This window comes from Benincasa hispida, chromosome 4 (genome assembly GCF_027475165.1).
Source record: "Benincasa hispida cultivar pf3 chromosome 4, pf3_genome.v1.1, whole genome shotgun sequence".
Lineage (NCBI taxonomy): Eukaryota > Viridiplantae > Streptophyta > Magnoliopsida > Cucurbitales > Cucurbitaceae > Benincasa > Benincasa hispida.
This window is the reverse complement of record NC_143481.1, coordinates 6,431,530-6,503,618: the sequence shown is the minus strand read 5'-3', so window position 1 is coordinate 6,503,618 and position 72,089 is coordinate 6,431,530. Positions and strand designations below refer to the sequence as shown.

Here is a 72,089-nt window from a genome sequence, read left to right as displayed (position 1 = left end):
TTGGGAGAGAGCACCTGTTTCAGCAAGTCCTAAAGATCACTAATCTGGATACTTGGAGGGTTGAGGGGGGGGGGGGGGGGGGGGGTACCACATCCGAGGCAGTGGCAGTTGCCGCAACAAATGAAGAACCATGTTTGGGGGAATTCTTGGATTTATTGATGTATCCTGGAGGCCGAGGTGGTTTAGTAGGACAGTTGTCCAGGAAATGACCCTTTTTATGGCAGTATCTTCTTTCAATGGTGGGGCAACTGGAAAACCTATGACCATGCTGTTCACAGTTCTTGCAAAAAATCGACTCAGTTGGAAATTGTGAATGGCTAATTGCGAGATCGACATCTGGGGGAGAAGAGGAGACTAACCTAAGTCGCCTTTCCTCAAAGAGAATTTTCTGAGTTGTTACATCAAGAGATGGTAGAGGACTACAGTGTAATAAGGGAGCACGAACAGACTCATACTCAGAACGAAGCCCCATAAGGACCTTGATAATCATTGATGATCTAGACTGATCATAGCCTGGTCTAATTGAGTCCAAATAGGTTGAAGAATAGCGAGATACTCATTCATGGATTGGCCGATCGCCTGACTTGTGCCAACTAGAGTAGTATGAAGCTGATAGTAGTGGGCAAGACCCACAGTTTGGAATCGTGCAGACAGAAAATCTCAAAGTTCTTTAGCTATTTCGAATGCATCGAACTGAATGTGAATGGCTGGAATGGAGGTGTTACCCAACCAGGTGATTATCTAATGGTTCTTATTGTCCCAGTCTTCTATTCTATCCACAAATTTACTGTCTTCTTCATTGGCTCATTTGACAGGCTTAATGACATCACCTATTACCACTCGCCATAATTTATGACCAATCAAGAAGCTCTTCATTTGATAGGCCTAGGTAATATAGTTGGTGTCATCAAAGATTGTGCTAATAGGACGAAAGATGTCATTTTTCTCTATTTATAATAAGGAGAGAAAAAAAATATAGCAGTATAAGTCAAAAAAAAAAAAAAAAAACCAAAACCAAAAATCAGGGATCGAGGGTCGAGTTCTGGACTGGGAATCGGGAATCGAGAGAAAAAAATAGGGATTGAGGGTCGAGTTCTAGACCGGGAAACGGGGATCGAGGGTCAAGGGTCAAGTTCTGGATTAGGATCGGGGATCAAGGTCGAGTTCTTCACAGTGGGGATTGAGGGTCAAGTTTTTCATAGTAGCTTCAAATAGGGGATCTGGGTGGGCAGCACTGGTACGATGACCGGACGACAGCGATGACAGAGAACAAGAGGAAGAAGAAACCAGCTAGCAAGGCTCTGATACCATGTAAAAACAAGATTTTAATGGATGATTTTTCTGTATTTCTATTGATCAATTATACAGGTATAAATAGCTTGGCACAACACTAAAATTAGCTAACAAGAATCCCCTAACAAAACTCAACTATCTAACAAAAGAAAACTTGACTTTGCAACTTGAAAATACTAGCGATAAGGTGATCTACCGAAGAATGGGCATCGTAATCCTCTCCCCAAAAATCAAATAAATTTTTAAAACTCTGATCTAACTACCTACACTACTACGTAGTATAAGTGGCAAGAATGGGATCATCCACAGGGAGTCTATTGTAGTTAAATATCTTTAAATCTGATTGGTAACTAATTAAGAGGGAGGGGGGGTTTATTGAAAAGTTGGTAAAATGGTTCAAAAATGTAAAAACAAGAAATGTAAACGCATAATTAAAAATGAAAGTGACTCAATTTTTAAAAGAATCTAGCCTAGTTATAGGTGTTCTTTTAACATTTTTGGTTGGTCAATGGCCTTAAATAAGTAAATTTGATTAAGAATTAATGACTTAGCACATGCAACCTAAAAGCCTAGAGATGCATGCCCTAATTTCATGATTACAAATTCAATCAATTCTAAATGTACAATTAATTGGGTTCGATAGCATCCATATTAATCAAGTACTTGCATTACAAAAGGAAAATTAACTAAGATGAATTGGTAGTTCGGAAAGCCTAGGTTATTAATTCATTAGTTCTTGAATTTAACGATCATGCAATGTTATGAAAAATATTAATCTAATTAACTTAAATCATACACAAACATGCTTAGTTCTTGCTCTTTGAAATTAAACACATAGACATGTTCAAAATCTAGCATTTAAAGAATTAAAGAGAGTTGGCCAAAACCCCTAAAATTCAATGCATAGAAATTTATTCATCATTCAAGAATGAAATTACAATAAGCAAATCATCAAGAAATCAGAAATTACATCAAGAAATGTAAAAACTACAGCCTTATAACCAAGAAATGTTAAAATTCAAACCTAACCTAGACTAGACATACTTACCTCTAGCCTTGCATTTCCTTAAGATTCATCAAGGAATCACAAGGATGGATGACAAGTAAGAAAAAGAGAGAAATAAAAGTGCAGAAGTCTGAAAAGTTGAGAGAAAAATTGAGTTGAAATGAGTTTCCCATGCAAAAGGTCTAAAGAATCATTTTATAATCAAGGTAGAGCATAACAACGCTATAGCCGAGTGTAACCATGCTAGCTTTTTATAATTGTAGCATAAGGCATAGAGTAATGATGTTAAGGGTTATGCTGGGATGAAAATTGGGTTGAGTAGATGCACGTGCGGGATTTTGGTTTTCTATCAATTGTCGTAGTATAACTACGCTATGGGTAGCGTAATTACGCTACCCTGTTTTGCTAGATTCTACCTTCAAGCGTAATGCTAGAGTGTAAGGCTAGCGTAACTACCCTGCTGATCAATGACAATTTCATAATTTCTTGACTTTTTGATATTTGATGCAACAAAGCTCCAAATTAACTCATTTTTTATCCATTTTTTCTTCAATTGACTTTTCTACCCTTTGGACGATTACTACCTACAAAATACAACATTTAATGCATAAAAATACACGAACAGGAATTGATTAAGCAAAAAATCATAGTACTTTTATGGTGCTATCATAAGGCACCAAATCTTCTCCATATACTATAGACCTTTTAGGTTATTTTTTGAACATGATCTACTCGTATGTCAATTACATACATGTTCAAGACTTCATGTAATAACCTTGAATTTTTTTTCAGTTAATGAAATTTAATATTGCATAGTTGATAGTTAAATTAATCAACTAATAAATTGCGAGGCTTTAGGGCATAAATCTCAACAATCTCCCACTTGCACTAAAGTTGGTGAGACATAGCCGGTGTGACATGTATCCTAGTGCACATTCAATACACAACATATTCTCAACTTGCCCTGACGGAGATGAGACATGTCTCGCAATCCTAGACATTCTGGGTGACTCTCATACACTTTTGCCTAGAGAGTCCTTTTATATAAATCAAACCATATGTTATTCAAAGTCATCTTGGTCACTACGAAGATACTTTCTTTCAATATGTCTTACCCTAGATATTGGTGTTTACTAACATCCTTAGTCTTACTCTTACACCACTGTTATCTCATAAAAGTATAATAAACTAATTCAGAACTAAAACACTTTAAGATCTTGAAGGATATTTTATGGGTACACAAAATTTTGCTTCACAAGCAAAAGGAAAGTCACGTGTACCAATCTCCACCATATAAAATAACATTAGTCTTACCATAAATTAAATTTCTCTAAATCTTTGTAAGACCTAGTTTATCTTGTGAAAGATCATATATTTATGCACAAAACTTCTCATTGTCCAAAGATACTTTGAGAAATTTTTAATTTTATACTTAATGGTCACACCATTGATATAATTGATATAAGTAGCCAATTAATGTTTAGTCTCATTTATGCATCAATTGTCTCCTACTAAGAGAAGATAATTAATCATTTGTCCTCAATACGTAAGGTGTCTTAGGATACTCTTCCTTAGACATAACTTCACATTAGAATGATACACTATCATTCTTTTTTAAGATCTGCATCTAATATTTGACAAACCTTTTGTGAATGTAAAATGCTTGAGATGAACTTAACATTATATCTCTAATTGTTTAGATAGTCAATATTTTTATGTTATATTACATCAATCACAATGAGTAATAAGTCATTGACATAAAAGATGAGAAATATCCAATTGAGAATTAATGACTCTCTGGTCTATGCAAGATCATTAATCTTTTATTCAAAGTCATAGGTTATGATAAATCTCATCAAACCTTATATTCAAATATCCAATTGTCTAATTTATTTCTCAAATGAATATATATAATTTTGCAAACTCTTTGCATTTGATCTTTGAAAGTCGAACTCCTCTGTTACTGTAGATGCATTCTTTAAATTCTTATCATAAAAAAATTTAAAACATTCATTTTACATATCTTATATGCAACAATGAATGAAGTAATGCTCAAAGACTCTATAATGACAACAAGTGAGAAAATTGACCCATAGTCTAATTTCTCTCAATAGGTTTCACCCTCTGCCATGAGTCTTACTTTGAATATCTATATATTCTTTATCGACACAAGCACGTCTCCTTTTGTAGATCTATTCATATGTTATGGGTTTTACCTCATCAAGAAAGTCTACAAATCCAGACTGAAATGAAATACATAGACTTTATCTCGAGTTCATGACTTTGTCCAAGCAATCCTTGTCAACATCCCTCACCATGAAGACAAAAGCCTTTAATTTGTCAACTATATGACAACTTTGACTTCAACTAAGGTATAGTAAAGGTTGCATTATCCAATAACTCTCCCACTACGATGAAGGCTTATCTTGTTTGACTAGGATTTTTTTGACATTCAAATATGATTAAAAGGTTAATAACACTTATTAACTATTTAGTGGATCTACTTGGAACTCTTTAACCTTAGCTTAGATTTGAAGTCTTTTATTTGACATTCCTTATGAAATTAATATATTTCATACAAATATATTATTTTATTTAGGATTAAAAAAATATATTTTGTTCTCTTCAAGGAAAATCTACGTATAGGCATATTATTGAACATATATATTCCTCTTTGGTTTATTTCAACATGTGCATCTTAACATACCCTAACTAGTTCTACTACACTTCTATATCCAAAAAATGTCTCCAAGCCAGTTTTGGAGGGAATAATATTCACAATGCCATCTCTATTGTACGTCCTTACCAGAATATAACAATGATGTATTTTCCTGAAGAATATATGTCTCTTTGTTCAATAGATCCATGTGACGTGTTTGATGAATTGTCATTTTCAATTGATGAAAATTTGGATTGTTTGGTTGCTCCCTCCATTTACCTTGACAATGATGACTCTTTGATTGACTCTTTCTTTACTTCGAATGATAACCCCTCTAACGATGATGTTATGGAATCTCAGGTACAAGAAATCGAGCTTAAGACTCTTCCTTGTCACCTCAAGTATGTTTTCCTAGGAGAATAAAAAGCCTTTCCTGTGATCATATCTAAAAAACTCACATCTTCTCAGAAAAGTTCACTAATAGAAACATCGAAGGATCACAAGAAAGCGATTGGTTGGACTTTAGAAGATATCAAGGGGATAAACCCTTCCCTCTGCATGCATAAAATCGTTCTAAAGGACGGAGCTAAGGCAACCGTTCAACCACAAAGAATGCTAAATCCAACCATGAAGAAAATGTTCATAAACAAATCCTCAAACTACTCGAAGTCGGTATAATTTTCCCAGTCCCAAACAGTCAAGGGTAAGTCTAATACACGTGGTACCAAAGAAGATCATCATGACCATTGTGAAAGATGAAAAAGGTGAGATGATCCCCATGAGAGTGCAGAACATTTGGAGAATGTGCATAGACTTTAGGAAACTCAATGAGGTAACAAAAAAAGATCATTTTCTATACCTTTTATTGATCAAATGGTTGAACGGTTAACCGGGAAGCCATATTTTTGTTTTCTTGATGGTTTTTTTGGATTTTATCAAATACCTATAGCACGAGAAGACCAAGAAAAGACTACTTTTACTTGCACTTATGGTACCTATGCATTTAGAAGAATGTCATTTTGGCTATGTAACGCCCCAGATGCGTTTCAAAGATGCATGATGAGCATATTCTCTGATTATGTAGAAAAGTGCATAGAAATTTTCATGGACGACTTCACTGTGTATGGTAATTCTTTCGAAGATTGTTTGCACAATTTGAGTTTGACCTTGAAAAGATGTAGAAACAAATTTGGTTTTGAATTATGAAAAATGTCACTTTATGGCTTCTCATAGAATAGTGTTAGGACACCTTGTATCTTCTAAGGCATAGAAGTTGATAAGGCTAAGATAAATGTCATTGCTAACCTTCCTTATCCTGAAAATATTAGGGAAATACGCTCTTTTCTTGGTAGTGTAGGGTTCTACAGGAGGTTCGTCAAGGACTTTTCAAAAATTGCACTCCCCCTATCAAGCCTTTTTCAAAAAGATGTCGTATTTGATTTCAATAAAGAATGCAAGGAAGCTTTTGACACACTTAAGGAGAAGTTGGCATAAACTCCAATCCTTCAACCACCCCGATGGGACCTACCATTTGAAATCATATGTGATGGTAGCAACCTAGCAGTGGGGGCAGTATTAGGATAAAGAGTTGACAAGAAATGCCATGTGATCTGTTTCGTATCTAGAACACTCAATTCATCTCAAATCAATTATTTAACAACAAAAAAAGAATTTCTCTCTATAATTTTTGCTTTGGATAAGTTTAGATCTTATATTCTTGGTTTTTCAATAATCATTTATACTGACCATGTTGCTCTCAGGCACCTAATGACGAAGAAAGAATCAAAGCCCAAACTTGTTAGATGGATTCTCCTTTTACGAGAGTTCAACATAACTATCAAAGGCAGAAATAGATCCGAAATTTCAGTGGCGGACCATCTAATTCGAATCAAGCAAGAAGAATAACTAATACCTATTAGAGAAGACTTCCCAGATGAACATCTTTTCAAGGTATCTACTTTCTTACCGTGGTACGTAGGCATGGTAAACTATCTTGTTACAGGTAAGTTTCCTCTTAACATATTTTGGTCTAGAAAGTCTAAACTAAAAAGCGACTCTAAATACTATATGTGGGATCCTCCTTAACTATGGAAATTTTATTCTGATCAAATCATTTGGAGATGTGTCCCTAACGAAGAAATTGAGTATGTTTTATCATTTTTCCATGAACAAGCATGTGGATGTCATTTCAGTCCTAAACGAACTGCTAAAAAAATTTTAGATTCAGGACTATTCTGGGATTCTCTTTTTTCCCGATTTGTATGCTTATTGTAAGTCTTGTAAAAGGTGTCAAAAATCTGGATCTTTGTCTAAAAGAAATGAAATGCCCCTCAATTCTATTCTTGTTTGTGAAATATTTGATATTTGGGGTTTAGATTTCATGGGTCCATTTCTTTCTTCGTTTGGATACTTTTATATTTTACTTGCAGTTGATTATGTTTCCAAGTGGGTCGAAGCAATCCCTACTAGAACAAATGATTCATCTATTGTTTCAAAATTGCTTAAAAATAACAGCTTTTCTAGATTTGAAATTCCTAGAGCCATTATAAGCAATCAAGGAACGCATCTTTGTAATAGGATCGTAGAAGCATTGTTGAGGAAATACGGAGTTCACCACCGTGTAGCAACCCCGTATCATCCTCAAACAAATGACCAAGCAAAAATCTCAAATAGAGAAGTGAAAAACATTTTAGAATAGACTGTGAACTTGAAAAGAAAAGATTGGAGTTCCAAACTTAATGATATGCTTTGGGCTTATAGAACCGCTTTTAAGACGCCTATAGGTACAACCTCGTATAGAATTGTATGGCAAGGCATGCCATCTTTCAATAGAGGTTGAACACAAAGCGTATTGGGCGGTGAAACAATATAATTTGAATCTAGCCCAAGCAAGAATGGAAAGACTCCTAGAGCTACAACAATTGGAAGAGTTAAGACAAAATGCTTATGAAAATTCAAAAATTTACAAGAAGAAAACCAAACCTTTTCATGAGAAAGGCTTAATAAAAAAAATTTCAAAATTGGACAAAAATTTTTGCTTTACAATTCTAGATTACAATTGATTCCTGGAAAGCTCAAGTCCAAGTGGCTAGGTCCTTTTGAAATTACTAACGTTTTCTCTTATGACATAGTTGAAATAAAAAGTCTTGAAATAGGAAAAATGTTCAAGGTGAACAAGTACAGACTTAAAATCTACAATGAAGGGCATGTTAACCAAGTTGAATTGAGCTTGCGTTTAGCTAATCTCTCATATACATGACATCCCTCTTCACCAACGTCGAGTAAACGATGCTAAAAAATTTGCAAAAACAAGACAAAATTTCTTTTCTTATTTTTAGAATTTCAAATAAATAGAATAATTAATTATTTTCTTTTTATTTGTAGGTGATTTACTCAATAAAAGAAAAAGGTGCTTTCAAATAAAAATAAAATAAAATAAAAACAAGGAAATTCTCTCTCAAGCAAATAAATGATCAACAACAAAACCAAGGAAGTTTCTCTCTACATCCCTTCTCTTTTGTTTTCTTGAATTCATTTGCTTATTCTAAACATTAAGAATAATGTTCCATCTTTAAGTTGGGGGCAGGTAAACATTGCATATTTTTGGTATTCTCATATTTTTGTTATTCTTTTGAGTATTCTTTGACTAGCTTTAAAAATAGCCTCACAATTTTTTTTTTTTTTTTTTTGCATGTCTGGAACCCTTGAGCATCGGAGCTCGAGATTAATAGATTGTTGATTACTTAGATTGATTACATAGATTTCGCGATTCTGTTATGATATATCTGAATAAATTTGAGGCTCTAATTCATCTCGATGGTATAATTTTGATTCTTTGAAAAGCATATCTATTGAATTCTTTATTCTTCAAAAGACCATTTTTTGCCTTGAATGCAATAAATTCATAATTGAATAATTTCATATTTGCATATTCAAGAACCTCATTCACTTTAATTCTATGCATGATTTGTTTTTACTCAATCTCTTGATTCTTATTGATGAAATTTTGATGACGCACTCTTTCAAGTAAGGATACAAACAAAATTTTAGACCTTTAAAGTTCTTCAAACAAAAATTTAAATGTCATTTTTCAAAAAAAAAAAAAAAAAAAAAAAAAAATTTCTTTTCCTTTTAACTTCATAAAAAATTGAATACTTAGTCTTTAGATTTATTTAGAATCTTAAACTCCTAGAAATTTCATATCTACTTAATTTTCTTTGTTACCCCGATAGGACAAACTTTGGTCTAAGAACAACCATTTTGTTTTAGAGGCAAGTCTAGACATAGAGGAATAAAAAGGACCTAGCGTATAAAAAATTGCTAGCACAAAAAAAAATAATAAAGCAAGCTTGCGAATTGATATAACAATTTAACATAACCTTCACTAATGTGTGCGTGTGTGCATGGGTAGAGGTGAAAAGAGCTACCTTTATCGTGTTTCTATTAGGGCTCGCAAGAAAAGAGTGATAGGTTCTTGGCAGTGCAATTGTGAAAGCTATCCCTCTAAGTAAAAGAAATGCCAATTATGTTTGTGTGTGTGAGTTAAAAAAAAAAAAAAAGGCACCCTTGTATTAGAATTGCCTCTACTCAATGCAAGTTAGGTATATCATAGACCGATAACCGGGCCAGTGTAGGGCGAAGAGGAATTGAAAGTTGGATGTCTCCTTTCTATTAGTTTAGGCCTTTAAGTAAACTAAAACTAGGTAGTTTTTTTTTTATTATTATTATTTTGCAAGAAAAAGATCTTTTCTTTTCAAAATAAGCTTCAATCTTTTGTTAGCATAACTTTGAATTTCTAAATGTTTGCTTATATCCTTACTTCCTCGATTGTTGAGAAAAGAGATGAGAATCAATTCATTGTGTAAAAACACTTAAATGTATAGACCATTTGAATGTGAAGATGAAAATGTACCAACTTGAATTTGTCAATTTTGAATAAAAGAATGAAACTTTGAATAAACAATAAACAATCCATTTTTGCTTGAATATATGCATATTTCATTGCTAATTTTATAGGTAAAATGGTCCCCGGGGTATTTTGGAGTCATTACAAGAAAATTATGCCAAAAAGATCTAAAATAACCAAGAAAATCAACAAATTGAAGAGAATCGAATAAACACCATAAATGCCATCAAGTAAGGCTGTTGGATCATCGACCATCAAGTATTTAGCAGAATACTATCGTGTATAATCGAATAAGGACTATCGAGTATTCTATCATCGAGCCATCGAGTACCAGCAATTATCGTCGAGTAATCAACTATCGAATCATCAAGTACTATCGAGTTTCTTCTTATTCATATCATCAAGTATGATCAAATTCCATCGGGTAAAAGCTATCAAAGTAAAGGCCATCCAGTATCGAGCATCGAGTAATACATCATCATGCATCAAGGATCAAGTATGAAACAAAAAACTCGATGCGTTCATTCTTTTTTTTCCAGGTTTTGACACGATTCATCCCTGCGCCTCACGACTCTTTGCTGCCATATAAATGAGTTCAGTTCTTCAGCAAAAGGAAGAGAGATCAGATATCATTTTGAAGAGAAATATCATTTTTCAAAAAAGGAGAAACCCATTCTAGAGAGAGAAACTTCGTAAACGAGAAAACCCATTTTTTTAAGAAAGAAGCTGTGATTTCCAAGAGCGATTCTTGTAATTTTATGTAAGATTTGATCGATTTATATTCAGACTTTGTATCAATATGCTAAAGGAACTCTTAATCAGAGTAACTACAAGCGGAAGCAGATATTTCTAATTCATTGTGACAGAATTATCATATATACATTCAAACATACTAATATGCATTCATAATGCTAAAGAGGTTAAGAGATTTTACCAGTTGAAGATTTCTTTTTCACAGCGAGTTTAAAACCCAACCGTCTACCTCGAACAATCACCACTCGAATAGAAGGAAACAGAGATGACATCACCACTCAGAGCCCTTAATATTCTTGGAATGAGAATCTAAAGTGTGGGCTTTGTTTGGATTTGGTAGAGGGAAGGAGGAAGAAAGACCGTACACAACGATCAAGCAAGTGGGAGATGAGGTCGTCTATCGCATAGACAAGATGTTTGATTGTTTAGGTGAAGTATACGATCGTGTAGGAAAAAGTAAGCGATCATCTAAATGATCGTGTAGGAAAGGGTAAGCGATCATGTAAAGGATCGTGTAGGAAAAGGGTGAGCGATCGTCCAAACGATCGTGTAGGAAAAACTAAACGATCATAGTAAATATTGGGAGCTAAACGATCTCTTAGGAAAAGGTAAACAATCGTTTAGTAAATAGCATGCGAAGGTGTAATCGGTAAACGATCAGTTAGCAATATCGTATATGTAAGCGATCATGCAGGCACTATCGTATAGGCACTGATTTTCTAAGTGATGACACACTCTTTAACACAATATCCGCATATCTCATGCTTAACACACCGTCGGCTATTTATGCATCTCAAAGTGATCTTTCAATACACTCATTCGTTATTAGAACAGAAGAGATGTCATCCTATTTCCTTTATAACCGTCCAATGAATATGATTTCATCATATTCATAACACATAATTAATATCATATATTAATTATAATATTTTTCTTCACTAGATATAAATCATATTTACACCCGATTTCCTCCAAATTAATATATCTCATATATAAAGTTAATTATATCATATTTAATTAACTCGTTCAATTATATCATATATAATCGAACTCTCTTTTGTCAATTTGAACATTTCAAACTGACCTAAAAACTGACTCTCAACTTGTATCCAGGCTATCAAAGGGACCTTATGGACCTATGGCTCGAAGCTCCAACGGTACGTGAATAGCTGACTAAACTCTTTAGTCACAATATCTACCATTCGTTAACTGCCAGACATTCTACTAAAGACTGATAGTTGAACTTTTCTTGTCATAGATATATTTTTGTGGTCATTGAATATAACCAATCACCAATACGATGACCCTTCACAGATGCTCGTAATTACAGTAGGCCAATTTATCGTTTTTCCTCTGTAATTACATCTTCCTCCTTAAGTAGCATTGATCCCTCTATTGAATAATACAACATAGTTCTACTATGTGTGAACACCTCTCGAGCCATGAGAAGGTGTGGGGCGCCACATCGTTCAAGCCCCAGGATCAGCCCTTAAGAGAATAATCTATCTACTTACCCCTGCTTTGGGGAAAGAGTGAACTTCATATTGTGAAGTTTAGTTCTCAGCTCCCAAATCAGACGAATCCCCAAAATGGTAGGTTTTAGTCGGTGCTCTGGCCATTCGCACCCATGCAAATCAAAGGACCGCCCTCAATGGCAGGAGTTCCCAACGCACTCAGGATTGAGGTCATGCTACCTATGGTCATCATAGTGAAGTGAAGTCTCAGTCATGAACGGAATTATATGACAAGAAATTAACACTTCGAGGTCAGGTCTTATACAAACTCTTTGTATAGGACACCCCTGCTCGCATGTCCACTACACGAATGATCAGGATCAGACCATCTGTGATAAGTCACAACATTTGTAACAATTCCACAAAGCGAGTCGCGTCCATAGTGTTATCAGGATAAGGTTTCCCTCCTATATCCATATACTACAGACTATTTTGGTTGTCACTTAAGTCTGCAACTCGTTGGGGAGAGTGGTAAGGGAGTAGTCCAATTTGTTAAGTATCGTATTGCTAACAAAGTGGAGGAAGCTCTCCGGCAATGAATGCAGGATAATGCTAACCTGACTGCCCTCATCAATTTTAGACTCATTCATTTCCACCACGTTAAAGTGGAACATCATATTCAGCACGTATTCATGAACAGAGGTGCCTTCCTCCATTTTGGAGCTGAAGATGTGTTTCAGAGCCTCATGCTTGAGCTGTCTAGACTGTTGTCCGAACATTCCCCATAGGGACTTCATGATCTCACGAGCTGAGACCATGGACTCGTGTTTCTTGGCCAACACATCACTAAGACTAGCCAGAATATAGGCTCGGGTCTACTCGTTTGCTCGTGTCCAACGCTCGTTCTGAGGTGGAATAGGAGGACATTCCTCCGTAAGGACAAACTTTAGATCATCGATGATAAGTATCATCGTGAGCATATGTTTCTGACTTGAATAGTTTTGGCCATTCAGTTTTTGGTGCTAAGTAAATTGATAGTGCCTGAAGCCATTAAAAACCATTGCTGAAGAAAAATGGGTAACCTTTTATAAGACTTTACAAAAACCACATTTTTTTAACCAATTAGTTTTACCAAAACAGATTCCAAGTACCCTAAGCGAAAAGACTTCTATTTTGCAATGATACCCTAGCGAGGCAGGACAAATGTCACCAGTGGGGTGATCAGATGTCCCTTCATTGGGATGAGACATTTTCAACCATTAGGCAGAACCAACTCTTGGAACTAAACCTAATAGCCACCATTTGTTCGGTCTAGAATAGTTAATCCTTAACAATCCTACGTAAGTGTAACCCCTCGTTTTCGGCGCCAGAGTCCCGCCCTAATGCACCCATCATATGGAAAAAGTATATTAGGACAAGAGATTAAGTAACATTATCCTCTTACAGGAGATCAAATAAAGAAATGCGTAAAATAACCATCCTATAAGGGAACACACCCAGGGTGCCACGAGGCGATGCACAGAAACTTTATTAAATTCAACGAGGGAGATAAGGGATATGCTGTCACACTTTCCGCTCCGACTTACTATGAACATTCTCTCCATCCATCTTGATATTGACCTACCCAAACACTATCCATTAGGGAGACATGCCAAAGGTGCCTCAAGGCCGAGGGTAGATCTCATGGTGTGGACTATGAGGGAGAAACGTGAGAGGTAAAAATGAAGCATCAAATGTCCCAAGTACCTCCCACTGAATGTTCTACCTAGGGGTTTATTAACTTAGACTATCCGGCTACTGATAATGATCTAAGTCAATTATTAAGTTTGCTAAAAAATAACTTTTGTCTTTGAAATTAAATTTAAAAAAAAAAAAACAAATCCAAATAGTCACATTAAATTCTTTAATGGACTGACCTTAATTTGCATGCATGCATTAAATCTATCTAAATTACCTTTCCAGGTAGGTTCCCAGGTAGGGGTATTCTGTTGCTGTCATCTTAAATACCCTAGCCTAGACAGAACCTGCCTTAGACAAGAGGTCTATTGTAGATAGATTTTCTACATATTAATCTTTTACTAACTATTTTAGTTCTAATTTCATTTTATAATCATTTATAAAATAAAAAACTAAAACACTTATGCCACATAGCGAAGTATTTATACGCTTATAAATATTACGTTAAATAAATAAAGCATACATAAATATAACTCTTATATTATATGATGCATGAGCATGCACTTATGAAAATTAAAGCATGCTTCACTAAATCATAACACTTATAATAAAGAGAATATGCATGACCTAAGATGGGATTTATCTATATGTGCATACCATATGTCTCACATGTATAAAACCATGGATTAATGGACCGGGATGAACCAAAACAAAATTGGAATGAGAAAACAATCTATTTACATAATTCAACTGAGCAAATCGGTTCACAAACGAACCGTGTCTTGAACCATCGGGAGTAGCTCCCATCGTTTAGTAAACGCCTTCAGGTAAACGATCGTGTAGCGCACAATAGACGATATCATAACAGCTAAACGATCGCATAGACAACAATGAGGTCGTGAAGCCTGATCGTCTAGACGATCACTTAGCACTTGAAAGGTAAACGATTTACCATGCAATTACTCCGCGATTGTATAGTCAGTAACTAAGCGATGAGGTTTGTTGAGCTATACGATCGTCTAGTGTGCGCATGCGTTAAACCACAGCCGAGTATCTGATACTCAGCGATCGTCTACCTCATCGTCTACACTACACGACCAACACTTGATCGTCTTTTTCCATGAAAAACAACAACCCTTGCTCCGAACTTCATCATGAGCGACTCAAGACTCAAACTAACTTTGAATTTAAAAACTCGAAAGCAACTAATTGTGCCCAAAAAATGCAAGGGCCTTTACAATTAACTACAGAGTTCAACAAACCGAGGTTACATCCCATAAATTTCCATTTATCCATACATCCATAAACGAATTAACACTTAAAACAGAGAGTAGACATGCTGCACCCACCATGAATGTAAATGCAATTCTTTTGCAGCAATGAATTCGAATATCAGAAACCGAGTGCTCTAATACCAATTGAAGGAACTCTTAGTTAGAGTACCTACGAACGAAAGCCGATCTTTCCAATTCATTGTGACAGAATTATCATATATACATTCAAACATACTAATATGCATTCAGAATACTAAAGAGATCAAGAAATCATATCAGTTGAAGATTTCTTCTTCACAGCGAGTCTAAAACCCAATTTTCTACCTTGAACAATCACCACCCAAACAGAAGGAAACGGAGATGACACCACCATTCAAAGCCTTCAATATTCTTGGAGTGAGAATTCAAAGTGTGGGCTTTGTTCGGATTTGGTAGAGGGAAGAAGGAAGAGAGACCATACACAACGATCAAGCAAGTGGGAAATGAGGTTGTCTATCACATAGACAAGATGCTTGATCGTTTAGGTGAAGTATACGATCGTGGAGGAAAAAGTAAGCGATCGTCTAAATGATCATGTAAGAAAGGGTAAGCGATCGTCTAAATGATTGTGTAGGAAAAGGGTGAACGATCGTGTAAGAAAAACTAAGTGATCGTCTATACGATCATTTAGTAAATATCGGGAGCTAAACGATCGCTTAGGAAAAGGTAAAGGATCATTTAGTAAATAGTGCGCGAAGGTGTAATTGGTAAGCGATCGCTTAGCAATATCATATATGTAAGCGATCGTGCAGGCACTGATTTTCTAAGCGATGACACACTCTTTAACACAATGTCCATGCATCTCATGCTTAACACACCATCAACTATTTATACATCTCAAAGTGATCTTTCAATACACTTATCCATTATCAAAACAGAAGAGACCCTGTCTCATTTTCTTTATAACCGTCCAATGAATATGATCTCATCATATTCATAACACATAAATTAATATCATATATTAATTATAATATTTTCCTCCACTAGATATAAATCATATTTATACCCGATTTTCTCCAAATTAATGTATCTCATACATAAAGTTAATTATATTATATTTAATTAACTCGTTCAATTATGGACCTATGGCTCGAAGCTCCAACGGTACGTGAATAGCTAACTAAACTCTTTAGTCACGATATCCACCATCTGTTAACTGCCAGGCATTCCACTAAAGACCGACAGTTGAACTCTTCTTGTCATAGATATATTTCTATGTCCATTGGATATAACCAATCATCAGTACGATGACCCTTCACAGATGCTCGTAATTATAGTAGGCTAATTTACCATTTTGCCCCTGTAATTACATCTTCCTCCTTAAGTACCATTGATCCCTCTAATGAATAAAACAACATAGTCCTACTATGTGTGAACACCTCTTGGGCCATAAGAAGATGCGTGGTGCCACATCGTTCAAGCCCCAGGATTAACCCTTAAGAGAATAATCTATCTACTTACCCCTACTTTGAGGAAGGAGTGAATTCCATCTTGTGAAGTTGAGTTCCCAACTCCCAAATCAGACGAATCCCCAAAATGGTAGGTTTGAGTCGGTGCTCTGGCCAATCGCACCCATGCAAATCAAAGGACCGTTCTCAATAGCAAGAGTTCTCAACTCACTCAGGATTGAGGTCATGTTACCTATGGTCATCCTAGTTAAGTGAAGTCTCAGTCATGAACGGAGTTATATGACAAGACATTAACACTTCAAGGTCAGGTCTTATACAAACTCTTTGTGTAGGACGCCCCCGCTCACATGTCCACTACACGAATGATCAGGATCAGACCATCTATGACAAGTCACAACATTTGTAACAATTCCACAAAGCGGGTTGCGTTCGTAGTGTTACCAGGATAAGGTTTCCCTTTTATATCCATATACTATAGACTATTTTGGTTGTCACTTAAGACATACCCACTTGTATGTCACTATATACATGCTTAAGTTACATAAAGACAACCAGGGATATTAAGTTTATTGGTTTGTGGTAAAATAAAAAACATCTAAATGTGCAAAGTCAAGAAGTGAAGTAAATATCATATATATTATACATCACAAGTGTTCGTACAAAGTTGTTTACAAACTACAGGACACGAGACATTAGGGCACAAACCCCAACATATGCAACGTGGATTGCTTGAAGAATTTCATCATCCATGAGAAGGTAATTCTTTTTCTTAGAAAATTAGGTAAATTGGCATTTTTTTGAGGCATTTTCTTGAATTTTCTTTCATGTAATTACTTTCTTTTGAATGTTCTTGCTAAGATTTAGAATAAAATTGATTCAGATTGAATTGACGACTTAAGATTAATCAATTTTTGTATACAAAAATTACATGATTTTATAACAAAATTGTAATTATAGTTGCAAGAATTAATAGTCTTGATAGAAAATGTGGACTTCTTTTCCTCTTTTCTTTAAAGAATCTATTAATTCAGAACATTCATGTAATCAATCTTGAATTTTCAGTCTTTTGATTCGAAGATTGGAATGGTTAAGAAAACCTATCAGTTTAATGCAATTTAGGGATTAATTGTGAAATGTCTTTAGAAAACAATTAAGACCTAGATTAGGGTTAATTGTGAAATTAGCTAATTAGGACATTAGGAATTTATTCTTAATGAACTGTTGAATAATCTAATTGCATGATTCTTTTTTAAGTCAATGATAGAATTACCTAGTTTACATAAAATCCCCAAGATTTCATTTCAATTGAATCTTATCTCACATTCTCTTTTATTTCTCTCATCAATAAATTTCCTGTATCAATTTTTGTCTTTTTCATTTCGATAGTTTCTAGTTCTTAAAACAAACAACCCCCTATTTAGTCTTTTACATTTTAAAATTCAAGTAGTCTATTTTTAGGCCAATTAATAGTGGTTCTCTTGGGATCGACCTCTTACTTCAACTATTACTATGTGTTAGTTCTAGTTGTAGTTAGAGTTTTATAAATTTCATTTGTTTTGGATAAAATAGAATTAACGACACCTATTTCGCTACAAATGGGATTTTAAACTATATGGCATATATTATACAACATATAAAAATAATCATACATCATATATAAAATTAATTAATCAACAAAATTGGACCCAAAATCGGCACTCCAAAAGATTGACTAAATTAATATAACATTTATATTAATTAAATTAATTAAAAACAAATAAATTACATAAATTTCGAAAAGAAAAATAGGTAAAATCGGTTGTTGCACCACGCCCTCCAAACCACTGGGCGTGCAATCATTACCATCTCAGAGTGTTGCAACGCTCGGCTAGAGCGTAGCAACCCTGGTCTAGAAATTGCTCCAACGTTATTACGCTTGGTGGAGCGTTGCGACGCTGGTCTAGAAAATGTTCCAGCGTAGCAACGCTCAGCTGGAGGGCTGCAATGTTGGCCCTTCTATGCTATAGCATAAAGGGTAGTATTGCAACACTCTCCCGTTACGCTCTAGCGCAGAATGTAAGTTCTGCTTCAAAACCAGTCCATTCTTGCCCTAAAATGTACCGATCTTCTCAACAACACTTGCATCACAATCGACACGAACTTACAGACTCGATAGCAAGAGAATTAAATGCCCAAAACAATGGACCCTTACAACTTTATGTTGGAGTTGATGCCCTAAATCTTGTGGATCTTATAGTTTGTAATTGTAATGTACAAACAATTTATTTATTTAATAAAATCCTGAGGCGCTTTATTAGACATTTAGCAGCATCAACCCACAAAACTAATAAACTAACATCCAAGGTTATCTTCTGTAGCTTAAACATGTATGTAGAGATATACAAGTGGATCATGTTTAAGTGCTAACCTAAATAGTATGTAGTAGGTGGATAAAGTTAGATACCTTATATGGTGACCTACGAATATGGCCTGCTTTGTAGATGCTACAATTGTTGTAAAGTACTACAAATGATCTAATTCTAATCATTCATGTGGAGATATGTGAGCATGTGTGTTCTATAACAAAAGGTTTGTATAAGACTAGACCACGAAATGAATAGTCTCATTATATAACACTGTTAATAGTAAAGACTTATATTTCACCAGGATGACATAGATGACATGACTTGAATTTTAAGTGAGTTGTGAACTCCTACCTATGAAGGCGGTCCTTTGATTTGTATGGGTGAGAGTGATCAGATCGCCAACTCAATAAGCCTACCATTGTGGGAATTTGTCTGATTGGGGAGTTGGGAACATACCTTCTTCACGTGCTCCTCTCCTAATGATCACGAACTCATCCTTCATGTCACGATACATTTTTCCACGAACACAGCAAGAAAACAAAAACTCTTGGACACCACCACCGAACTCTTCCTTACTATTCTCAAGGTGAGAATCATGAAAGAGTTGTTGGCTCGTCTATTTAATTTTGGTGAGGGAATTGGGAAGAATTCTTGAGATAGTTCTTGGAAGAAGGAGGAAAAATTTTGCAGAGAGAAAATCTTCACTGTGTTTCACATATCTCTCAAAACTTCCTATGTTTCCTGTATATGAAAGAGATGAGGGGAGTTATTTTCGTAACTTCATTCATGACCTAAAATAATTCCCAATGAGTTATTTTACCTTTAATTATATTAAAATAGTATAATTAAATTAAAATATTATATTATATCTCATATAATATAACCTAAAGTTTATATTATATCATATATAATATAATCTAACTTTACATAATCTCATATAACCTATAGTTTTAATATGAATCATATTCTTATTAATTTTAAAACCTATAGTTTTTATATGAATCTCATTCATATAATTAATATTTGAATCATATTCAAATATTTATCTCTCTCATTAAATTTAATATTATAATGTATCCATATACATTATATTAATTGCAACTTATACAATTAATTCCTTTAAATAATTTGAACAATTCAAATTTAATATAAAATTAATTAATTTCATTTAACCCTTATTGAGCTAGCAAGGGGACCTTATGAATCTACAAATTAGAAGCTCCAATGATAGAGATAAATTAATTAAACTCTCTAATTAAATTAATCAACATTCATTAATTGTTGGTCACTCCACTAAAGATCGAAAGCTGCACTCTTCGTACTGTAGATATATTTCTGTATCTATTGGATATAATCAATCAATAATAAATTAACCCTTCACAGATTGCTCATAACTATAGCTAGGGAAAAATTGTCATTTTACCTTTTCCTAAGTCACACTAATCCCTCTAATGAACAATTAGTTATAGTCCAACTATAAACTAGACCCCTTTCTAGCCAATGAGAGGGTGTGGCATCTCATTGTTCAAGACCCGGAATCAGCCCTTAAGGGAGAAATTCATCTACCTATCCTAATAATGGTAATGAGTGAATTCCATCTTATGTAGTTGTATTCCCAGATCCCCACTCAAACGAATCCCCAAAATGGTTGGATTATTGAGTGGATGAAACTGGCCACTCTCACTCATACAGATCAAAGAACCATCCTCATAGGCAGGAGTTCACAACTCACTCAGGATAAAAATCAAGTTATATATGATCATCCTAGTGAAATGTACGTCTTCAAGTAACGGTGTTATAAAGAGAGACTAATCATTTCAAGGTTCGGTCTTATACAAACTCTTTGCATAGGATACCTCCACTCACATGTCTCCACATGAATGATCAAGATTGAACCATTTACAACACTTTACAACAGTTGAAACAATTACAAAGTGGGTCGTATCAATAGTACCACCAAGAAAAAGTACCCAGCCTAATCTATCTACTACAGACAATTCAGGTTCTTACTTAAACATGATCTATTTGTATGTCACCACATACATGCTTATTCTACATTAAATAATCTAGAATCTTAGTTTATTAGAGTTGGGTTAGTATAAACTAAATGTCAAATAAAATAACACTTTTTATTAAATAAATAATTCATGTACAAATAATTTACAAATTATGAAACCCATGAGATTTATGGCATCAACCCTAACAAAAGCATATTTTGAGATCCAAACATATCACGCAAGGATTCCATGATTTCTCGAGCAGAGACCATGTTCTCATGCTTCTTGGCTAGAACTTCAGACAAGCTGGCCAATAAATATGCACAGGCCTTTTCGTTAGTTTTAATCCATCTTTCATATGCCTCGCAAACATTTATGTGGCATTAGGGTCGGGTATTTGAGGACATTCATCAATTAAGATGAACTTCAGGTCGCCAATTACCAGCATAGCATTAATACTATTTTTCGGAGTTGTATAATTATCGGCAGTAAGTTTGTCAACAAAAAGCAAATTAATTATTGCACTAGTCATTTTTCTTAAATAAACAAATTTTAATCTAAGTTAGAAATCTGCATAACTCTTTAAAACCAATCTAGTTTAGCAAGCATAATGATGAAAACCCTTAAACTCATATTATTTTGCAATGATACATCAGTGATTTAGAACTAAAAGCCACCGAAAGGTATTCAATTATTCCTTCACTCTCAACTAAACAATACTTTAGAATAATTCTTATTCCTATAGTGTTTAGCTAACATTAGTTTAGTCAAGAAAACATTAACCGGAGGAAAAAAAATCATATTGGTGTAAAAACTATGGTAACCCTATCAATCACTGCAGTTTTGCCCTAATATTAACTCTATACAAACACGTTCCGAAGAGAGGATGCGCTTAAGGCACCACGAGACTGAATATGAAATCTCACTTTGTAAACTAATATCCTTTTCCCACTCACTATAAATACTCTCTCCATTTATATTGGTATTGACCCATACAAACACCTTCCAAAGGGAGGATGCACCTACGACATCACAAGACTGTGTATGGATCTCACAGTGTGAACTTTTAACAGAGAACGTGAAATTAAATGTATACCAAATATATTTTTCCTCTCACTAAGTATTTTACAAATTAGGGCTCATTACTTAGTTAAACTTAGGCTAAGTTGTTTTCTAAGTGATGTTTAAGTTTGCCCAATATAACACTTATATTGGATAGTTTAAAATAATGTCTTAATTCAACAAGCACCTTAATGAATTAATACATTATTGCATACTTATAAACTGCTAACTAATTCACCTTCCAAGTCGGTTCCCCGGTAGGAGTATTTCGTTTCCATCAACTTAAATACCTCAATCCTTAAACATAACCTTCCTAAGACAAGGGTCCCTTTATAGTCATTATTTTATAAATTTAATCTTTTATTAACTTATTTTAATCCTTCCTCTTTCTAATCTTATTTGAAACATTTTAGCATGAGGTTTTAATTTTCAATTTTTAAATAATTTTTTTAAAAAAATAAAGCTCTATGTTTGCATGTAACTCTTTATTATAGATTTTCAATTTCTGTGACATATAACTTTTAGATCAAGGAAAGTAAGGTCTATAATATGCATCTTTTATTTTTCAACTAATATAATACAACTACTGTATAAAAAATAATGAAAAATAAAACAATATAGTATGCACGTTTTAATCATACATTAAACTATATATAATATAAAAATTATATTATAACAACATACTATATCATATACAACATGCACATATAATATATATATATATAACCATACCACTTCATCAAATAATATAACTCTTATGTTATACTAATGAAATATTAAAACATATATCATATTATATAACAATTATATACTAATATGATGCAACATGTTTAATCATTGGTGGGATTTTAAACCATATGGCATACAATATGCAACATATAAACAATTGATAGCACCGAAAATGTGTTATCTAGCACCACTGGATTCGGGATTGTTCTAAGATTTGATGTGTTTATTATTCTATTTTGTGGGTATTGGGCACCTATGAGGTAGAACGGGGCGTTAGTGACAAAATGAAGCTAAAATGGGTCAAAATGAAGCTTAATTGCATCAACATAGAAAAAAGAAGATCAAAATTACCAAAATGCCCTGAACACAGCATCGCAACCCTCCTCTTTACGTTGTCTTTACGTTAAAAAGCAGTAGCATATACATCAAGAAGCATTGCAACGCTCCGAATTCTAGACACATGATGAATTCGTCAGCGTTGCGACGCTGCACCCAAGTGTCACGACACTGCGAAAAGAGCGTTGCAACGTTGCGTCTAACGTCCAACGCTCTGCCGATTTTATAATAGGATTTCTGCCGCCAAAGTCAAGGGATTTCTGCCATTCTGCCGACTTCAGTCGATTCAACACCTATTTCTCTCCTTTTTTTTCTCTCTTTTAGTTTGAGGATAGATCAAAATGATACCTTGTCGTTTATTATGAATATTATGGGCTAAGATAATCGTTTCTAGTTTGGATTTTGGGATCTTTCTATCTATTTGATGTATTTGTGAGTTTTCAAACTAGTTTATTGTAATTCGGATTTGGTTATGTTTTTGAATTATTATGATTATATAATTGTATGCTTGGGAATTATCGCTTTTGATTGACATTTGAAATGTGACATTTAATTTTGTATAAATCAACTAGAGATTAACTTGCAAATCATTTAGACGAGTAATGTTCTAACTAACCCAAAATTGAATCAACCGAATATTTAATTAAGTTTGTTCCTGTTAGATATTCAACCTAACTTTACCCTAGATTTTAATGAAATTAAGCCAACTTGAATTTTCATGTTGTTCATCGATTTAAATTGGGCTAATTAGTTGATTAGGTCAAATTAGCTGGTTGTTCCAATTAATTTGGTTACGTATAAACAATTGCTGGACTCTAGTAATGAGAATTCTATGATCGGAGGTATTGTATAGGAGCATTCCATCATAATCCAAGCTAGGCTTTCTTATATTGAATTTCATCACTTTAATTTTATTTTATGCATTTAATTTCTCTTGCTACAAAACAATTTTAAAAAACCTCTCATTTGGTTACCCAAGAACTTAAGACACTTTAATTGAGAAATTCGAGGGCTCCCTATAGTCTGACCGTGCTACAACTACAACATTATCTTGAGAGGATACAGTTAAATTATTTGGTCTGGATTTGGGCAACAAAATTTGCTCCGACCAACAATATAACAAAAATATACATCTCATGCACATTGATAAACTATATTATTAAAGCAATAATAGACCAAGATTGGCATCCTAAAAGAAATAATTAAATTAATAAAACAAAATTATATTAATTTAATAATTTTTCAAATAAAAATATAAATAAATAAATAAACTCCCACGAACATCTGCGGAATGCATGCACAAACGGAAAAAAGGTCAGAGCATTGCAACGCTATTGCCAAGCATTACAACACTGGTCTCCATCTACCATAGTGTAGCGCTACGCTTCACACAACATTGCAACGCTCTATCTTAAGCGTCGCAACGTTGTTTCCAAGCATTGCAATGCTAGGCCTTCTACGCCACAGCATTGCAACGCTATGCCTTACACTCCAACATAAAATGCAAGTTTCTACTTTGATTCTGTAACTGTTTTGCTCCAAATTTGATCTCCATATTCAGAAACTCTTGCCAAAATCATGAACCAAACTTACAAACTCGATTACAGACTATAAATGCCCAAAATATCGAGTCCTTACATCGATTATATCATTGAAATTAATTATGGAACTAAATGTCAATCTTGCAAACATCTATTATACAAACCAATCTCATACATCAAAATGCATAAAGAACCTATTATTCCATTTTGTAAAATTCAGAACAACAAATCAATGCAAAAATTAGGCTTTGATACTAATTAAAATCGAATTCCTTGTGTGGAAGTGTGTGATCGTTGTTTGCCTCAGTTATGTTATATGAATTGTAGAGAGAACAATAACAAAGAAACAATATTAAACATGCTATTAAGAAATTTAAAGGAAAAAGATGTCACCTTTAAAGAACAACCTTCACCCCTAAAGAAATGAATTCTCACAACACTATACGAATCGATTCCACGTGCAGGACACCACCAAAAAAGATTTCTCTACAATTTTCTTGAATAAGGAAGAGTTTATCGGAACCTTGTGGAAGTGAAAGGAACAATACAAAGAACAATTTTCTTTGAGAGTGTGAGAGATGGTCAGATTGTGAGAGACAGCGAGTGAGAGTATAAAATTTTCATGTGAATTTCATTTAAGCAACCTCTTCAACTACTGACTATTCTACATATTTAAAGACAGGGAGGGAAAGGGTAACTGCCCCTCTCCATTCTCCCACTCTCCCACTCCCCTGCAATACAAGGGAATTAAATTAAATTACATTACATTCAATTACATTCAATTAAATTAATTTAATAAAATCAATTGATTAATTTAAATATCAATATTTAATTTAATTAATTTTAATCATATTCTAAATGTGCATTTCTCACATAACCTATAGTTTTAACATAAATCTTATTTATATTAATTATAACATATAGTTTTAATATAAATCTAATAAAAATTAATTTAATATTTGAATCTTATTCAAATATTAATAATCTCATTTTATATAGTTTAATTTGAATCTACTTCAAATTTAACTTTCTTTATAATGTATATTGATTGTATCACATGCAATTAACATTATATTATTTTTGTATCGTATACAATCAATTCCCTTTACAATAATTTTAACTCTTCAAATTATTTCCACTTTAAAATCCTTGTTTAATCTGTTTGTGAGCTAGCAGAAGGATCTAATGCACTTACAGTTATAAACTCCAATGATTCATGATTAATTACTTAAACTATTTAATTAAGTTAATCATTATTCATTAACTGCGGAGCACTCCACTAAAGACTCATAGCTGCATTCCTATGAACTTTAGTATATTTAAGTGTTCATTGAATTAACCATATTTTGTAAGTCAACAATTTACAAATTATTCGTAATTACAGTTGGATCAAATTATAGTTTTACCCCTGTAGTTATCTCTTGTACTTTAAGTACCACTGATTCTCTAATAAACAATTTTGTTTATGGGCCAAACAAAGTCCCTCTTGGACCAATGTGAGAGTGAGACCTCATTGTTCAAGTCCCGAAGTCAGCACTTAAGGAAACAGTCTGTCTATTTTTCCTAAAGTCAAGAAGGAGTGAATTTCATCTCGTGAAGTTATGTTCCCAACTTCTTATATGGTAACATCTCAAAATGGTAGGCATATTGAGTCAGCAGCTAAGGTCACTCTCACCCATACAAATAAAAAAATGACTCTTATGAACAATAGTTCATAACTCACTCAGGATTAAGATTGAGTAACATGGTTATCGTTTGAAATATAAAACTCTTCAATTAACAGTGTTATAAAGAAAGGTTATATTTCATGGTATGGTCTTATACATACTTACTGTATAGGATACCTTCACTTGCATGTCATCACATGAACAATTTGGATCAAATCGTTTATAACACTTACAACTATTGTAAAATTTACAAAGTGAGTTGTATCCATACCATTACTAGGATAAGGTACCCAACCTTATCCATATACTCTAGACCTTTCAAGTTATTCTTTGAACACGATCCAGTTGTATGTCAACTACATACTACTCAAGCTACATTAAATAACCTTGGATCTTAGTTTGTTAGATTTTAAATTATCAAATAATGTAGAATACTTTATTCGTTAAATAAACACTTTATTTATTTATTAATAATTTGTTTACAAATACACAGACTATGAGATTTAGGACATAAATCCTAATATATTCTAATGTTGATAATTTGAATATTAATAGTAACTTTAGAGTGATGATGATTCTCGTAAGACTGATATTGGGTTGACTAATAATGAGAATGTTGTTGTGTCTGAATCTGGGTTGAAAGAAAATAAAGGTACTAATGTGAACGAAGAAAATATTTTGAATTTTGTGGTTAAGAATATTGTATCTACCTCTTTTATAACTGGCGCTACTGTTTCGCAAATGTTTATGTTAGTCTGGTTGTTGTTAGTACTAAGCTTTGTGAAGTGGCTCAACCTGTTGAGGAGAATGTTAAGACTATGCCTGAGACATTTCTTATGTTTAACCAAGAAATTGTAGTTGATGATCCTTTGACTATTGTGAATAATGAGAATTTAAAGAATATTGCTCTGTCTAATGTTAACCCATAATCAAGTAATCAGAGTCCTGAAAAATCTCCTAACTCTATCCATTCTTCCAACGAAGACGATGAAGATAACATTCATATCGCAGAGATTCAATCAAAGAAATTCCACGAGACTTCAGAAAATGATTCTATCAAGTCTTATTCTGAGGATGACTCGAAATAAGGGTTCTGTAGCAGCTGTAAAAATGGGGATGCAAAGAATGTCCTTGTCACTCGTGCTTCTGTAAAAGGCAAAGGAAAGCAGTTTGGTAGTGTTAATGTTCCTCCTATTCCCTTGGATGGGGTGTCCTTCCAGTATGAGGAGAGTGCAAGTTTGTGGAAATATGTGGTCAAAAGGAATACTGTTGATGAAAACGAATTACTCAAACGTACTAAAAAATGTCTTGACCTTATGGAATTTATACTTACTACTAGATTAGAAAGAACTGTGTTGAATTTGGCACTCTATTATCCCCAACTTGTTCGGGATTTATAGTAAATCTATCACCAGGTTTTATGGATAAAACTAGTTTTAACTACCAGAAGGTCCACATCAGAAGACATCCATTTGTTCTATCTTCTACCTTGATCAATCAGTTTCTTCATAAGAATGTGCCAGAGAATGTGCCAGAGAATGTGACAGAACAACGTCCGTCTTAAAGAGATTTTGTGTTTGAATTAACAGGGAGTGTTCGCTCATCTTCGCTTGGGAAAGGTCGGTTGCCTTCATCCGTGCTTAGTGTAAAATATGCCCTTCTACAAAGGTGAGATATCTAATTAGTGTCCTTCCACCACAAGTATAGACTTTCCATTTCTCTTGCTAAGTTGATCTATCAGATTGGAACTAGATCTCAATTAAACTATGGTGCATTTGTGCTATTGAGTCCAAAGCCCTTCATTTGCCCATTTTCTATCCTAGGTTGATTCGTGGCATTCTTATTTCCCAGAAACCAAATTTTATTATCCCTACTGAACCCTTTGGCTCTCCTCTAAGTTTTTTTTTCATTCATCCCAAGCTCCTACAGGGACATCATGTTCCTAACATTAACACTACCACCTCAACTCAACATTTTGATGGGTGAAGCAAAACTTTAGTTGAGTTTTCCTTTGGTAGTCGTATTACTAAACTACTATCGAATAAATCTTATGATATTGAGTCCATGGTGCAGACGCTTCAGGAAAGAAAAGTTGAGGTCGATGATATGATTCAGATAATGCGGTTTGTTTTCTCCACGGTTGGTGGTGCTTCCTCTTCTCAAAGGAGGAGTTGATTTTCTTTAAGCCAGAAAGAGGGAGAGTTTGGATTAGAGCTGCTGGAGTTGGTTTGGTTTGGTTCCACTGCTTCTGAGTTTCTTGTTTTGTGATTTGCCGAAACTGTGCTTGTGTTTACTTTAGAGCTGTTTTATTTGATTTGGTGGTTTGTATTGGTTTTGGTTCTGTTCTGGAAGACTTTGTTGTTTTTCTTTTTCTATGCTATTGTTGGTGATGTTATTGTACTTGTTAAGACTTGATTTCATACAACTGTTTTTGTTGAATGGTTAGTTGTTTGATTCTTGTTATGTCTCAAGAATATATAAATATATATAGATATATATATGCCAAAGTGGGAGCTTGTTGAAAGTCTGTTTGGTTGGCTTTATATTTTTCTAAGGCATTGATTTCTACAATTGTCTCAAATAAAGTCTTAACATCTGTTTTAGACAACAATTTTTTTTCCTTATTAGAAAGTTTTCGGCTAATTCATTCCATATGATATTTTCCTTTATTGAAGCACGACTCATATTTTTCAAATGAGGTATTATTTCCTTTCTTAGATTTAGTTATTAAAGGTGAATTTCATGATCAATTAGGATTGTCGCTTTTGTTATTTCGGCAAGACGTTTTATGTTATGTGGCTAAACTGTACAACATTGTGTTTTTGCTATTTGCTCACTATTTTTTTGTTCAAGTTCTTCATACATTGAGTGCAACACGTTGAAGATAATCATGGCCTTAGAGGGGGCCTAAGCTATAACTGTTGAGAAGGGATTCTCACGATCTTAGGGAAAGCCTAAGCCATTGCTACGAAAAAGGAGTTCCCCATCTTAGGGAAATCCTAAGATTCATCAGTGGAGGGAGTTTGCTGCCTTGAAGGAAAGATAAAAACGATGAGAGAAGTCTCACACATTGTCGAAAGTCGAAGTATTTGATACTAATATTATCAAACTTAAAGGGAGCCTAAGTACATTTGAGAGGGTGTCTCACATCTACATGGAGCCTAGGTGATCAGTGAGTTGAGCTTGACGTGAGTCACTGTAGTAGTCGTGTATAACAGATAAGTACTATATTATAAATTGCTTAACTTATTAATATTAGTGGATTATGCTCCCAAGCGTAGATGGATTTCAACAAACTGAATTATCAGCTTATGTGTGTCTTTATCTCCTTATTTCTTGTTGATATCTTGTTGTTACTGTTGCTGTCTATACATATTTAACATTTGTAATTTGAGCAACAAGTCAACCAATAATGAATCAGCCTAACACCTTTTCAGTTATGAGTTTTATCAATTATTAATTATCACAAAAAGACTTAACATGATATTTGAGAATGCCTTTGAAATCCAATTTTGTCGTGTTAAAAATTACTCTTGAACTTTTAAACACAAATTTAACTTTGAATGAATGCTTGGCTTAGGAGTTCTCTTGTTTGAAAATATGATAAAAGTAGATTTAAATCATTGCGAAAATCATGAATAAATGACCTATTTGACTTCTCAAATGAATGAGACTTAAAAACAAAACAAAAATCGCATGAATATTACTCGATACATAAATCCATGTTATTAACACTTTGACGCATATTGATTAACATAGAACAGTTAATTTAAAATTGATTAACATATAACATGCCAACATTTTTTTTACAAGTATGACATACCAACTTATATCTCCTTAAAAAATAATTTAAAAAAAGAAAAAGAAAAAAAAAAAAAAAAAAAAAAAAAAAAACTCAAAGGACTGAAATTCAGCCACTCGTTTATAAACTCTTGAAAAAACTATAACATTGAAGGTAAATATAAATTTTACTTACTAATACCTAAAAGAATCCATATGTATACATTATGAAAATTTGAAATTGACAATGTGAGATTTTAAAAAATAAATTTTAAAATTTTAAAAAAATAATAATAAAGACTATTTTAAAATTAAAAAAGAAAGAAAGAAAGAAAAATAAAATAAAGAACTCGAACTAATATGTACAATCAGCTCCAAAATTAATGGGAAGAATGGAAAAAAAAAATTAATCAAACTCCAGAATTAGAAAAGAAAACGCTGATTAAAAATAAACGAAGCAAAATTAGGAATTATAATAATATGACTTAAAAAAGAGAGAGGAAAAAAATAATGTGTATTATTAAAAAAAAAAAAAAAAAAATTATAATCTTGCAAACATCTATTATGCAAACCAATCTCATACATCAAAATGCACAAAAATCCCATTATTCCATTCTGTAAAATTTAGAACAACAAATCAATGCAAAAATTGGGCTATCATACTAATTGAAGTCGAATTCCTTATGTCGAAGTGTGTGATTGTTGTTTGCCTCAGTTATGTTATATGAATTTTAGAGAGAACAATAACAAAGAAACAATATTAAACATGCTTTTAAGAAATTTAAGGAAAAAATATATTACTTTTGAAGAAGAACATTCACCCCTAAAGAATTGAATTCTCACAATACTACACGAATTGATTCCACATGCAGGTCACCACCAAAAAAGATTTCTCTACCATTCTCTTGGATAAGGAAGAGTTTATGGGAACCTTGCGGAAGTGAAAGGAACAACACAAAGAACTATTTTCTTTGAGAATGTAAGAGATGGCCAGATTGTGTGAGAGAGAGGGAGAGTATAAAATTTTTACGTGAATCTCATTTAAGTAACCTTTTCAACTGCCGACTATTCTACAGATTTAAAGGCAACCTTTCTCCATTCTCCCACTCTCCCATTCCCCTGCCATGCAAAGGAATTAAACTAAATTAAATTGATTTAATTTAATTTAAATATCCAATATTTAATTTAATTGGTTTTAATCATATTCTAAATGTGCATTTCTCACATAACCTATAGTTTGAATCTTAATCAAATATTAATACTCTCATTTTATATAGTTTAATTTGGATCTACTTCAAATTAATATGATGTATATTGATTGTATCACATGCAATTAACATTATATTATTTTTGTATCATATACAATCAATTTCCTTTAGAATAATTTGAACTCTTCAAATTGTTTCCTCCACTTTAAAATCTTTGTTTAATCCGTTTGTGAGTTAGTAGAAGGATCTGATGCACTTACAGTTATAAACTCCAATGGTTCATGATTAATTAATTAAGCTATTTAATTAAGTTAATCATCATTCAATAACTATGAAGCACTCCACTAAAGACTCATAGTTGCACTCCTGTGAACTGAGTATATTTAAGTGCTCATTGAATTAATCATACTTTGTAAGTCAACCCTTCACAAATTGTTCGTAATTACAGCTGGATTAAATTATAGTTTTACCCATGTATTTACCTCTTCTACTTTAAGTACCACTGACCCTCTAATGAATAATTTTGTTTATGGTCGAAACAAAATCCCTCTCGGGCCAATCAGAGGGTGAGATCTCATTGTTCAAGTTTGAAGTCAGCACTTAAGGAAACAATCCGTCTATTTTTCCTAAAGTCGGGAATGAGTGAATTTCATCTCGTGAAGTTATGTTCCCAACTTCTCACGTGGTATCATCCCCAAAATGGTAGGCATATTGAGTCAGCAGCTAAGATCACTCTCACCCATACAAATAAAAAATTGACCCTTATGAACAAGAGTTCATAGCTCACTCAGGATTAAGATTGAGTTACATAGTTATCGTCTGAAATATAAAACTCTTCAATTAACAATGTTATAAAGAGAGGTTATATTTCGTGGTATGGTCTTATACATACACATTATATAGGATACCTCCACTTGCATGTCATCACATGAATAATTTGGATCAAATCGTTTATAATACTTACAACTATTGTAAAATTTACAAAGTGAGTTGTATCCATACCATTATTAGGATAAGGTACCCAACATTATCCATATACTATAGACTTTTCAGGTTATTCCTTGAACACGATCCAGTTGTATGTCAACTACATACTGTTCAAGTTACATTAAATAACCTTGGATCTTAGTTTGTTAGATTTTAAACTATGCAAATAATGTAGAATACTTTATTCATTAAATAAACACTTTATTCATTTATTAATAATTTGTTTACAAAATACACAACTACGAGATTTAGGATATAAATCCTAACAGATTTTAATGTTGATATTTGAATGTTAATAGTAACGTTAGAGTGATGATGATTCTCGTAAGACTGATATTGGGTTGACTAATAATGAGAATATTGTTGTGTCTGAATTTGAGTTGAACGAAAATGAAGGTGTTAATGTGAACGAAGAAAATATTTTAAATTTTGTGGCCAAGAATATTGTGTCTGTCTCTTCTATAACTGGTGCTACTGTTTCGCAAAATATTTATGCTAATCCGGTTGTTGTTATTACCAAGCCTTGTGAAGTGGCTCAACCTGTTGAGGAGAATGTTAAGACTATGCCTGAGACATTTGTCATGTCTGACCAAGAAATTGTAGTTGATGATCTTTTGACTACTGTGAATGATGAGAATTTAAAGAATGTTGCTCTGTCTGATGTTAACCCATAATTAAGTAATCGGAGTCCTGAAAAATCTTCTAGCTCTGTCCATTCTTCCAACGAAGACGATGAAGATAATATTCTTATCGCAGAACTTCAATCAAAGAAAGCTAATGTTGATGCTTCGCACGAGACTTTAGAAAATGTGATTGTATCAAGTCTTCTTCTGAGGATGACTCCAACTAGGGGTTTTGTAGTAGCTCTGAAAATGGGGACACAAAGAATGTCCCAATCACTCGAGCTTCTACAAAAGGCAAGGGAAAGCAGTTTGGTAGTGCTAGTGTTCCTCCTATTCCCTTGGATGGGGTGCCCTTCCATTCTGAGGAGAGTGCAAGTTTGTGGAAATATATGGTCAAGAGAAATATTGTTGATAAAAAGAATTAACCGAACGTACTCAAGAATGTCTTGGCCTCATAGAATTTCTACTTACTATTGGATTAGAAAGAACTGTGTTGAATTTGGGGCTCTATTATCTCCAATTTGTTTAGGATTTATAGTAAATTTATCATCAGGTTTTGTGGATCTAACTAGTTTTAACTACCAGAAAGTCCACATCAGAGGACATCCATTTGTTCAATCTCCTACCTTGATCGATCAGTTTCTTCATAGTAATCTGCCAGAGAATGTAACAGAACAACATTTGTCTTTAAGAGTTTTTGTGTTTGAATTAACAGGGAGTGTTTGCTCATCTTGGCCTAGGAAAGGTCAGTTGCCTTCATTCGTGCTCAGTGTGAAATATGCCCTTCTACACAGGATTGAGATATCTAGAGTGTCCTTCCTCCATTAGTCTATATTTTCCATTTCTCTTGCTAAATTGATCTATCAGATTGGAACTAGATCTCAGTTCAACTATGGTGCATTTGTTCTGAATCAAATAAAGAGGCACATTGGGTCCGGCACATTGGGTCAAACGCCCTTCATTTTCCCATTTGCTATCAAAGGTTGATTCGTTGCATTCTTATTTCCCATAGACCAAATTTTATTACCCCTTCTGAACCCTCTGGCTCTCCTCCAAGTCTGTTTTTCATCCATCTCAAGCTCTTGCAGGGACACCATATTCTTGACATTGACACTACCACCTCGACTCAACATTTTGATGGGCGAAGCAAAACTTTAATTGAGTTTTTATTTGGTAGTCGTATTCTTAAACTTCTATTGAATAAATTTTTTGATATTGAGTCCATGGTGTAGATGCTTCATGAAAGAAAAGTTGAGGTCAATGATGTGCTTCAGATGATGCGGTTTGTTTTCTCCAGGGTTTGTGGTGCTTTCTCTTCTCAAAGGAGAAGTTGATTTCTTTATGCCAAAAAGATGGAGAGTTTGGATTAGAGCTGCTGGAGTTGGTTTGGTTTGGTTCCACTGCTTCTGAGTTTGTTGTTTTATGATTTGTTGAAACTGTGTTTTTGTTTGCTTTGGAGCGGTTTTGTTTGATTTGGTGGTTTGTATTGGTTTTGGTTCTGTTCTGGAAGACTTTGTTGTTTTTTCTTTTTCTATGTTGTTGTTGCCGATGTTATTGTACTTGTTAAGACTTGATTTCATACAACTGTTTTTGTTGAATTGTTGGTTGTTTGATTCTTATTCTGTCTCAAGAATATATATATCTATGCTAAAGTGACTTGTTGGAGGTCTGTTTGGTTGGTTTTATATTTTTCTAAGGCGTTGATTTTTGCAATTGTCTCAAATAAAGTTTTAACATCTGTTTTAAACAACAATTTTTTTTCCTTATTAGAAAATTTTCAACTAATTCATTTCATCTGATATTTTCCTTTATTGAGGCGCAACTCATCTTTCCCAAATGGGGTTTTATTTCCTTTCTTAGATTCAGTTATTAAATGTGAATTTCATGATCAATTAGGGTTGTCGCTTTTCTTATTTCAACAAGACGTTCTCTATTATGTGGCCAAATTGTACAACATTGTGTTTTTACTATTTGCTCACTATGTTTTGTTGTGCAAGTTCTTCATCCATTGAGAGCAACACGTTGAAGATAATCAGACCTTAGAGGGAGTCTAAGCCATCACTGTCGAGAAGGGATTTTCACGATCTTAAGGGGAGCCTACGTCTTAGAGTGATCCTAAGATTCTTCAGTGAAGGAAGTTTGCTGACTTGAAGGAAAGATAACAATGATGAGAGTGGTCTCACACACTGTCGGAAGTCGAAGTGTTCAACAATAATATTATTAAACTTAGAGGGAGCCTAAGTGCATTTGAGAGGGAGTCTCACATTGAGGTGGAGTTTAGGTGATCAGTGAGTTGAGCTTGACGTGAGTTACTGTAGTAGTCGTGTATTACAGATAAGTAATATGTTGCAAATTGCTTAACTTATTAATATTAGTGGATTATCTTTCTCAGACACACTAGCCCCCAGACGTAGGTGGATTTCAGCGAACTGAATTATCAACTTCTATGTATCTTATCTCCTTACTTCTTCTTAATATCTTGTTGTTATTGTTGTTGTTCATACTTTCCATTTAACATCCATAACTCGAGTAACAAGTCAATCAATGATGAATCAACCTAACAATGACTTTTATCGATTATTAATTATCACAAAAAAGACTTAACATGACTTTTAAGAATACCTTTAAAATCCAATTTTGTCAAAAAAATTACTCTTGAACTTTTAAACACAAATTTAACTATGAATGAATTGCTTGTGAGTTCTCTTGTTTGAAAATATGATAAAAGTAGATTTAAATGATTGCAAAATCATTTTCATAACAACTTATAGATGGCCCATTTGACTTCACATGAATGAGACTTAAAAACAAAACAAAAATCGCATGAATAGTACTCAATACATAATACATAAATCCATATTGAATACATAATACATAAATCCATATTATTAACACTTTGACGCATATTGATTAACATAGAACAGTTAATTTTAAATTAATTAAAATATAACATGCCTAACATTTTTTTTTTACAAGTCTAAAATACCAACTTATACATTAACTCAATTGAATAAAATATGTCAATCTCATAAAAAAAAAATTAAAAGAACCTCAAAGGATCGAATTTTTAATTTCAGTCACTCGTTTATAAACTCTTAAAAACTATAACATTAAAGGTAAATATATATTTCACTTACTAATACCTAAAAGAATCCATATGTATACATTATGAAAATTTGTTGACAATGTGAGATTTTAAAAATAATAATAAATTTAAAAAAAAGTAAGAAAGAAAGAAAAATAAAATAAAGAACTCGAACTAATATGTACAATCAGCTCCAAAATTAATATGAAGAATGGGAAAAGAATTTAATCAAACTCCCGAATGAGAAAATAAAACACTAATTAAAAATAAACGAAGCAAAATTAGAAATTATAATAACATCACTTAAAAAAGAGGGGGAAAAAAAGAAAAAGAAAACAAAGATTGTACAATCTCTTCCCTGTTGCGAAATGTCGACCCACGTCGTAACCAGGTGGCTGCATGCTTCCTTCTTCTATACACATACATTACCGGAACCCGATGCAGAAACCGGCGGAGCAGAAGGTCAAATTTCATAACCCATTAGTCCCGCCGCCGCCGTAAGGCGAAGCAGCTTCAACGTCACAGCCATCAAAGGAGACGAAAAGAGCAGATAGACCTCCGCCGGAAACCCCGCCTCCACCACCTTCGCCGCCGCCCATGCCCAATCCTAGGAGGTCCCGCGTGGTGGGCTCGTTACCAAATCCAAGTCCGAGCCCAGCCGTCATGGAGATGGCGGGGCCGGGAGATGGTGATAGTGACAGCCCGGAGGCACGAAGTAAAGAGGAGGCGTTAGAGCTGGTGACGCCCATTTGGGCAGCCTTTTGGAGCAGTGCGGTTGCGGACATGGCGGCGGGCTGTGGCGACGGCGAGTAATGTGAAGGATGGTCTTGAAAAATGGAAGAGGCTGAGGTTGAGCCCGATGAGGCTGAGGCTCTACAGGAGAGGAAAAGGGACGTTGAGAGAGAGAGCGATGTGGGCTCAATGGCGGCGGTTGGGCAATCATTGCCGTCTTCTGATCGGCTGACGGCGGTGGTGAGTTGATGGGGCGGATTTGGGGCAGCAGCACTGGTAACAATGGGAGGAGAAGAAGTAAATACACCCGCGAAAACACTTGTACCACCGCCGTTTGTTGGGTTGAATTTGTTAACGTTGGAGGCCATGGCCGAAGTTAAACTTGTCACTGCCGGTGTTAATGGAGGAGGTCCCATGGGAATGTCCGGTGCTTCTGCAACCAAAAACATCCATGATCATTAGAAAAGGTATAAAGAACAAAACTCAAAATCTTATAGATATTTCAATTTTTGCCGGTGAAAATAATTAGGTGTAAGAGAATGGACGAAGGTAAATTTAATATTATTAGATCCATTTCCTTGAGATTTGGATACAAGACTTCGATAACTCAACGAAGATAAAGATAAAGTTAATATTACATATCTAACCAAAAAAACCAATCAAGCGTAATGTTACAACTCGGTAAATTAAAGAAGTGTTTCAATAAAGCTAAGAATATAATCATGTTTGGTACGGGACCTTCCAACTCTCAAACTAGTTTGTGATTAGATAAATCTCCTATACTAATCACGATTGTGTGTGTATATATATATTTTGCGGTTCATATATAGGTTTCTACCAACCATAATTATATGTTTTTTTTTTAATACAAGTAAAAGAGAATGTTGATGCAAAAGGGGAGACGAGATAATCAGTAACGTTGGTTGATGGGAAGATGTCCATAACAATTAAAAATATTATTCGATTAGAGAGCAAGGGACAACCAAAATAGCACCATTATTAGTCTCTAATTTTTTTTTTTTTTATTCATTTTTCATCTTACCTAAAAAATATTGGAATTCATATTCAATTTTTTTATAAAAAAAAAAATTTTAAACCAATTTTTTTTTTTTTAGTTTTCAAATACACGTTCAAATTTCGAAAAATAATAAATTTGCTTAAAAAAGTATAGATCCATCGACAAAATTCATTTATTTATTATTATTTTTAGAAAGAGCAAATTTTATCTTTTATCCATATATAATTCAAATACTTATATATTTCTTCAAAAGGTACTTATCTTCGCGCAATTCACTAAATAGTTCTACCACAATTTTGACACGTAACCACAAAGATGAGTATGACTCAAAATATGTGATGGAGTGTCTTATAGATAAGTAAATTCAATATTTTTATCCAAAATTCACCTTTTATTGTACTATATCAAATTATTACTAAAAAAGTTTATCCATATTATGATACCCCCTATTAAATTAATGTATGGGTGAATCCAAAAGTTATGATGGACTAGAGAGCTCTGAAACCAAGCGGTAATTGTTTAATGATAATTTAGCAATGACAATAATGAAATGAACCACATCAAGACAACAGGCCTTTCCCCAGATTTCTTCGATAATACAAAATTTGGCCGTCAAAGTTTTTCAGTTGAGGACAACTTTAATTTGTATGTCAATATTAATTATTTTTCTAAATCAGGCAATAGACGAAGAAAACAACTTAATATATCCATAATCATAGAACGAATGAATGTGAGCATTTAATATTACCTGAGCTTTGAATTGACAAAGCAGGAGACAGCGGCACGGTAGCCAATGGCGATGAAGCAACCGCCACGGCGGCGGCAGCGGCGGCGACTACATTGGAATCCGAGCTTGCGAACGCCAAAGCATCACAAAAAGCCCGATGCGTGATGAAACTATCTCTCCTTTGGGAGACAATTAACGAACAAGGTTTAAGAAATTTGGGGAAAATGAAGAACATATGAAGGTGAGATGAATTAATTGAGGATTTGATGAATGAATTTTACCTAGAAAACAAAGTTCCGCAATCGCATTTATATTCTCTAGTTCCGCATGTTTTCATATGCGCTTTCCAATCCGATTGAACGGCGTATTTCTTCGAGCATCGCTCGCACTTCCACTTCTTCTCGCAGTGCTTTCTGGAGAAGTGCTTTTTAATGCCAGTTAGGTCGCCCAGTGCCCTAGCCGGATTATGATGTACGCAAGAAGGCTCTGGACAGACGTAGACTCGTTTTCGAATTTCATTGCTCGTCCGTTGCCGGAGCTTCCAAGGTAAGTTATGTCCGCGCCGGTGAAGCTGCAGGTTCTGGTCTCGTTGGAATCCTTTGTTGCAGATCTCGCACACGAATCGGTTCGTTGCTAGAAGCGATTTTGGCGACAGAGCTATTACCTCCGCCGCTGGATCTGGCATCCCTGGGAGATTCCGCTTCTTCTTCGCTGGAGTCACGGTATCCATGATCTCGATTTCAACTCCCGGCGAGGAAGATGTGGCAACCGTCGCCGATTGAGAATTATTCTCTGCTGATACCATTGAAGATGATTTCGAGCCCTAATTTTTTTCGATTCAGAAAATTATAGCTGGAGAAGAAATGAAAATCGGACTGCTTGGAGATGTACAGAGCATTATCTGGTTTGAGTTTTACGTAAATATATCAAAATCAACTCGTCGTCGGATTTGTGGCCGGGAATCCGTGGTCCTTCGAGACGGCGGCCACTTCACAGTTCACACTTGAGAGCAACAAGAGAGAGGGACAGAGGTTGAAGAAAGAGACAGAAATTTAAAAATTTGTGGGTTCTTTTCTTTTTTTCCCACTTTTTTTAGTCAAGGAAAAAAATCAAAAGATTAAAGCGGCGCACTAACCATGGTTAACATTTTTACAACTATGGTTTGGAGGATATTGCCCTGGGCCCCACGAGAAGTCTGATCTTTTTGTCTGCTCATGCGTTGCGCCACGTGTCCGGATCTGCGGGCTTATGATTTCTGTCGGGCCAAGTCGGACTACTCCAGCCGGTGCTTGTCGTCTAGTCCAATTATTTATTCCATTTTTTCAACTGGACAGATGAAAAGACAATTATAACCCTGATAAGCCGCCCCTCCCCACAACAACTAGCCCATATGCACTTCAAAAAATTATTCAACCATATGTTAAAATGGTCATTGCCATGGTTAAATCATCCATCATCATAACTCAAACTAAATAGAGTTGTATTTCCATCCTACATATATTATCATAAAAATTTAAAGATCAATTGACTTGAAAAAAAAGTATTTGTTAAAAATCACATTTTTAATTAAACATTTTTTTTTATAAAAAGGGATTAAAATATACTTAAAAAACTATTTTAAATGGTTTCTAAATACTCTAATTTCTTCAAAAAAAAAATGACTTATTTTAAATTAAACACGTGAAGATGTATTTCAAATACACCTTAAATTGATTGATTATGAATTATTAATAAAGGTTAATTGACTATGATGAATTTAATTATATATCAATAACTTTAATACTTCATCATCTCACTCGTGACCTTGAAAAATTATAAAAGATTTTAATCAATATAAATGAAAGAAAAAATAATAAATTAGAAGTTTAAACGTGATACCATATTAAATCATTAATAAATCCTATAAAATTAAGCTAATAGTTTTAATTATATCAGTACCTCAAAAATTGCCTCTTATAAAATTGGGCTAAAAAATTGATTAAAAATTTGTATTTATCTAATACTAATCCACCATGAATTTGAAGTAACTCTTGTGGTTGTGTGCAAATTAAACCATTAAAAAGGGAGAGATCCATAGGATAGAAGTAAAACAATTATCCCAAATGATATATAAAGTTTTTTTTTTTTTTTTTTTTTTAATTTCTACTTTCAACGAGGATTTGTGTTTATATTGGACAATACAATGTCGTGGAGGAAATATTTTGTGATTTATCATCCTTATCACTCGATAGTAGAGACATGATCTAAATCTAACTGTACAGGAGAGAGAATCTACAAAGAGACGAGTTTTCACATCATATCATACAAAAAATGTTTGGAATGACATGTGGTGATCGACACATGATTGTGGATTTGCGATTGTACTTAGTAACTTTGCTTTATACCTTAAGAAGAGCAAACTCTCATCGACCTGTTAAGCGAACTGATGAAAGAAGGCTAAATCAACATCTGAATATCAAGCTTTTTGGGTGGTTCCAAAAGTATATAGGTTGCTTATTATTTTATACTTTTTATCTCTCATATAAAAATCTAGTGGTTTTTGGAATAATTTGTCCCAACCAACAGTCAGTGAAATTACAACCAACGCCCTGGGGTGAGTTTAGTAAATAAAAGACAGTCACGGGGACAATTCAGGGCAAATGATTTATAAAATGATGTACGTTACAGTACAAAAAGGAAATGAATGTGTCAAGCGGGAATCTCGCCACGTGTAAGACGATGGAGGGGCCAGAAGAGAACGCAGAAATTGAGGGATTTGATTTTAAAAAAATGAAAAGGTTGTAGATCCAATATTGTAGGCTTGGTTGCATATTATAGAAACTCATTGCTAAAAAGGTAAATATCCTTTTTTGTCCGTTTTAGGGTAGGGCCTTTATCTGGATTTGGAAGTGAGGACAGCTACGGAAAAATAGACATCACCTATTTTTCAAAAGTTACAATCATAATTTTTTTAAATAAAAGTACTTGGGGGGCTTTTTCGACATTTCAGCTATTGGGAGAAATGATGGCTAACCAATTTTAACACGTCTGCAAGATTCCCTTACACATCACATTTAATAAATGGATTTTAGACTATTATCTTAATCGTACTTAAAAAACAATGCAAAAAATATATATATACTTATTATACTTTTTTGTGTTTTGGATGTAATTTCAATTCAGGCCACGTTTTGGGGATCTCAGTTAATTATGTTTATTGTCTATTTGATTTTCATCATTGCATTGAGATCTTATAATCTAATCGTAGAATAAATAGTGTTCAATCTGATTATGGTTGAAACTTATATATCAATTACATATATATTGTTACTATAATAATATGAAAATTATGAATTTGTCACATTCATTGTTACTTTTATTGTTACTATTAGGATCAAGCACTAGTAACAATTACTGTAAAATGTGATATATTCATATTTCTAAGTAAATACGTTCAAAAGCAATCCAATTATGTTTATGTTTTGATCGGTGATATATTCATAATTATAGGTAAATACAATCAAAACTAATCCAACTATGTTTGTGTTTTCGATCCTATTACGATTCATTCATCAATGAAATCCCATTCCAATTATATCAATTTTCACTATATTTGATAAATATAGTCTTAGTTCATATATTTCAAAATGTTACGTGTTTAGATTTATAAGTTTTGTTTATTTTTTAAATTTTAGTTTTGTTTTAATTTGATTCGAAATTTTAATATTTCATTTTTAACATCATTTTTTCAACTAAATACTCCTTTTTTATTTTTAAACTTAATATCTATCAATTAACTTAAAAGATAAAAAAAAATTAAAATTAACTAAGTTTGATTAATTTTCATGACTATTCAAATTAAATTTAAATTTTCACTTCATGATTATATTAAATTAATTAATAAATATTAACATGCAAATAACTAAAAAAATGAGTTTTTAATAAAAAAAAAATTAATAGAATAGATCTTGAAATTTATGAGTCAAATTGAAACCTAACTCAAATATGAAATTTTAAAATTTTGAAATAGGAAGAAAATGGAAACCAAGTCTAAAATTTAGAAATCAAAAGTTGTTTTTCCCAAAAATCTAATAATTTAGTCCCTAACTTTTAGGAGTAATGATTTTACCCTTTTTTTCAATGTGTGGAACAATGAATCGAATCCCTGATTTTGAAGTCAATGAATTATATTGATTTTGGCATAATGATTTAGTTGTATACTTTTGATTATGTAACAATTTGACACTTAAATTATAATCCATAGTCATTTTATATATTTTAAAATCTACGGATCTAATCTATGTCCCGTGAGTATTGTTGTTAAGATTATTATTATTATTATTATTAGGGACAAAATGTATGTATAAATTACAAATACTAAATCATAACATTTGGACTTGGCACTTAGTCTTCCTGGGGAGATTTATGATGAAGATTTTTTTCTTCAAGTTTTAAAGCATATATACCGTATTATTAATATACTAAATTTTTGAAGTAAAATTCTATAAATTTAATAGTGCAATAACTAATAATTATTATAAAATAAAATTTGTGGACTAAATTGTTATTTGTATACCTGTTTCAAAACCAAATGTGTTTCTTAAATTAATATTATAATGTCTAGTTGTTACCGGTTTTTTTAGTATAATCTTGCTCTTTATCGTTTATTTAAATAATCATTACAAAGATTAATATATATTCGATACTATATGAAAGAAATATCTTAGAAATGGATCGAGGTTACGGATGAATGTATTTAAGGATGTTAAAAAATTCGATAATCCAAAAAAAATCGATCAATTCGAATTGGGTTAGATTATGAATTTATTCGATTTGGATTTGACTGAATTCAAATAAACAAAAATTTATAGATTAAATTAGTTCAAGAGTTTACCTTAAATAACTCAAACAAATTTAAACCAATCCCAACTTATTATTAATTTTAAAAAGTATATTTTTATTGTGAAATTGGGGAGTATAAGAGAACATGGATGTGGAGAAAATGTAATATAATAATAAATAAATATAATAAAATAAATAAAGCATGATATATAATAAAATATAAAAACTATAAAAATTATATAAGTAGAAAAATATGAAAATTTAAAATTCTGTATAGCACACTTATATATATACATATACATATTTTTATTTTTATTTAATATCATAATTTTTCAAATAAGCTAATCTCTAACAAATTTTTTTAAATAATTTTTTAGCATTTTGGAGAGAAAAATTTCATAACATAAATTGAAATTGAGTTATTAAAATTTTTACATATTAACATTTTATTTTTTTTAACAGAAATTTAAATAATTGATTTGTATAACATGAATCAACCCAACCCAAATCATGTGAAACTCATCATTTGAGCCAATTTAACTCCCAAATTTTTACTAGTCAAACAATTTAGACCATTTATTGTAATTATTTTTTAGAATCATCAATGTACTAATTCTCAAATGTATGTGTAGACTTCTTCGAATATTGGTTTAGCAAAATGTACAACTACAGTAAATGCAATGACAATTTTCAAATGAAATTTCGTTTAAGATTCTATATTCATTCATTTATGAAAGCTTGCAAGTTTAATTGACATAATTATTAGCTTCACGCCAAATTTTTTCAGGCAGAATATAATAAATGGTGTAAAAAAAATTTGAACTAAGATGACTTAAATTGATTAATTTATAAAAATTAAAATTTTAAATTGATATAATTTTTAGTTCATAATTTAAATTGATATAATCACACATATAAATTATATTTCTCTAAAAAAAAATTGTGTGCGTGTTTTTATTTATTTATTATTATTATTTTTTTAAAAGGAGTACGATTACTAAGCAACCCCTGAATAATTGTTTGTAACTTTATAGAGTGATATTTTATTTTTATTCTTATATCTATTGGAAGTTGCAACTGAAAAGGTGGAAAGTTGGGGACCTCGTGGTAAATAACAGTTTTAGATGCACGAAAATAATAATAACCTTTTTTCACTTTTTCAGCTCGGTAATAATTTTTGCATTTTGTCGTTGAATGTCGTGGCAGACCCTGATTTGTTGCTAGCATGCGCCACGTAGGACTTAGAAATATACCGACTAAAATGGACCTTTAATATTAATATTGTTGTTTTCAAAACTTATTAGAGAAATATTGTTGTTTTGAAACTTATTAGAGAAATATTGTTATTTTGGGATTTCAAGGTAGAAGTCGAGGGTTGAGGATTCGATTAATGTAGAGGTCGAACGTTGAGAACTCGACAAATAAAGAAAAACTTGAAAACAATACGTAAATTAGGGTTGTCGAGGGTTGAAGTTTCGACATACATAAGTCGAAACTTCAACCATCGATAAGGAAAAAGAAATCTCGCTAATTTTGTAATGAGAATCTCGCTCTAGAAGGGAATATCGCTAATTTTGTATATTAGGTTGTCGAAGGTTGAAGTTCTGGCATACATAAATCGAAACTTCAACCCTCGACAAGGAAGATAAGTGGGTGAAGCAGATTATAAGAGAGAGCGAGATTGTAGGAGAGAGCGAGATTGAAAGCGAGATTGTAGGAGAGAGCGAGATGGAAAGTGAGATTATAGGAGAGAGTAAGATTGAGAGAGCGAGATTGTAGGAGAGAGCAAGATTGAAAGTGAGATTGTAGGAGAGAGCGAGATTGCGAGAGCGAGATTGAGTCTGCCACATGGATTAAACGGTCAACTAGTCAGCTGACGTGGTCTACCACATGGAAATCGTCTTCACTTTATTTACTTTCCATAAGTCTGAAAAAGTGCATATATATCAGCATGCTGCCCCTACTCTGATTCCCCTGCACGATTCCCTGCATGCATTGATTGACTGATCCGATTTCATGCATTCATTGATGCATTCATGCCCCTCTGCCATAGTCTTAATGCCTTTTCAACCACCCTAAACCCGTAGGTCGAGTGTTCACATCCTTTTAAACCACCATCCTCTTCATAGCTCATTGCCCCTCACTACCTTAAAAAATAAGCCTTCGAAATCATCTTCCTCTCCTCTCATTTCCATTTTCATTTCTCTTCTTGTATTTCGTTTAATACAAATTATTCTCACAAAACTATACTGGTTTGTTACTCTGCTAAATTTTTATTTTTTTAAGAATAATTATAAATTTTATTTTTGTTCTTATATTATTATTTTTTTTTTATAGATTCTAGTTTTTTTTTTTTTAATTTTTTGTAATTGTTGTCAGATAACAAATAATAGGAAAAAAGAAAAAAGGGTGAATGTTGTCACTTTGAAGGAAAAAAGAGAGCTACCATCGAATCTGTGAGTTGAACTTATGATATTTGAAAAGTTTAGTTTATTCTTATGATATTTGATTTATTTAGTATTAACTTTAATGTTTATAGTGTTAAAATGTTTAGTTTATTGTTATGTTTAAGAAGTTGATATTTATAGTTTAATACAAAATTATTGTGATAGTTAACAAGTTTAGTATAGTTTCAAAAGTTTAATATAGTTTGAAAATTTTAGTTTATTCATATGAAAATTATTGTTGTTATGTTTATTGTGATCAGTTGATATTTTCTAGTATTAACTTTGAAAATATAGTTTAAAATAGTTTGAAAAAGTTTAATTTAATTTAATTTTTTATTTTGTATTAAATTTGAAAAAGTTTACCTCATTTTAATTTGAAAAGTTTAATTTGTTGTTATTTTTAAAAATAGTTATAAAAAGTTTAATTTATTGTTATGTTTAAAAATAGTTATAAAAAGTTTAATTTATTGTTATGTTTAAAAAGTTGATGTCCATAAAACTTTAAAAATTTATGTTTATAAACTAAAAATTTTAATCTTTTTTAATATACTTCTTATAAAAAGTATAATACAAAAAATTGATGTTTATTATTATTATTATTATTTTTTAGAAAATGGCAGGCAAGTGCTTGGGATTTTTGTTGTTTACAAATGGTAATATGATTGATGGTATTAATGGAGTTGAGTATGACCAACCACCAAGTGGGAGTTTTACCATAAATGTGAACAGTGGAATTGTATTTAAACAATTCATTCAAATAGTTGGGATGTTACTTAGTGTAGATGTGGGAGCAAATCAGATAGAAATAATATATAGACATCCCAATCTAGAACCATCAGGATCAATAAGATATATGTCATTCCCTATTTCGAATGCACAAGCTATGAACTTGATGTTCTCAATGGCAATGCCAGTGCCAAATGTAGTGCATTTATATGTAAATGTAAATATGATAGGGGTGGATCCTGATACATCATTTCACCAGTTTGAAGATCCAACTCAATGTATCGATCCTGATCCGGAGTCAGTTGCATTGCCATGTGGTAATAAAGATATGGCGGCTAACAACCTGTACAGAGACTTCAGAACAGAAACAGATGATGAATTTGAAGAGTTAGATTTCGATGGTCATGAACATGAGATGCTTTCAGATACATTCAATGATTTAGATATGAATGTACTGGATAACATTCGGGAACATGACCCAATTGTAGCTTCTGTGGATGTTGACAATATGCAATTGTATAAAGGAATGATTTGCTAAGACAAGGAAATGCTACAACACGCGGTCAAATGTTTTGCAATAAAGCGTCACGCACCATACGAGGTTGTTGAATCTACACCGATGATTTGGACAATTCGGTGTAAAAAGTGGGAGGAAGGTTGCAAGTGGAGACTTTGTGCAATAAAGAAAAAATCGCATGGCTTGTTCGAGATCACTAAGTATGATGAGCAACATACATGTTTTTATTCAAAACTAAGTCAAAGTCACGTGCAATTGGATTCATCAATGATTGCACTGGAGTTCTGTGACGCCGTAAGAGAAAAATCATCTATCATGGTGGCACAACTGCAGTTCGACATCAAATCAAAGTTTGGATATTATGTTCCTTACCATAGGGTATGGGAGGGAAAAAGAAAAGCGTTGGCTAAAGTGTTCGGTGATTGGGATGAGTCTTACAAATTGTTGCCCAGGTGGTTATATATGGTTAAGGCCTACCAATCCCATAATACTTGTAGAATGGAGAGTTAAAGAAACGCTTACTGAAGGCCATGTTATCCTAACTTTAGTATTTTGGGCATTTAGTCCTTGTATAGAAGCTTTTAATAAATGTCGGTCGATCATTCAGATAGATGGTACACACTTGTACGGAAAATATAGAGGAAAACTGTTGATTACTACATCAGTTGACTCGAACGACCATCTACTTCCATTTGCGTTTGTCGTTGCTGATGAAGAGTCCACAGACTCATGGGGATGACTCTTGAAACACCTGAGAGAAATTGTAACACACGAAGAGGTGTGTTTAATTTCAGATCAACATACTGGTATAATTGCAGCAGTGAACAACCCAGCAAATGGTTGGACAAGACCAAAATGTCACCATCGTTTCTGCTTACGATATATCTTCAGCAACTTCAATAAAAAGTATACATTTAATTCATTGAAAAATTATGTTTATCGTGCCAGGTACCAGTTTCAAATTCAAAAGTTCAACAAAGCAATTGAAGATATCAAAGGAATAAATTGGAGTTGTCTAAGTTTTTTTGACAACATTAGTTTAGAGCAATGGACTCAAGCACATGATGAAGGATTCAGATATGGGTGGATGACGACAAATCTATCAGAGTGCATAAATGGAGTCCTCAAAGGAGCTCGAATGTTGCCTATAAATGCTCTTGCTCAGATAACATTCTTCAAATGCGTGAACTATTTTGAGAAAAGAAGAGAAGAAATAAGGGATGCATTAGAACGTCAAGATAAATACACCCGGTAATATTATTTTTATATATATATATTTTATTGATAATTTATTTCAAACATATTTTATAATACTAAGTGGAGTAAACATCCAGCTACGCACACGACAAAATAAATAAATGGGCTGCACGATCTAGTAAACATGAAGTACAATCATACGATCGGTATGAATGTGTGTTTCATGTGAAGACCGGATGCCATAGTCTCAATGCCAAAGGAGGAAACGTTCAAATATTGAGGCTAAACAGGTCCGAGCGGTACTGTTCATGTAACAAGTGGCAAGCATTCGGCATTCCATGCTTGCATTTTGTGGTCGTTTGCTCACATTTTAACATGAACTACGAAGATTTTATTGAGGACTACTACAAATTGTCAACGTATGCTGAATGTTAATCTCCTCAATTTCAACCTGTACCGTATGAAGATTATTGGATCACGCAACATAATATGCCCGTCATACATCCTGATCCATCGTTGTTGAGAAAACCTGGTAGACCTAAAAGTTCACGTTATCACAACGAGATGGATTGGACAGAACCAGCCACTCGACAACGATGTGGATTTTGTAACCAGTTAGGACATAATTGAAGGAAGTGTTCTTCGTTACTAAGACGGGCTCCAGATAGGGATTGAAAAATAAATAATTTTTTATTATATATTCATTTTAGTGTATATTCAATTTTTTTATTATAATTTATTGTATATTCAATTTTTTTAATTATAATTTATTGTATATTAAATTTTTTTTTTTATAATAATCTATTGTATATTCAATTTTTTTTTATTGTAATCAATAAAGTTTTACATTATACTTTACCCTCACACTTTTCTCTACTATTCAATTATAGTCAATTTTAATATATATATATATATATATATATATATATATATTCAGATCATGACTTTAAACCCAGGACCTGTTGATCCCGATGTTTTGTACGACCAGTCCATTCATCGATCATATGTTGTATTGCGAGATCGTACTACAGGAGAAATATCTTACAGGCGTCGAGAGGCAGTTCTCCAGCGCACTATCCCACTCCACCTTCGAATACTACCGCTACTGCGCACATCTGGATTCTATGGGGTTGCCAGATTAGGATTTATTCAGTTGGACTAGCATCTGATCACAGCCTTGGTCGAGAGACGGAGGCCCGAGACGCATACATTCCATATGTCTGTTGGAGAGTGCACTATCACTCTATAAGACATAGAAGTGTTATTGGGGTTACCTGTTGACGGTAAGCCGGTCACCGAAGTGATGTACGATGTCTGGTTAGAAGTTTGTCAACTGTACCTCGGTGCAACCCCACCTGTCGACAAGATTAAAGGATCGAGGTTAAGTTTAATATGGTTAGGAACACAATTTCGTGAGCTAACAGATGATGCAGACAAGAAAACCGTCATAAGAGGTGCGCGAGCATATATACTACAAATGATGGATGGAAGTCTGTTTTCAGATAAATCAAGTCATTTTGTTTACTTGATGTTCCTGCTACAGTTAGCTAACCTCCATGATGTGGGGCGGTATTCGTGGGGTGGAACATGCTTGGCATGGTTGTATAGACAACTATGCAAAGCAACAAGACCTGAGGTTCGAGAGATAGTTGGGCCTCTCATACTTTTGCAACTATGGGCTTGAGAGCGATTTCCAACAATGGCTCCATAGCTACATCATGTTAATGACGCTCAGTTAGTTAGATGAGCCTACGATTCTCGGTATGTTGTTTTAATTCAATTTAATTTTTATATCACTGATATAGTTAATTTAAATTCTAAATTATCAATTTAAAAATTTAGGTGGAGAGACAAATTTTGTGTGATTAGGACAACCACACATATAGTCAACCAGTATAGATACATGTTTGATCTGCTTCAACCTGAACAGGTACATTACACTAAACCTAATTGATTATTCTATTCACATTTTTATTGTATTTGTCTTTAATATTCTTTAATATAATATTTTGTGTTTCAGGTTATTTGGGAGCCGTACAAAATTATTATGCATACTTTGCCTAATTTTTGTACGAATGGTTAAAACATATGGCAGACAATGAGTCCTCTCATATGTTTTCACATTGATGAGTGACATCTTCCTGACAGGGTGATAAGACAATTCGCTTTTTAGCAGGATGTCCTATCGCCTTGTAATTCTGAACCCGTACTGCATGATATTGACCTAAAGACTGGAGATTGGTCCGAAAAAGTTGCATATTTGATAGTGTGATGACACTATCGTGCAAGGTTTATTGCAGTGGGGGTTTCTCTTGAACAGTTTGACACAGATGTCACTCCAGAATATATTCATTGGTATAATAATATCACAAGACGCTACGTCACTCGTCCGGGATCAGCTGTGGGTCATCTGGTAAATGAATGAATATTATCTAATTATTTTTAATTTAAATTTATTTTAAATATTGTCTAATTGTTTTATAATTCACAGAGATCGAACAACAGTAGACTCTGTAAGGTTGCGAATGATCCGAACCAGGTTCTTGCTATATGTAGTGACAACCAAAGCTATATAGAGGAAATTCATTATATGTACGATATACCTATTGTTCCTCCACCAGCTCCTAGATGTAGAGGACCTGTTCGGGAAGAGAATGAGTTTGAAGAGGTTGCACATAATGTGGAAGAGTTGCCCTCTATGATGCAGACGCAGAGTCAAACTGATTATGTTAGTCCGATGATGATGATGCCAGCATTTGGTTTAAGACATTATGACTCAAAGGCTGGTCCTTCGTCTTCATATGTGCATGGACATGGTCGGGGTCGTGGAGAGCATAATGAATATTTATATTATGAAGCACTTGCAGAGGTACTAGAGCAACATCAAGAAGAACCCGAGCAACCTCAAGTTCGAAGTCGACAACGAAAACTAGCTCGAAATCGACGACGTCCGGCTTGTGGGACACATTGATTTTTGTAATTATTTTATATAAATGAGATATTTAATTTGCATTTTTTTTATTTTTATGAGTTATTATTTTTTAAATTTATTCTTTTTAGAGTTTAAATAAAATAATAAATTGTTTTTAGAAATTGTTTTTATAAAATGAAAAATAAAAAAAAATAAAAAAAAAAAGAAAGAAAGAAAGAAGAAGGTGGAATGTGTAATAATTAAAAAAGAAAAAAAGAGGAAAATTTGTATGGTATTCTCACTCTCTATCAAAATCTCGCTATTTCGCTCTCGATCAAAATCTCACTATTTCGCTCTCGCTCTCGCTCAAACTCTCGCTCTCTCAAAATCTCGCCCTCTCTCATAATCTCACTCTCGAGTTTGATTGGGAAGTTCAGTGGCAAAAAAAAGGAGATTCATTAGCTCGTTATTTAGTCAGACTTGCTGAGATGACAGAATTCGTAAAAATTATTCAACAAGCTTTGGAAGGAATTCCAAGGGACCTTATGAAAATTTAGAAATACGATCTTTTGATAGAGGAAGGTCTCCGGAATGATAATTAAACAGACTCAATAATAATATTAGGAAGGATAAGGTCGAAGGTTCAAAATAGGTTCGACCTACAAATGAAAGGAAGGTCGAGGGTTCAAAATTTGACCTATCTAGGTTGAATATTCAACCCTCGACTTATTTAAAAATAATAATAATAATATTTTTACAAATAATTTGAAAACAACAATATTTTTCTAAATAGTTTTTAAAAGGATAATATCTTTTTAATTTTCCAGACTAAAACAAGGAAACAAAACAGAACAAATTATTTGAGATTGCTGTTTCAAAAAAAAAAAAACGAAAAAGAAAAAGAAAAAAGAAAAAAGAAAAAAGAAAAAAGAAAAAAGAATTGCTTATGTCTGATTGAGAAGTAGTTAGAATAGAACCACAAGAGGAAAATCGCAGTGGCTAGTATATAATATAATCTGTACTCTAGACTTCAGAAATTGGATTACTTAAACCAATAACGGTAACAATCAAATTTCCCAACGGCGGTAAATTAATCAATTTAGACATCTAGAAGTTCATATTAAAATCGCTAATGTATACCTTTTCTGTGGATACATTATTTCTTAGAATGTAATTACTAACCTGATATTAGAAACTACTTTTCAATAACACGAGTGATTTGTCTTTTTATCTTTTCAACTTCTTTACATTTTTACTTATTTATAAAGATTCACATCGTGATTTTTTTACTACTTGAGTAGGATTTTAGGAGTAATATATATATATATATATATATATATATATTAGAATAGGTGATATTATTATACAACAAGGAGGATCCCATAGCTCGGGATCAAGGCAACAAAGCAGAAGCAAAGACAGGGCATCAAAACCAAAACAAAGCTAATAGGATAAGAACAGAATAAAACCAACACATACATGCAAATTCGCAAACCACCAAGAGGATAGGCAGAGAGAAAAACCCAAAACCCTATAAACTAGTGGCTAACAATGTGAAGTTCAAAAGGAAAAAAAACATTCGTACACATTAGATAAGACCAAGAAGGTCAACCTGCCAGGAAGTAGCACGAGCACGAACCGTAGAGACCATAAGGTGAACCAGAGTAGACATCGACCTCGGTCGACCTCCATGTAGCCGCCGATTACGCTATTGCCAGATGTAGTATATGGCCGCATACTAGAAAATACGGAACAACTTACTATGCACCCCCTTACCTGACCTCACTCGGCACAGCCAACTTAACTCTACATCCCAACCAGCCACCCAATGCGTCGAACCCAACTGACGCAACACACTAGACCACACCTCTCTCCCAAACCCACATTCAAAAAATAAATGATACCGCGACTCCACACCTCCCCACACAAAAGACACCCCTCTCTAACAACACAACCCAACTCCTCAACCAATCTCGCGTATCCAACTTGTCCCTTACTGCTAACCACGTACAGAAGGAGTGACGTGGAATACCATCCTCCGCAGAAGTAAAATAAATTTATTCGAATGGTTTTGAGTTGACTTTAAGCAAAATCAAGTCATGGTATTTATAAATAATCAATGGTTTGTCTACAATAATTCAATTATAAAAATTTAATATTTGAATTGACAAGAGTGTTAATTTCCATGTGTAACGGATATAACCTCCAGAGTTTAAAAGTAAATAAATTCTCTGAATATGTATATATATATTCATTTTGCAGGATCAAAAGTTTTGAGAATCATAATTTTGTGGAGTGAAAAGAGACACAAGTTATGTTCAAGTATTGCGACCGAAAAGGAACAAAAACAAAACAATTATTTAACACATTGAAGACAATTTTCAAACAATTATTGTTTGAATCCACATACTAATATCCACTCACATTGCTCATTGAATATATATTTGGGTTTTTTTTTAGTTGTCCTTCCTTTAGATATAAAATTTGAAAAATGAGTAGAGAAAATCGAAAATTAAGAGCGAGAGTCAAGTATTAGCATGTTTAGACAAAAAGTAAGTCCAATTTCTGACTTGATACAATTTTCTCAAACGTGATGAATTTGAAGCTGAAGGAAAAGCAAGAAACTACATAACCATCCAACCAAAAGTTCAAGAAATTACAAAATAGAAAGCAATAAAAAAATGCATGATTTTGTAGAATTTTCACGGGATAAAAAGGAGAAAAAGAAGAGACCAACAGATAATCATCGCAATTTTGATTCAACTTTTTGAGTTGCCTTTTGATCTCTTTTTCTGATTGCAAAAATCAGTGTCTTCAACTTCAAGATGGATGGAACCCAATTGCCTTTTTTCTCCTGTTTGCAATAATGCTATTCATATAGCCTGTGCTCTCTCATACTGGCCTTTGACCTCAGAATCATTGCTTATTATCCTCACAAAAATCATGCCAAAAGAAAAATGAAGTTGATGAAATCCATCTAAATTGATCTAAACAAGTCAGACCAAGACGGTTTGGTCGGTGACCAAACAAGAAGAACCTGATACCGATGGAATAAGTCGTTCATACTGAGAATCGACAATTTGCTAGCTAGGAGATTCAAAAGTAAGAACTGAACTTACCTGGACAAGTAAGAACCCATCATACCAAGATCTCGTTTCGATATAAGTTACCTCTAATGACTTGTGATTCTTTCTATTTCTACTTGATATACAATTTCATGTCACATAAGGAAGTTGAATTTATGTTCACTTAAGACTCTAGCTTCGATGGTAAAGATTGTGCAGGCATGATGGAATCCTCTTTCAACTACTTAGAATACTTGTAATTAGCATCAGTAGACTACAAAAGGGGAATAACAGTTTCAAGATGATATTGCATTATTTCACTATATTTTACTTTTCATTTGAATGCAACTACAAAAAAAAAAAATATAGATATATTGCGACATCAAATGTGTTCATACCGACTGGTAAACAATCAGTCAGCAATTAAAACAAAAAGAAGTAATCAGGATTGAGGAACTTGAAACTCTTTGAAGCAAAGATTTCTAGTTGATATGTACTTCTCTTTTAATTGTTTTCAGCCACCACTTGATTGACGACTTGATTGTTTGCAAATAGAGGCTCCCGTCGTTTTGGAAATCCTGGAGGTTCTAAAGGTGATCCCCTGAATTTTATCTCTGAAGCTGCTCTATAATTTGGATCAACTGCAGCTGGTCTCGAGCTATGGTCACTGGTCGTAGCTGGCCTAAAGGAACTTGTTGCCCCACCAGGATACCCTGTTGGAGAACCATAACGCCGTGGTGGTCCTCTTAGGCCAGCACCACCTCTGAGATCCATCATATCGGTAGTTCTTGAAGGAGGGTCTATGAAAGATGCTCGCTCGCTGGATCCAGTTCCCAATGGAGCTCCAGTAGTAGGTGAAGTGGCAGTAAAAGAGTCATCGGGTCCCCATGAAGTGAGCGCCTCCTTCTTCTTGGCAAATAAGTGCCAAGCTCCAAAGAGAAAGAGTATGAAAAACAGAACCGGGCTTGTCCAGAGCATTGTATTGAACTCCCCTTTGAAAACTGGAAGATTAGATCGATACATTCCTACATATCCACCCCCAAGTCCAAGAACCACAAGCTTTTCACGATCGCTAGATATTAAGGGTATAAAATTTCCTTCAGACTCTAAATCCAAATTCTGGTAATTCAGGAAAGATGACATGATCTCATCTAGACCAGCAGAAAATAGAAGCCTTGGTGCACCAACTCTAACATAATGTTGAGACGACACGTTGAAAATATGAACCTTCTCATTGCTGATCACAAGCAAATAACCCTTAATAGCCTGAAAGACAAGTGGTCCATCAAGCTCAAACTTCCTTTTAGATCTAATCCTGCATTTAAAGTTCATTATATCCCCCAACAGCAAAACATGAATTAAATCACCATCTGATGTAAAACCATAGGCTTTAGATCGCTCCGTGGCATCAAACACATAGTTCCGAGCAAGAGAATAATTCAATCCCTCACATTCGGACTCCCTAAGTTTCATGCTTCTCAAATCCAATGAGCCAGCACCACTTTCTGTCAAGAATAAAAGCCTCTGCTTCAAGAATGCTATCGGCCTACTCATCGGCATGACAGAACCATAAACTGTACCATCTTCTTTGAAAACCTTAATCACTCCCCTGAAATCTGAAGATAGAATGTACCTAGTCCACCCAACATGATGCACTTCCAATATGGAAATTGGTGACTCGTCCTCCTGACTGTCAGTATCCGCAAATTCCACAACATGTTCCATGAAAATCAAATTCAACTCCTCCCCATTCGATCCCTCCCAAATCCGATGCATCAAGATCATCCCATTCTTGTGCCCAGTAACCAAAAGGGTCTCGTTCTTATAAATGGACATATACGAAAGCATTGCTGTAATGGGAGATTCAGACACCGTAGGAAGCTCAATCGCGACATCTCCACTTCTCATAAACACGTAAATCCTCCCTTTCTCATCTCCAACCGCAACATACTTGCTATTCCCCTCAAAATCCCTAAGAGGCAAGACATTGATACAAGTAGCATCAGACTCCAGTTTCACAGCAGACAAAAAGTGAAACCTCTCAGACCAAAATGGACTGTATTTGGTCACTGAAACAGCTCTCGCTCTACTCCCATCTTGAATTTTATTATCCAAACCGCCATCTCCACCATCATTCAGAGTATCCCCCTCGGGCATTACTCGTCTGGAAGCATCAGGATTCAATTTCTCTCTACGCACCACCGTGGGAATATCAGATAACCTCAACTCCAGCTTAGAAACTACATCGCTAAGGTTTCTCACTAACTCTTCAAGATTTTTAAGTAAATCATACTGTCTAACTTCAAAAGGGACTTCAATTCCAGATTGATTCAGCTCAAATGAGCTGGAACTACATACAACAACCCTAGAAACATGGAGAAAAGCAAAAACGAGTAGTAAATAGATGAAAAGGAGCTTGCCTTTCCGCGGATTCGCCATTCAAGAAGCCGGGGAGAAGCTCTTCAATGGCTTGCCATTCAAAATGAACTTAAATCTAGGATCTCTAATTCCGTTTGGATCTGGGAACAGGGGAGTTTCGCCCAAAACTTACCTGGGTTGGTTTCTTTTTTGCTTTTTTAAGGAATCCGTGAGAAGTTATTACAGATTAGGGAAGAGGAAAGTGTAACAATAAAGAAATAGAGATGGAAACTGTGGCAGAATCAGAAACCAAGGCTTTTGAAAATGGTGGGTCGTGATCTCAGGCGAATAATGGCAAAATGTTTCCGACCATTTCGTTGGAGAAAGGAGAAACGAAAGGAAGAGGTTTTACTTTGGTCAAGTTTCAGTCTCCTCTATCGTTAGATTGACATGCACTCAGTAATTTCATCTAAAATTCTGTCCTATTTTGTAGGGTGGAAAAGTTTGGTTTCATTCGATTTCACCCCAAATTGAATCAAATCGAATTTTCTAATAGGTAAAATCAAATCGAACTAATTTATTGATTCAAATCGAATTGTATATATGTAATTTGGTTCGGTTCGATTTTAAATTCGATAGTATTTTTAAAAAATCTATGTTATATATATATTTTTTTAATTAAAAACAATTCGATTCGATTCTATTTTACTCTTTTTTAATATAAAAAATATATATATAGGTTTCAAATTAAGTTTTCGAAATTGGAATCGAACCGAATCAAATTAATTCAGTTTCAAAATTTCTTCAAACCGAACCAAACCACATTTTTCGGTTTCACTGAGTTTTCGGTTCGATTTTTAGAAATGGTTCGGTTCTTGTAGTTTAAATGGCCACCCCGATTATTTTGTGTCATATACTTAAATTTGATGCTCTTTTGTGTGTGTATATATATTGATTTTTGTGTTGTATCAACCAGCTATGTTGAATTAATTTGTCTATTCTACTTAACCATTGTGGATTGACCTAATGTAGTTTTAATAAGTGGTTAAAAGGTCAAATGTTTAATTCATGGTGGTCGTTTATGTTCTACAATATAATTTGTTAACTATGAAATTAAAACTAAAAAAACATGTTCAACAATTATATTGTAGGACAAATATTAAATCGTTGAAATTTGAATTATAATTTGTAGAAAATTAGAATTTAGTCTTTATGATTTTAAGTTAGAATTTAGTCATTGTGATTTTAAAAGTTAGAATTTAACCCTTCCGAACTATTTATGAAGATTTAATCAATTTATAGGGACTAAATGCTAATTAGAAATTATAGGGACTAAATTTAATATGATTTCCAATTTAATCAAAATCTATATCTTTTATGCATTAGCCTTTTTTTATCGAGTATTTGTACTTGCAAAATATATAGAGAGAACATTATAAATTGAATTATATATATTTTTTCTCAGTATATAGAGAATGGAAGATTTAAACTGCAATTGTTTTAATCATTAATACATACCATAGATAAATTGAGCTATTTTGACAATTAAACTACATATCAAGCATAGAGTAAAATATAATTTCTGATCATTTAACCAATGTTTGGAATATCACGATTTTACAAAGAGATTCGATCTAGTGATGTATGATATTTTATATGTTGTTAAGAAAAATGAAACTAGTCATTCGGAAATTGTACTTTTACCTTCTCTTCAACGATGAGGGAATTTGAACCAACCTAGAAAATAATATATCAATTCATCAATTGATTTAAAATCAAGCTTAAGCGAGTATGTCAAGGTAAATTTAATCGTATCAATTCTTTAATATTCTCTTTTATATTCATAGACTTTAAAATTTGTCGAATGTCCGTTAAGTGAAAGTCAATATCGAATGAGAGAGAAGATGACACTAAAATTTTGATCAATATTAGTGTTAGGGAAGAAAATAAAGATGAAAAAGGCAAAGAAAAGGTGGAAAAAAATAGAAATGAGTCACCACATTCAGAATTTGTTTTTTCTCCACCAACCAAACCAAGCCAAGTGTAATATTCTTTATTTTTTTGTATTATTATGTAACCACATTGTAGGACAATGAGTGTATAAAAAGTAATAAGCTGGATCTACTATTGCATTGATTGAATATAGAGAAAAGAAGGAAGTCGAAAAGGCGTTCTCTAAAACAAAATCTCTTAGTCTTCAACTATTAGGTTGGAGTTTTTGTATTCAAATCCTTACTCTGGTACCATGTGTTAAATTACCAATCAACTCGAAATTATAAGTTGATGGAATTAAAGTTTGATATAAGTTATTTTACCGTGACCTATTAACTTAACTTAAGCTATTGAATCAATCAATCTAAAAATTTTGTTTAGACATATAAGATTATGTTCGAAGTTTCTTTCACGTTTTGTCTTTATCATTACAAGTATTATAACAATTACGAAAAAAGAGAATTGAACCTTTAATCTACGGGGAAGGAAGACATGTCAATTAGTTAAAATTATTTTGATAGTTTCCTACATGATTCGAGTGTTTTTCATATGCTTGCTCTTGATACCCTTAAAACGACATTTAGAAAAGACATGCTAATTATCATTGTTGCTGTGTTAGTTTGGTTGTTTTTCAGTTTTGTAATAAAAATATTGCTATGTTCGTTGTCTTGATCTTCCATGACATCTGTGGCATCACCATCTATTGCCACGTGTATATCATGCGAGTGTCAAATTCATGGGACTTCCCAAATAATTTAGAACTTTTGCTGTTCCATTATATAAATTCACATAGCTTCTAACTTGTCTGTTGGAGCTCGTTAGACCAACATCACATTAATGTCTACACGTCACCGTATACCAGTCCAATTATTTACAGAAGTGAGAGATCAAATTTTAAATTTTAAAGAAATAATTACGTGTCAATAACCGTTAAACTATGTTTATTAGTAATATTCAAAAAATTTGATAATCAGATCAATTCGGATTATCTGACCCAAATTATAAGGGTTGGTTTGGATTAGATTTTTTTTTTATTAGGTTGAGTTAAAAATTATTAAAAAAATTTAAATTTCGGATCGGGTTTCGGGTTACTCACGTTTAGGGTCGAGTTGACCGGGCCCAAATCGAATATATATATATATATAAAAGAAAAAAACAAAGAAAGTTGTGTCCTTTATCCGCCCTACCATCCGGTCGCATATATATATAAAAGAAGAAGTTGAAAGGCTGAAACCCTCGCGAATATCGAGCCTCGCAGTCAGTCGCCACTCGCTCTTCCGAACCTTCACAGTCGTCGGCCTTCCCTTAATCCACCCGTTGATCCCCTCGCGCTCCTCCCTCCCTCCCCTTGCAGTCATCACCTAATAGTAAACCCTCGTCGATCCGGCCCATGCCTCATGCTTTCGGTTTCAGTATGGAGTTTTTGCTTTTCATTTACTTATTCTCTTTTGGGTACTTTTGAAATAAAAAATTAACTTCACAATATCACTTAATTTTCCCTTTAATAAATTAATTTTTGTTCAACTTCGCAGTGTCTCGAGAATAATTAGATTCTTCAAAGTCGTCACAACGGACACAGAATCAGACACGCCGAATCACCATTTTCAAACTTCATCGTGATAGACCACCGTATATAGAAATTAATTTACGAGAACTACCTATAGATCGTGGTCTAAGAACTAAAATTTCTAAATATAATAATAATATTCATGGTCAAATTCGTAGAACATATTTACAATAAGGTATTTGTCAGACTTATAATCATATTTTTTCATTTAAGAAATTTGGATCGAACTATATATATATAAACATTTTGATTGAACCTCTTAGTTGAGATTCTAAATTGTGTTACTTAGGAAAGTTGTGGTGTTTAATTGATAAAATTAAAAATCTCACGCTATGTTTATCTAACTAGAATAAAGTTAAAAATATAAATCGATATATTTACAAACGTTTAGAATTTAAATGGATGTAACTCTTTTTTTTCTTTTTCTTTTTTTATGTAAATCGATATTTTCCCCTTAATTTTTACTGTTGCATTTCAACGAACATCGCCAAAAATGACATCACCAAAAATTTCACTAGTTTCGATCTAGTCCAAAATCGTTTTTGGAGTTAGCCTACTCTCGTACAACTACGGTTCAGTGTCTCGATCATCTTAACACGTGCATCACTAGGGCACAAACAGCACGATGACTCAATGTCCATCTTCACCCTCCTTCGCCTTGGCACCGAGAGTATGCTCAAGGTTTGTATTATTTTTTTTATTCAAATTTGTAATAATTTAACAATGAACTTTACAAGTAAAATTTTATCTTCAAATTGGAATAATTTAATTTTTATAGTAAAAAATCCCACTCAACTTAATTATCAATTTTAAATACGTAAGTACTCAATATTTATAATTTATAGATAAACTTGAGATCCTCAATCAATTGATATATATATACACACACTTTGTTGAATCTTAATAATATTTTTCACGATATAACTTTATTATACATTGTATTAAATTATAGTTACTAAAGTTGAGAGACTAAAATACTATCATCTAAAGTTGTTACTTCCCTAAAAGTTAAGGACAAAAGTGATTATTAAATAGTAAGCTTATTTTAATTACAAGATAAAATGATGTTTTTTTGGTAATTGGATTTGGTTAAGGATTTTACCATTTATCGAGTTTTTTTTTTTTTTTTTTTTTTTGTTTGTACAATAGGGGTAGGACTCAGGGGATTTGAACTACAAAACCTCTTAGTCTCTGCCACATCATGCTAGTCGAGTTATGATTGCTTTGAACAAATTTAATGAGGTGAATGGACAAATGACCAAAATGAAATTGTATTTTAGTTAAATGGCGAAACAAATTTTTCTTTGTATAAATGGTCAAACAACTAATTTTAATACTATTTAAAATTTAATAATGGACAAAAATACTAATTTTAAATGTAAGTAAATAAATAAATAAAATATTTAAATCAAGTAGCAAATCCAATCAAATCTAGTTTTAAAAAGCAATATCTAAAATAATCTCACAAACAAAAATAACTTAAAAGCTACAAAATCGTATCAAACATAGTTAGAAATCAATGGTTGAAAACTATAAATATTATATGCTTGGTTTTCATAATTTGGCATGAAATAAGGAAATATATTGTACTCAAAATAGCTATTAGATAAAGGCATTATACCACATACTAAAAAAAGTTTCAGCATATGTTGTTACACATAGTAAAAGTAATTGAAATTTTAATTAGTTTAAATGATGCAAATACCTTGTAATAGATAGAATCCTCGTCATATTTTGTCACGCACCTATAACTTAAATTCCACAAGTACTTTGTAATAACTAAAACAATTTATTAGATTGGGCCATGCAAATGTGAATACTATTAACGATAATCAGCAACTACACAGATACTTTGTACTAAAAACCCAAGTCTTTAGTGGGAATGGGATATTCCAAAAACAACTTGGTTAAAATCTAAACTACCACTTCTCCTCATGATATTGGCTGCCTTCATTACAATTTATACAATAGATTTACAAACACCACATTAGAGGTACCTCTCATGTCGCCTATTTAGTCACAATTCTTCTATAGAAATACTAATTCTCATCAAATCTCCAATATATCTTCCATTCTAATCACCGTCGATTTAGAAATCTCATAAATTATTATGCACAAACACCCTGGATCAATTTGTAAAGAAAAAAAATTGCATACCTTAAGTTGAATACGTTAGGAAAATATCAACATAATTAACATATTATCAAGCAATTCCCCTTCCATAATTGATGGCCTAAAACACGTCTGCAAAGTTCATATATCAGTGCTATCTGGTTCAGTTTTTGTATTCTATAATAATTTGCCTGTATGAACATTATTTTTTTAAAAAAAAAAAAATCTCATAATCAAATTATTGTATCCATCCTATTTGGAATAAAACATTGATTGCATATTTTTTATTCTTTACAATCTCAAGATATGATATACAGTTCAATTCTATATTATTCATTCCAAACTTCTCATTAAAGAAAACCAAATGGTTTTACAAAATAGTGTTAATGTAGACCGGATATGAAATTCATTAAATTCATTCTACTGATAAAAAAAGAAAAAATAGACCGGATATGATATTCATTAAATTCATTCCCATCAAAAGATTTTACATAATTCAATGACCTTATACATGATCATTTTGCAACTTGCTTGGAAAAATTTGCATCAATATCTAAGGGCCACATGCCACGAGCCGTTTGTACATGTCACAAAAAATCAACAAATATATGATACCTATGGAATAAAAGACTAGGGGAAGTTACAAAAAATAATAACAAACCAACTTCCAAACATCAATAACGTAATTAGTTAGTCTTGCCCAACAAACGCATGCAATACCTTCTCTTTAATGGTGGTGGAATGGCTAGAAAACCGCTTGTTCATTGAATATCATTCACCAACAGATTTATGAGGGTCAACTAATCGTCCTCCTTTAAACCCTCAACTTGGTAAATCTGTTCAATGACCTCCTGACGCCTCTTGAGCTCTAATTCATATTTCTCTTTCTACCATTGGACAAGTTTCTCCATTTTACTTTCTTGCACGTCCATTGTTGTGCGTACAATGTCAAGCACTTCAGATTGGGAGGGAGTCCTCTTGCTTTTCGTTCCTCTTGTATCGTTACTCGATCCAGTACGCCTATTGATGGGTGTATATGGGAAAACCTCATCCATCCCAATAACGGTCGTTATGTTCATGTCAGGTATACTTTCTTGTTGCTCATTAACCTGTGATCTCAACTGAATATCCTCCAAATGTTTATCTGTTGCAGATGCTTGATCATACAGGATTTCATTGCCTTCACCAGTGGCCCTATCTTTTCCAAATACGATTGAAAACTCATCATAGTGGGGGAATGGTTCGTGTCTTAAACCCTTCACGCTAGATGAGACTACAAACATGAACATATATTATGTTAATAACATAATATTATATTAGAAAGAGTTCACCATTATAAGATAATAATACTATAATATGTTTTCTTACCCGAACCCATATGTCGAAAACCTCTTTCTCTACTTCCACATATTTGAACTCGTCGTTCCAACCAAATCCGCTACATGCATTACTCAGCATCTCAGCAATGTCTAATCCAAAAGAAGTTTAGCTATCAAATCTAAGGGTGTTCATGGGTTGGAATGAGTTGGGTTGGGTTGGGTTGGGTTTGGTTGAAAGACTTTTCAGACCCAACCCAATTGTTCGAGTTGTAAATTTTTTTCAACCCAAATAACCCTTATTAAAAAGTGAACCCAACCCAACCCAACCATGAAATATTTTGGTTGGGTTGGTTCAAGTTAATCGGATCATTTATTTAAAATTTTATTCTAAAAAAAAACAATATGTAAATATGTAAAAATTTAATTTAATTATTTTCATATATTGAATTAAGATTAACAACTCAATTTCAATTTATATAGTAAAAATTTTCTTTCTAAAGTGCAAAGAAACTAATTTTGAGAGTTGTTGAAGAATAAATTATTCAAAAAATATTGAAATTAAATAAAATTAAAATCAATATATGTATAAATAATTGTGTTATGAGTAATAAAAAAAACATATTTTAAAAATAATAATAAATTTGGGTTGTTTGGGTTATATTAGGTGAATCCATGAACCAACCCAACCCATAAAATTTTCATTTATTTGAACCCAACCCAACCCAGATGAGTTGATAACCCAACCCAAACCGCACAGGTTGGATTGGGTTGATCGATTTTTTCGGGTCATCGGGTTTTTTGAACACCCCTAGTCTAATCCGATGTCTAATGTAGGAGGGTTGGTTCTCTATTCTACAACGGTCATTTAGTAATAGGGCCAATGTTAGGAATAATTGTCATTGGGACGTGGTGATAATTGAAAGGATAGTAAAGACTTCTTCATTTTCTATATTTTAGGATAGAAACATAAAACCCTAGGATACAAAAGGGAAAATAGTTTCATCAGATATTGGGCCTCTTGAAATACATTACTTATAATAGAATTAGTGATCAACAAATTGTTGTTATTTTGCAGTTTTTTTATTCGAGGGTTCAACTAATAGATTAGTTTTTAAAAAATCCCATTTTTCCCATTTGTACTAAAACATTCATTTATCCCAAAGGTCCGTGAAAGTTGTTGCATTAGCCAAAGTTGGTTAAAGGTTGGTGAAAGTTTCAAAACTTTACTGGGAAGAAAAATTAAACTTTACCGTGTTTAATTCAATAATTTGTATATATAAACTAAAATAAATATTTACTTAATTAAATGTAAGAGATCAATTAAACTTAACATTAATTAATTGATTTTTATGTTAATTAATTATTTAATTGATAAAATAAACAAATAATTTATTTAATTTGACATGATTATATTAGTTACTAGAAATGATTACATTAATAAATAAATTAATTAGAATATTGATAATTAACCACAATAATTTATATTAAAATAACTAAAAATAATAATTTATGTTAAATAGTTAAGATATCATATAATATTAATGACAAAGATATTAGTTGAAATTTATTAAGTCTAAATAATATATTTATATTTATTAATTAATTAAGCTATATTTAAATTGTTCATCTTCCAAAAATAAAAATCTCATACTTTTGCAAAGTAACTTCAATATTAAGAAGTATGTAAACATTAAAAAATAAAAATAAAAAAATAAAAAGAAGTTAGAAAACAAAGGAAAATAAACCATTTTCGGACATTACAAAAAAACATATGACAATATATCAATTGCAGAAGGAGGAAACACCAAAAAATATAACTAAAATGGAATATAGGGAAATACACAAAAAAGTAACACACCAACCTCAAACTAATTGAATATTCTGTATTAGTTTGGGCTGCATGACAAAACAATTAAAAAAAAAGTTAGAAAAAATCTAGAAATAATTAAAATGTAGGAAGAGAACTTGTTCAAATAGAAAAGTCCTATATTACTTCTATGAAGTACGATATGGATTGAGAGTCCACGGGTTGTTGGATCAAAACAAATGAGGCACCTTAACCACCCACCAAACAACCAAAATTTAGAAACTTCATAATATGAAAATAACGGAACCAAAAGTTAGAAAGGAGAGAAGGAGAAACCAAAAGTTAGAAAGGAGAGAAGGAGAAACCAAAGTTAAACCACTCACCGGATTGACAAAATAATTATTGGACAATGGGGACTATCAGCAAATGAATATTGGACAAATGTTGTTATATAGGAAAAGTAAAGGGAGAGGAATGGTTGTTGAACATTAATAACAGCCCAAAAAATCATAATACATAAAACGGAGTGTGACCAACCTCATAATATTAAATTTACATCATTTAATAAATTGATTGAGTCATTAATGAAGTGGTTGAATGGGAAATGGAAATATGCAAGTGGAATAAAATCAGCAAACAATCATAACAGTCATTAATAAAGTTGGTGACTCGTTTAATAAATGAAATAATTAATAATGCAACATATTGAAAACGTGCAAAAAAAATATTTAATAGGACTAACACAATTGAAAATTCACCGAGGCATTAGAATTAGAACAAAATAGAACAATAGGTTGAAGACAAGATAAAAAACCAAAACAAGGCATGAAAATGAAAATTTCATGAGAAAGACACAAAACAAGACACATATTGAAGATCAAAGCAAGACATAGAACAAAGAATCAATAGGTTGCATGTTTAGAAAAATTAAACATGACATGGATGAAGGAACTCTTAATAAAGAGCATCCATGAGCGCATTCGAATCTTTTCGATTTCATTGCGACCGAAATACCACACACATATTCTAACAAACAGTTATGCAATTACATTAATTAACGACATGCTTTGATAAATAAAATACAACGGATTGAGTTCACATACCAGTTGAAGACTCTCAATTTCAAACTCAACACAGTGGAAGAACCTCTACGAACTGTATCACCCAACAAAACAGTCGGCTACGGCAGGACGAACGTCTACACGAATGGAAACAACACGAACAAGCACGAGAACACAATAGTGGGGACAACACCACTTAGAGCCCTTGGTATTCTCAGAGTGGGAATCCAAAGCGTGGTCTTTATTGAATTTGGTAGAGGTCGGAGGAACGGACTGATCATGTAGACGATAAGCAAGTGGGAGAGAATGCTATCGTATAGCAGGGATACTTATTGTTTCGATAAGGCTACACGATCATGTAGGTTTTACTAAGCGATCGTCTAGTAATAGGTGAACGATCATTTAGAAAACAGGCATGCTAGGAAATCGTTTAGGAAAGCTAAACGATCATTTAGAGAAAAGCGTGCGATGGTTTAGACGCGCGGTGTGCGATCGTTTAAGCGATGAAGCTCTATCGTATAGGCTCTCAGCTAAGCGATTAAGACGTTTTCACACCGATTGCGAATTTTTCGAACTCTATGCAAAATTAAACAAGTTTTCATTTTATTCTTCAGTTACAATAACCAAATACTGAAATTTCCACTAATGCATGATCGAGGAGAAAATTTTGGCAAATTATCACATAATTAATCAATTTAATTAATAAATGAATATAATCATTTTATATTCTTACCCTATAGTTTGATAACATATATCTACTATAGTAATTTCTCCCCCACTTGATATAAATCATATTTATATCTAATTTTCTCCAAAATAATGTATCTCATACATTTAATCAATTATATCACAAATAATTAACCATTCCAATTATATCATATATAATCGAACTCCCTCTTGTCAATTTGAACATTTCAAACTAACTCAAAAATTGATTCTCAACTTTATCCAAGTTACCTAGGGGACCTTATGAACCTGTGACTCGAAGCTTTAATGGTACGTGAATAGTTGACTAAACTCTTTAGCCACGAGATCCACCATCCATTAACTGTTAGGAATTCCACTAAAGACCAACAACTGAACTCTTCTTACCAAAGATATATTTCTGTGTCCATTGGATATAACCAATCATGAGTACGATGACTCTTCACATATGCTCGTAAGTACAGCTGAGCCAATTTACGTTTTGCCCCTGTAGTTACATCTCACCCCTTAAGTACCACTGATTCCTCTAATGAACAATACAACATAGTCCAACTATGTATGAACACCTCTCGGGCCAAGAGAAGGTGTGTGGCACCATATCGTTCAAGCCCTGGAATCAGCCCTTAAGGGATCTATCTATCTACTTGCCCCTATTTCGAGGAATGAGTGAATTCTATCTTGTGTACCTGAGTTCCCAGCTCCCAAATCAGACGGCTCCCCAAAATGGTAGGTTTGAATCGGAGACCTGGCTGCTCACACTCATACAAATCAAAGACCACCCTCAATGGCAGGAGTTCCTAACTTACTCAGGATTGAGGTCATGTTACCTATGGTCATCCTAGTGAAGTGAAGTCTCTGTCATTAACAATATTATATAACGAGACGTTAACACTTCGTGGTCAGGTCTTATACAAACTCTTTGTATAGGATGCCCCTGCTCGTATGTCCCTTACACGAATGATCAAGATCAGACCATCTGTGATAAGTCACAACACTTGTGACCATTCCACAAAGCGAGCCGCATCCATAGCGTTACCAGGATCAGGTTTCCCTCTTATATCCATATACTACAGACCATTTTAGTTATCACTCAAGACATGATCCAATTGTATGTCACCACATACATGCTTAAGTTACATATAGATAACCAGGGATTTTATGTTTATTGGTTTGTGGTAAAGCAAATACACAAATAACTGAGCAAAATCAAGATGTGAAGTAAATATCATATATTATACAACACAAGCATTCGTACAAACTATTTACAAACTACAGGACACGAGAATTTAGAGCATCAACCCTAACAATCTCCCACTTATCCTAAAGTGAAGTGGGGTGTACATAGAACTAGTACAAAACAATAAACTAGGGCATAAAAGCCCAGTATAAGAAAATCTCCCACTTGCCCTAGTCCAGCCACGGGCGATCCTGTAGACCCATGCTCTGAAGATGACCCTCAAACACTGTAGCCGTGAAAATCTTCGTAAATGAGTCATCAACATTGCACTCCAAAGTGATCTTCATGACGATCATGTCCCCTCGATGCACTATCTCGCGAATCAGATAATACTTTCGCTCTATGTGTTTACCGCACCTATGACTCCTTGGCTCATTGGAGTTCGCCACTGCTCCATTATTATCATAATAGAGGGTAATGGGCCTAGACATATCTAGAACAACTTCCAGTTCTGTCAACAACTTCTTGAGCCAGACAGCCTTCTTAGCATCTTCGCAATCCGCTACATATTCCGCCTCCATAGTGGAGTCGGTGATGCACTATTGCTTAGTGCTTCACCATACTACAGCTCCTCCATTAAGAGTAAAGACTGACCCTGACGTGGACTTGTGAGAGTCTTTATCAGTCTAAAAGTCAAAATCTGTGTATCCAGTAAGGATCAAATCCCTAGATCCATACACGAGTATGTAATCCCTCGTTCTCCGAAGATACTTGAGAATGTTCTTCACTGCAGTCCAGTGACCCTAGCCTGGGTTAGACTGATACCTACTAACTATGCCCATAATGTAGCAAATGTCTGCACGAGTATAGAGCATCGTGTACATCAAATTGCCAACGACGGACGCATATGGGACCCGTCTCATCTCCTCAACCTTTTGAGGCGTCTTAGGACACATGTCCTTGCACAAAGTGACTTCATGCCTGAACGGCAGTAGGTACCTCTTGGAGTCCTGCATCGAGTACTTGAGCAACATCTTGTCAATGTACGATGCCTGAGATAGTGCTAGCACTTTTTTCTTACGATCCTGAAAGATCTGTATACCTAGAACAAACTGAGCCTCTTCCAAATCTTTCATTTGGAATTAGGTCGCTAGCTAGGTCTTAACTGCAGTCAGTAGACCTACATCATTCCCAATGAGTAGTATATCGTATAACATACAACACTAAGAAGACTACTGAAGTGTTGATGATTTTCTTGTATACACAAGGTTCATCAACGTTTTGATCAAAGCCATACGATTTGATTGCATTATCAAGCCGTATGTTCTAAGATCAAGATGCCTGTTTCAGCCCGTAAATAGACCGATTTAGCTTGCAAACCTTTTGCTCTTGACCTTGGGCTATGAATCCCTCGGGTTGCACTATATAAATGGTCTCCTCAAGATTTCCATTCAGAAAGGCCGTTTTGACGTCCATTTTCCAGATCTCATAATTATAATAGGCTGCAATGGATAGGAGAATGCAGATCGACTTTAGCATGAAAACAGGCGAGAAAGTCTCCTCATAGTCAACTCCCTCTATCTGGGTATAACCCTTTGCCACAAGTCGAGCCTTGAAGGTCTATACCTTCCCATCAGCACCCTGTTTATGCTTGTAGATCCATTTACAACCTATAGGTCTTACCCCATCAGGCTGATCTATAAGATCCCATACTGAGTTGAAGTACATCAACTCCATCTCGAGATCCATGGCCTTGACCCATTCATCCCGGTCAAAATCCTCCATTGCCTTTTGATAAGACAACAGATCCTCAACGTCGCCATCTGCTACCATAGCAAGGATTTCCATGAAACCCATATAGCGAACAGACGGGTTCGCAACCTGATGACATGCAGAAATGCATGTCATCTTGGCATGTCATCTTGGGCCTTTTACTTAGAATTATGAAGGTTGTTAAGTAGAATATACGACAATTGTGCTAGGAATCCATGAGAAAAGTGAGCTTGCATCGTTCAGCATGATGAATCTCAGCTAACCCATTATTATGCGATATTATGCGTTCAATGTTCTATTTTTGTAGCTAACATAGGAAGTGGACGAAAACACGGAAATCGGACTACCGCATAGACGACCGCATGTGGAGAAACTTTCCATCACAAAGGCGAAGGCATTTAATCAACACATGGATGTTGGGTAATCATCCGCATGCGTCCATCGCATAGAAGTTGCGCTCGTCAAGTGATTGTGGTCATCGTGTAGAGTTGCGGTATTAAGTGAATGCGGTCACTGAATGATTGCAGTTACGCGATAACACATACTAATGGGATCAACGCAAGGTTGGTGGAATGAACGCATCAACGTATCTACCTTGAGAAAACCAAAAGGTGATGTTGACATTTCACCTACCATGCCGTTAGCAGTAGAGGTTCAGAAAGGACTAAACGCACCGAATGTCAGAATCAGAGCAGTCCATTAATGCTATCGATGATCCAGGCTCTATATAAAGAAGCTGATGAGCAGAAATTCAACTTGTTCGAGGATTACCCCTGCAACCTAGGGTTTTCCTTGCGATTCAGACAAAATGCGTGAGAAGACGTTTGAGAGTTCTTCTCCTCCTTCCTCCATTCCGAGTGATGACCGGAGCCTTCAACCGAAGCTACATCTCGGGAGAGTCAGCTCCACCGCCCATCCATGGCACCACCAGCAGCCTTAACGCACATCCGCCAGAAGCAAGTCTTTGCTTCCAGCCGGTCATTTCATTTTCTTTTCTTTTCTTATATTGTATTGTGTACATTTTGTGATTAAGGAATTAATACATTTTGTGTTTAATACATTTCTATGTTTCCTTCAAATCCATCTCCATCTTCTTTAATTAGCATCTTTAACTTCATTGTATCACTTAGTGAGATTGCTTGAGTACCGCATACTTAGTCATGTGGATTAGGGATATGAAGCATGTAGCAAACCACCGAGAGGTGTGCGTTGTGCGAGTATGTGAGAAAATCTTATTTGCTTAGTGAGAATCTGTGACAATGCCTGTCTATAAGCTAACGTATTACTTGTCTATGAGTAAAGTCAGCAACAACCAACTACCCGGGAGGGTAAGTGGTTGGTCGCATTAAACAATGTAAGTCCCTGTTCATTAGGGATAGGAACAATTTTAGGTAAGCAAAGTTCATGCGGTTACCTTGTCCTATGAGCGCTTCATTCATCATTTAGGCTTACTTGGGAGAGTAGTCTAAAACTCAAATCTAAGACTCGGAAGAACGGATTGGAACGCATAGGCAAGAATGGGGAACTTAGGGATAAGCTCCGTTTGCTATCACACAGTGTATGCGCCCTATGAATAGGATATTGCATGCGTCTAGGAAATAGAATAAGGTATGATATACGACCATCATGTTCATGCGGCGAGAGCTCATGAGCGGGTTATGGAGGTCTAGGCAGGCATAGGCTTCCCGACAATATTGCAAATACACCGCATACGTCCTAGAGTTAGGCTCAAGTGTGTGTAGCATGACAGCATAGCTTGCATTGACTAAGGTTACCCTTGCGGTCACTCTTAGGTATTACAATGAAATCATCTTCGCATTTTATCTATTTTTCCATTCATTTGTTTCATGTCAAGAGTTGTCATGTCTCTACCTCTCATGCATATTCTCATTGCGTTGTCTGTTAGATAGGAGTAGAAGTAGGGCTAATTTAGCAACCTTCCCATCCATTTTTTTTATTTAAACTGCCGCATGTACATTATCGCATTCATTTTGCTACAAGTCCCCGTGTTCAACCTCGAATCATCCGAGAAACTTGCGTTCGCGTTATACTTGGCATGAGCACAAGAAAACTTGTGACAGAATGCATGGTCATCGCATATATTTATTAACGCATATTCATTCCAACGCATGATAACCCTCCCACTACGTCGAGGTTCCCTCAACTCTTGAGGTGGAACCGACCTACTAGATGAACTCCCATCAACAACTCTTGCTAATGCAGCAGG

General features: G+C 33.7%; 1 protein-coding gene and 1 pseudogene across 2 annotated transcripts; both read right to left on the bottom strand.

Annotated features, from left to right (window-relative positions):
* Nucleotides 1-36,010: 36,010 nt before the first annotated feature.
* Nucleotides 36,011-39,426, bottom strand: LOC120076640 (zinc finger protein ENHYDROUS-like). The gene is made up of 3 exons (XM_039030522.2): nucleotides 38,589-39,426; nucleotides 38,329-38,486; nucleotides 36,011-36,995 (listed from the first exon to the last, which is right to left on the bottom strand). Exons 1-3 carry the CDS (start codon nucleotides 39,110-39,112, stop codon nucleotides 36,301-36,303), a joined length of 1,377 nt encoding a protein of 458 aa, XP_038886450.1. The 5' UTR covers nucleotides 39,113-39,426; the 3' UTR covers nucleotides 36,011-36,300.
* A 14,853-nt stretch (nucleotides 39,427-54,279) lies between these two features.
* LOC120075969 (putative membrane protein At1g75140 pseudogene) lies at nucleotides 54,280-56,812 on the bottom strand (annotated as a pseudogene). The gene has a single exon (XR_016529185.1). The product of XR_016529185.1 is annotated as a putative membrane protein At1g75140 pseudogene (transcript).
* Nucleotides 56,813-72,089: the final 15,277 nt, after the last annotated feature.

Coding starts and splice junctions, on each gene's coding strand:
- LOC120076640 (XM_039030522.2), bottom strand. CDS start 39,112: ATGGTATCAGCAGAGAATAATTCTCAATCGGCGACGGTTGCCACATCT. Junction 38,487..38,588: donor TGCGGAACTTTGTTTTCTAG/GTAAAATTCATT, acceptor TGTCTCCCAAAG/GAGAGATAGTTTCATCACGC. Junction 36,996..38,328: donor TTTGTCAATTCAAAGCTCAG/GTAATATTAAAT, acceptor TTTTGGTTGCAG/AAGCACCGGACATTCCCATG.